The 72,089-nt window shown below is 36.6% G+C and overlaps 1 long non-coding RNA gene and 1 pseudogene across 1 annotated transcript; one reads left to right on the forward strand and one right to left on the reverse strand.

Moving 5' to 3' along the window:
• Nucleotides 1-2,173: 2,173 nt before the first annotated feature.
• LOC141370043 (uncharacterized) lies at nt 2,174-51,627 on the forward strand. Its single transcript, XR_012373735.1, has 4 exons — nt 2,174-2,257; nt 44,062-44,146; nt 49,310-49,397; nt 51,451-51,627. It is a non-coding gene; the product is annotated as an uncharacterized lncRNA (long non-coding RNA).
• LOC112833523 (U6 spliceosomal RNA) lies at nt 32,720-32,819 on the reverse strand (annotated as a pseudogene).
• Nucleotides 51,628-72,089: the final 20,462 nt, after the last annotated feature.

Here is a 72,089-nt window from a genome sequence, read left to right on the forward strand (position 1 = left end):
ACATCAATGTAGACAGAATAAACAGCAGTGAGAAAATAACTCTTTTTAAAAGGATCATATGCATTATAATTTAATACCAAAAGATGATTTGTCAAATAGAAATCCATCAGTAATTTTTCTTTCCAGAATGATATAACTTTGAAAAAATCAAGAGTATTAAATACAGGAAGTAACCAAACTCACAATGGATTCATCCTTATTACTGATGATGAAAATCATTCACAAAATATATCCTGATGTTCTTTGAATATTCATTCATTAACCAAATTGGCAAGTCATCATTTAAACACAAGGGTCATCCATGAATATCAGGCATATGGCTCTGTAAGTTATCCAGCTATGGATCTATATTTTATCTAAAGGGTAGGACACTGGTTGAGATCTTTATATAGTGGTAATTTAGGAGGCAAAGTTTAAATCATCATGATAACTTCTAGTCACTTAATTCTAAATGACTCAGACGGAATTTTTCATGTGTTAGGCTAAAAACAAAAGGCACTTCTGATATTTGGTAATTTCAAACTTCTGAAATTTGTGAAATACAGTTCTTACAGCAATGATTCATCCTCTAACAAATAATATAAATGGGGTTGTCTATTATTTTAAGAGTCAACACATTCCTACTGACATGTATTTCTTCTTAAATAGCCTAAAGTTCTGTTCCATTATGTTAAACAACCATTATCCTCTAGATCTGAACTAGAAAAACCAAGGTACACATCTTTGAAAGTCTTGTCATGAGTCATTTGGCAATTACCTGAGAATAATTATCCTTGGAATCCTGACTCACAAATAACTTAGCCATTCAACCCACCTTCTTTGTGCAAAAGCTTCATGTGAAATGGGAACCAAGGAAATAAAATAAACGTCTGTCTCCAATATTCAGAACATCTGCATGAGTAAAAATTATTCAAAAAGATACCATGAATTTTTAAAATAAAATGCAGCATGTAAAAATTAAGCACCTGGTCTTTTCCTTTATATTTCATTAAAAAATTCTAAATAGACTATCACCAGCTGTACATTTTACTGCACTTTATATTATGGCAGGCAGTCAAAACAATAGTCTCATCTGAGTTCCACATAAAAATTTATTTCAAAAAAAAGAGGAAAAGACAAAAACAGAGTATGCCTTTTGTCAGATGCAACAAAGTTAAGGATGCCACACAAACCAATAAAAGACGATAAAAATGATTTCAAAACAGACTTGATTCAAAATAGAAAGTTTGAGATAAAGGAAAAGTGATATTGTTTGATTTCTTGTTAATTCAAACTTCCTAAAAGAAATACAAAAATTTGGTTAATAAGAAATTTCATTTCGCTTTCGAGAAAGGATATACTTAATTTATAAAATTATTAAATTTATTAAAAAACTGAGGAAATGGATGAAGTGAAGTCATCTTATTGGTTATTTTTTTGTCATAAAACCTAATGATTCATAAACCAACCAAAAAGAATTTACATGTTGTAAGTGTGGAAGAAACACTTTCTAAACTTTGTAGTTGGTTAGCATATACTATAGGGTCAATACCCATCAAGTTTCCATATTTTTAAGAGAAACTAGGAATAATTGGGGAAAACATTCCTAAGATTAAGCAAGAATCATCAAGTCTCAAATAGGCAGATAATTTTAGGTTGCAATTAGCAATTTTAATTGTTTTACATAAATTGTTTAGTCAGAGGATTTGAGAAGTTTGCCTCCTCTGCGTGATTGTTTTGATGACTTCTCTTTCTTTAAAGATAAAGGGGAAATGGGTGCCTGGGGGGCTCAGTTGGTTGAGTGGCTGCCTTCGGCTCAGGTCATGATCCCGAGTCCCAGGATCGAGCACCGCATCAGACTCCCTGCTCCGCGGAGAGTCTGCTTCTCCCTCTGACCCTCCCCCTCTCATGTGCGCCCTCTCTCTCTCATTCTCTCTCTCTCAAATAAATAAAATCTTTAAAAAAAAAAGATAAAGGGGAAAGTCTCAGATAACTTCAGCTTAAATCCAACTTTACCAACCATGCCTCAAAAAAATTCATTTATTCACCAAATATGTACTTGGCATCAAGTGCCAAGTATTGTTCTAGGTGATGAGGATAAAAAGTAAGCAAAACAAGCATGGCCCACACCCCCTTGGCTTCATCTGTAAAATGAGAAAAAGCATTGAGATAGCATCTCAATAAAGGTAGGTCCCTTGCCCATTCCCTCCCCATCTGACGATAACGGAAAAATTGCAAGGCGTGCCAGAATGAACACCAGATAGATAAGATCCTTTAGGTAAGTGACAACATGTGTCTACTGTTTGGTTTTTGGGGAAAATGTTTATTGCCTCTAACAACAAGATTGTCTGTAGTCCTACTCATATGATAAGATATGAAAATAAGATATTTTATTTTTCTCTTTTGAAACAAGAATGTCTTTAAGTTTTTAAGATAAATGTATTATGTTCTTGGGTGATAAAGTTAATTTATTGTGATGATTTTAACCATTTTTAACCACAAAAAGATACATAAAAATTTTAATCAAAAGCCCTCTTACATGATTTCAATTCATATACTCATCTGAAAAAAAATCTGACTCTTTTCTTGCTAAACAACTTAATTATTAGTTAAAGGCTTTGAGACTTAGGCAAATTAGAAGCTGGAGGGAACCTGTATATTTTGTAGAAATGCTATAAAACACTAAACATTACTAAGGTATGTTACAAAGTTCAAGCATACTGTATATGTTAATTTTGAGTTATATCTATGCTGCAGTTCTTGAAAACAAATTGAATGTTCTATATTTTATTTTTAATCCAAAACCCAGGGAGGAGAGAGATGAGAAATAAGAACATAGATTTACCTTTTTGATAACTAGCTACAGTTGTTCTCATGTTTGTAAAAATGAATAAAATCATGATGTCAATATTATGGAACCAGAAAGTTTAAAAGAGCATAACTCTATATTCTATTTTATTGCTCATAAAATCCTAAGAAAACAGAATATGATCAACAGAACTATTGCTAAGAAAATTATAATAATAATTGGCAGTATTTTCATTTCTTCTACTTACTAAGAAAAAAGTAGAAACTACCTCACCTTAGTTTATGGCTGCATAAAGGTTGATAAAATTGTGTGGGTTTTGTTTTGAATTTTATTCAAATTAGAATTTTCTCATATGTTCAATCTTGTGAAATTTCCTAACATTTGATTTTCGCATGAGTGATTAATCATTTGTTTTCCTTTTTTATTGTTCTTGCTGTGATTTTTGCTAATCTTTACTATAATCTTCCTGGGGAAAAAATATTTCTTAATATTTAGGCCTCTAAGAATAAAGAGATTCAATTAAAAAAAAAGAATCTTAATGTCCTTATTTAACTTATCCTATAGCTTCTCAATACCCCCTAAAAAAGGGTAAAAACATTTTCATGGAAAAAAACTATTTCAGTGACCTTTTGTCCCTCCCTAAGAGGAAGAAGTCTGACAGGTAGATATATGGAGAGTTTGTTATTGTAAATTCCAGATCTTGTGATTATCTCTGACTCAACTTCTGGGGTTTTATCTGGAATTCCTGTGAAGGGTCAACAAGTGTATTACTGCCTGTCTTCACCTTCTTATGACCTTAATTTTAAAACTACACCTTATAGGATTCAGAAAGTAGATTACAGTGCTGCGTTTCAGCAGACAAATTTTGGAATGGGAAGCATCTAAAAATATATAATTAGTTCAAACAAATAAAAATATATAACTTTTTGATATATTTATCTATACCCACTTTTGGAATTTAAAGAAAAAGATCTAGTAAATTTCTGACTTCAATAATTTTTTGGAGCCAAATGTTCTGTTGAACTATTTCTTCCTGAGGGATGTTTCTTTATAGTATTGCTATAATTAAATGATTTTCAGTATAGATAGATATAAATGTAGATATATTTATAAATATATCTTAATGGATAAGACTATAGTAAAGATTCATATTCTAGTTTTAGAAAATAGACAAATGCAGCTGAAACAACACATTTTGACAATAAAACTTGTCCACATGTATTAGGAAAATGAAAAGAGCAATTTCTGAGTAAATTTTAAATATAAACTTAAGTTCAATGGTCCCAAGCTTCCAATTATTGTTCCAAAGACCTTGAGTACTGGTTACAAATGACAAAACTATTACTATCATGGGATGGTGGAAATTGGATGGCTAAAGAGAACACTTGTAAAATGGATTACAAATGGTGGGAACAAATGTATGAGAAAAAAGGAAATTAAAGATGAATATTTTGAAAACGTCCTGGAATGGAGGTACCGCAGAGCAATGCTTAGAGAACGTGGCTTTAGCCTCGTGTTCCAGACCACCTGCTGGATATGTGATCTTAGGGAGGTCATCTAACCTCTCTAAACCCATTTCTATTTGTGAAAAGAATAGAAAATTGTGCCTATCTCATTTATATGTCTGACATGGGAATAAAAAGTTACCTGTTTGGCACAATGCCTGCCATAAAAAACTTTTGTTGTGAATATTCACTTTGAATTTAACAAATAAAATAATTGAATGATAAACAAAATCTTCCAAATATTATAGATGATCCAAAGTCTTACTATAGTCTAAGATATAAGGTCCAAATTAATCACAAATGCAATTGTGGGATAAAATTAAATTCTTATTATTAGAAAAGGAAAAGAGTTTCAATAAAGAACCAAGCTATGAATTTGGTTTATTGTCTAAAACAGAATAATACATGGAAATCATGAGCTATGGGTGCAACCGTCTTTTGTGTCATACTTTATCCATTTGACATTGTTGAAGACTTAGAGCAAATTGAAAGTTGAGAACATTTGAAAATTAAAGGCACAAAAAATGCCTGCAAGAATAATGATTAGGTGAGACGAAGAAATCTAGCACATTTCTATTTTCACCAGCGATTTTTCCGTTTCTTTTAATTTGAGAAAAGATTCTGCTGTCTTAAACACATTTTTTTCTAAACAAATAGAATTCCCACAATCATTTAGATAAGACTTGGAAATGAAAATCTATGAGACCATTTCCACTTATCATATATAAAATGTGAAAGGGAGCTCTTCTTTTTTATCAAGTTTTGGTAGCACATATTATGAAGCTACATCGAAATATCCCATCATGATTGTAATTCTTCTTCCACACCTATCTTTCCAGTCATTTTGGTCCAAATGATTGCTAATGCCTTTGTAATTTTGAAAAAAGGACAGTTGATATAGTCAAACTGAATATGTTTTTAGAAATAATCATAATTCATGGCAACATGTATTATAACAGTGAACTTGTCATTTCATTGCTCCTGCCCAGTCTGAAATTAAATATTCTTGACCTATTTTTGTGATGTCTCTTATATCGCTGTCCTAAACTGCTTAGCTAAACATAATTTTATGTTTATTCCATCTTTCAAATATCTATAGCCAAATCTTTTGTAGGTATCTTAATGAAGTAACCTCATGATCTGTCTGTACATTTACTAGACAAAAGAACAGGTAGCCAAAAATATTTTTTGATATCTCTGATTCATTGTATACTGCTGATAATTAAGTATATTGTCCTGTCAACAGAAAATAGAATTTCGATGATCACTTAATTAAGGCTTATTTTCTATGACTAGGACCCAACTAAGCCTAATGTCTTTATTTTGCCCTTTCAGTTCCTATTTGATTGGTTAGCTCATTTAATGTACCCCAGTGTTTCAGTAAGACATTGTATATAAACCTCAAAATATCAAATAAATCATGCTTTATACATTTCTTTCATTTTAACCAAATATTATTATTAATTATTCATAAATAGGAGTACGTGTAACACACATAGCTAGTTTCAAGAGTAGTAATAAAATGAGTACCAATGTTCCCACTAACCAGTTTATATAGTTGGGACCTTACAGGCATCTCTAAAGCTTCCTATTTTGTCATCCTTGCTTGTAATTCCTACCCCCCTACCAGAGATAACCAATACATTTTGTATTATTCATTCTCTTTTCTTTTATGGGTTTTTCCCCATATATCTATATACTAATACAACCTGTTCCTTTTGGCCTGAATTTGAATTTAACATAAAATCATGCTGAAGAAACTCATCCGTGATACGATTTAACACTCAACGTTACGTTCTGAGACATGCTCATGTCGATAATTAAGCATCATTCAATCTTAATATCATTACATTGTTTGCATATATCAAAATTTATTTACGCACCACTAATGAGCATGCTGAGAGTTATATTCTTTTCTCAGTCTCCTATTGCAATATCAGAGTGACTCTAGGAGATCTATTACTAGGTCACAGGGATGTGCATTTTTTTCTACATTACATGGAAAAGGCAAATTATTTTCTAAAATATACTAACTTAAAATTTCCACAGCAGTGTGTTGGAGTTTGCATTGTTCCTCATGTCTGAAAATATATGGTCTTAGCAGACTTTTAAATTTATGTCTGGTAGGTATATCATTGGGCCTTTACCTTTTATTTTCATGATAACTAATGAACTTAAGCGTCTTTTCAATTTTATTAAAATTTGTTTCCCTATTAAAAAATAACTGTTCATAACTTTTTCCACACATTTTTCCTGGATTTTTGGGTTATTTATTTTTTTCTTTGTTTCATGAGAATATATGTACAATAATACTAACCCCATTTTTTACTTGTTTTCTCACCTTTTTCTTTTCAAGAGCTTCAAAACAGAAGTTCTTAATTTTAATGTAGGCAAAACTATCAACTTTCTTACTTTATGTTTGTGGCTTTTTTTAATATTAAGAAATCATCTTTTACTTCAGGCACATAAAGATGTTCTCTATGATAGATGCTAGAAGTTTGAAGTGCTGGTTTTCAAAGTTAAGTTTTTATCCATCTAGAACTGGCTTTTCTGGATGCTGTGAGCTATGGATCTAATGTCCATTTCTTTAATAAGCCATCCTTTCCCAGTGCCAACTCTGTTCTGTAACAAATCTGAATATATACACTGGTTTATTTCTGGGCTTTCTAATCTCATTCATCAGTCTGGTCATCTATCTCTGCACAAATATCAAACTATCTTACTATAGGTTCATTTTAAGCCTTTTTTTAAAGATTTTATTTATTTGACAGAGAGAGAGAGACACAGTGAGAGAGGGAACACAAGCAGGGGGAGTGGGAGAGGGAGAAGCAGGCTTCCCGCAGAGCAGGGAGCCCAATGCAGGGCTCAGTCCCAGGACCCTGGGACCGTGACCTGAGATGAAGGCAGATGCTTAATGACTGAGCCACACAGGCGCTCCTCATTTTAAGTCTTGATATGACCTAGAGCTTAGGTTTAATAAGCAAGAGACACCGCTCAGAGATAGGCAGAATGTTGTCATCCTTTTTATTTCTAGGGATGCTTATAACTTACTATACCTAATTTATTTCCTCCTCTTTCAATACTGCTCTCTGTACGAATGTGCTTGGTATCTTTTTAACCTTACACTTTGAATCTTTCTTCATCTTTATATTTTAGTTGTGTCTCTTATAAAGAACACATAGCAAGATTTTCTTGCTATTTCCATTCTGATCATCTTTTTTGAGGTATTTGGTCTATTTATATTTGTTGTAATATTCATATAAAATATGTGGAACTCTTTCCATCAACTTTTTTTTTCTGTTATTACATTTCCCTCTACTAGTTCCACAGCTCAGTCTTAAATTTCTATTCTTTTAGCAGTTACCCTACATACCTAATTTATGTCACTTAAAAGATTCTGCTTAATGGTATCATTAACTTGAACAATAATAGCATATAAATTGGAAGGGAGCTAATTAGAATAAAGCAGACCTATGTCCTTACATTATTTGGAGAGATATTAATATCTGAAAAACTGAAATACTTTATACTTAATTTTTTACTTATTGTGAGACCATACAGGTAGCATGACTTGGGGTTTCAAACCGTGGCAGGAAGGAATTGTTAGAGATTCTCATGGGAGACTTTTTGCATTTACCCAAACCTGAAGTATTCCCACAAAACCTTTCTGCAGAGCAAGTTTATTGTTGACATCATTTTTCATTATTTGCTTTTTGTTGTTGTTGCTGTTGTTAATGCACAGAGAACACGTCACTTTTGTATTAGATATGACCTCCCAATTTTTGTAAACCCAACGTTTTGTCTATCTCTGAGCAGTTCATTAGCCTGTTAAACTGAAAACCCTAGCCTTGCATAGGGCTCCCTGCTCAGCAGGAAGTCCGCTTCTCCCTCTCTCTCTCTCTGCCCCTTCCCTCTGCTCATGCATTCTCTCTCTCTCTCTCTCAAATAGATAAATAAAATCTTAAAAAAAAGAAAACCCTAAAGCTCTAGGCCAATGTTTCTCAAACTTTACTTTACTTTACCTAAAGTAAAGGACTAGGCTTTTTTGGTTTTGTTTTTAATTTCCTATCCTTTACAGACCATTAATTTAGTAAGATACACTTAAAATATTGAAGCAATGTCAAATTATATAAAAGTTTCTAAACATATAATCTCTCATAGATGCTGTTCCAAAACACAAGATGTTTTATACAAATGAAATTTTTAAGCTGATTGTGCTTTACATTACCAGAAATGGAAGTTCCATATTTCTTTTTCTATTCCTGAAAAGTTATTTTAGATAGCTATACTGTATTCTGAAGTTAATTTTAGAAATTACTTCTTTCCCAAAAATATTGTACTAATGATATCTGAATTTAATTAAATTCACATCTATGTTATTTTCATAATAAAATAGTGACTCAAAATTGTACTTGTTATAGAGATTAATATTTTCTGTGTCAATGTACATGATAGAGGTGAAGCCTTTATCTTTAAGGCAATTCTTTCTGGTGTTGTAACTATATCAAAGTACTTTTCGTTCACACATAAACATAGAAACATTAACTGTCCCTAAATTGCCTTTAATCTAACTAATAGTATTTTCTTATATACTATTTACTATCAAGATTGTTTCCTACTTAATAATTAAAGGGAAGGGGGGAAGTACGACATAGATAAGCAAGATTCATGATAAAAGAAAACCAGGAAGGATGAACTCTGCAGTCTAAATTATAGACAATCAAAAACTGCTGTATACAAACTATGATCCTAGTATCAAACATGGGACTTCACTATATTGGGTATGTTGTCACAAAACACAAATCCAGACAAGAAATAATTTCCTCTGACATTGTGCTTCATTGAAGAAATAAAGTTATAATATTACGACTGCTATCAAAAGCGCAAAAATTCAATAGAAAAATTAACCTGTGAAACATGTTATCTGACAGCTAATACTGAACCTGTACTATGAAAGATTCAAGATTTTTAAGGTTATTGCTGATAATGGAAGAAAACAAAACAAGCAGAGTCCCTGAATTATAGCTTTTAAATATATGAAGTGAAAATAAATCTCTGATTTGAAAGAATGATTTACTAACCCATTTCCATCCTGTGAGGAATGTATAACCTTCTCAAAAATTATCCAACATTTTTGTGCTTCCGTTATGTATTTGTGTTCTGGTTATTTTTAAATATGCATTCATCATCTAATGTAGCAAGAAAAATGAGAAATACTAAGACCTTATCCAAAGTAATTCACCATGGCTAATATGGGTGATGCTAGTACAAAAAAATTTTTTGCCTAATTTTATGTTTAACCTAATGTTTTTGAAATCGCTTGTAAGAATGACTGAAGAAAATTACCTGCTATGTTATAATTCTGCCACCACCAGTTCATAAATATTATCAATTACAAATTTTTCACTAGACTAGCTAGAGCAATAAATACATTTCTACCAAGATATTTATATGTGCCCATTTTTATTACATTCCTAAGACATTTTAACATAATTTTGATGCATTTTAATAAAGCAGAATGAAAATTCATTACTGCTTAAAAACTCATATTGTATTGAATTATTAAATGAACATATTTTAAATACACAACTATACATATCTATTAAAATAGAATTTACAAGGGAATAATCTTTCATAAACCACCTGTATTTCTGTCCAATAGGAGATGAAAAACAGCATTATAACATTTGCAAAACTATTGATTCTTTGTAGAAATCCTGGGATAATTAATGAAGGTACCTTAGCTTCTTTTGTCCATTTTGATAACTGTAAGATATTCAATTCAAAAAAAGATGTTTGTCTATTTATTCACATAAACTTCTAACAGAATATATTCACTGAGTAGGCTTAGTATAGATATCAAATATTGTCTCATAAAATTTCATTTAACATTGAACATACAACTTCCATGTTTTCTTTCTACATTTATTTAAGAAAGAAGCATTCCTCAGTGATACATTATGTTATGAAGTATATAAGAATTATAGTAATTAAAATTTGTGAAAATTTGAAAGACGATATGTTAAAGTAACAACTTAAAATGTTATATTCAAGAATTACTAGGCATGTAGCTAAGACCTACCCCATTAAGTTATTTTATACTAAAAATTTTGGGTGTCTATTAATCCAGTGTATAATCTATATATATTATCTAATTATTCATTTGTATTCATTATATACAAATAGATTAAAATCATTCAGAATGTTACCTCTGAGGTTGAGCTATACCCAAATTTTAAGAGAAACTTAAAAAAATTGCTAAAGGCACTTAAAAATAGAAAAATCATTAAGTTGACTATCACTTTCAAGTAATTTTGGAATATGTATTTAAATAAAACAGTTATTTATTGGACACTTTCTATATGTTCAACAATTTAAATTTTATGCCAAGACTAGCAGTTGAATGCACATAGAAGTTTTATTTGAAAAAGCCGAAATTGGAAATAACACAAATGTCCATCGGCAGGTACATGAATAGACAAATTATAGTACACCCATACAGTGGAATATCACTCAGCAATACAAGGAATAAATTACTGATACACATAACAGCATAAGTGAATCTCAATTATGTTGAGTGAACTTAGCCAGACAAAAAAGAGTGCGTGCTGTATGATCCTATTTATATAAAATTCTAGTGAGCACAAACTAATTTATGGTGACAGAAGGCAACTCAGTGGTTGCGTAGAGATGGGACAGTAAGAAGGGGTACAAAGGTTGGAACTACAAGGAGGTGGGATGATAGAGATGTTCATTATCTTGACTGTGATGACGATTTCATGGGTATATACGTAAGTCAAAACTTAAATTACACACTCTAAATATGTACAGTTTATTATGCAATTATACCTCAATAAAACTTTTTAGCTGCAAGAATAAATAAATTCTATACTTGTTTTAACATGCCTTACTTTCTCTCTTCTACCGTCCCACCACAATTATGTCTTCTCATTAGGAAAATGTCCTGAGTACTATCACCCAAAAGAGAATTATAGAATTTGGTAAAACAGTGTCTTTTCCAAAAATAAATTCTTTAAATAGCTAACACTAGCGGCGCCTGGGTGGCTCAGTGCTCAGGTCAGGATCCCAGGGTCCTGGGATGGAGCACCGCACTGGGCTCCCAACTCAGCGGGGAGCCTGCTTCTCCCTCTCCCTCTGCCTGCCGCTCCCCCTACTTGGGCTCTCCCTCTATCTCTGTCAAATAAATAAATAAAATCTTTAAAAATAATAATAATAAATAAATAGCTAACACTACATGAATTTTTCTCTATTTATAAAGCGTTGCATTTATTCATTACATTTGTAATAATAGTTCAATTTCCAAAAAAAAACCCACCTGTTTTTAAAAGAAATAATGATAAGTACCTGTTGAAAAGAAAAAATAATTGCACAAGAGGAATTAGGCATATCTTCTTAGATCTTTTGGCTCTGCCAAAAGTAGCAAAAATCTTTCATGTTACTGAAATTTCTTGTTATTTTCTTACTATTTTCCAGTGTCACCACATATTATGGGATCCAAGTGGTGACATCAGAAAAATTAAACTCTGGACATTTGGGCATACTGCATCCAAGCATACACTAGCAATGTAGTGACCTGACCTTTGAAAGAGGACAATTCATGTGCACATTGCTCACGCCTGTCTGCCTTCCATATACTTAACAAGATGATGATTGCTCCCAGCTATGTTGATATACTTCTATCCACTTGACTGGCTGTGGGTAGGATGCAAATGATCTATCTGGTAAGAAGTGATCTTCTTTGTAGATGTCTCCCTTAATCAGACTAAGATATAGGCAATCATAAGCAGGTATGCTACTTTACCTAGTCCTACTGCTACCTGCACTGCTTTGACTTGCTTTATATAAAAGGTCAGTACAAATACTGCTATAAAATGGCCAAGGGAATGAGTCCCTCCAACAAGCTACTTGTGGCAATGGACAGCAGGAAATCCTATCTGACAAATATATTGCATATCTTCATAGATAATCTATAACTATCACTTTGGTTTAATTCCTCCCAGGAAAAGGAATATTATCCACTACATACTAGATTGAAATGAAATTGCCAATGTGCAAACTTTTTTTTAAGATTTATTTATTCATTTTGAGAGAGAACATGCACATGCGAGCAGGGGAGGGGCAGAGGGAAAGAATCTTCAAGCAGACTCCCCATGGAGCCCAACACAGGGCTTTATTCCACCACCCATGAGATCATGATCTGAGCCAAAACGCAGAATTGGACGCTTAACCAATTGAGCCACCCAACACCCCTATGCAAACATTTTTGATCCATAAGAATGCTGATTTCTTATGGTTCAGCCTAATACGTCCTATAACCTAATATAGAACTTAGAGGAAAAACTGTTATCTCCATTTTTGTTTCAGATTTATGTTATTGAAAACAGAAATTTCTCCCTGGTGGCCTACATCTGTGCCTGAATTTCCAGAAACATTTAAAAAATGTCTAATGTAACAGAACTATTATAGCATTTTCTATTAATACTAGTGGTTTTCCAAGGTATGATGCAAGTCCCATTCAGTAAAGAAAGTGGTACACTGATGAACATGAGAGCTATTAGAAAATATGTAGCTAGCATTCCAAACCAGCATGCCTTAATGGGTAATATTATTTAAAACAATTACATTTAGTTAAGTTTTTAAAAAGTGACTCAATGATCACTTCTCAGCCTTTTGGCTGAGACCAAGTGTAAAAAATGACTCAGTGAAAAAAACTAAGTAGATAAAAATGCAGATGGTATTCAATACACACGGGTGACAAAAGTATGAGAAGTATTGGTCTACATGACCACAACTTTCCATGTATTACTATATATTGCTTATATTCCCAAGTTTCCCTAGGGAAGACAAAAGAGCTTATATTTGGATGTACTATATAATGTTGTCAATTTTTGTTAATGAAAACCAGACAAATATTAGCAATTTCATATGATTCAATCTTAATGTGTCTCTGTGACCACACAGCATTCAGTTTCTAAAAGGTATTAAGTAAAAGTTCAATTTTAATTGAATGAATGAATTCAGTACAAAGACTTTGGGTTTTTATATGTCTCGGTATACATATAAAATATATCTACCAACAAGTCTAGGAAAACTTGCCTATAAACAAATGGCAACTGAAACGTCAGGATAGAAGTCAACATGCTTAACTCATGTATGAATATTAAAGATACATAGATTCTTTTTTACACAACACTCTTCCCTGATAGCAACACAAAAATAAAGGATTATCCCTCTTAGGAAATCACTCCTTTGCTGACCTACATCCAAATTGCATCAAGGATAAATTTATTTTTCTCTTTCCTCCAAAGAAATGGAGTCTAATGACTTAACAAAGAGAAAAAAAAAAACTCAGCCTAAAATGTCATTCCTTCTAGAACAACATAATTAGGAGCAAACTATGAAAATCCAACAAACACCAGAAGAGGACTAAATCAAGCATATTTCCACATACCCCCCCCAAAAAAAATTTTACTCACTTTAGGCATGAAGCACAAAACAATGTAATCATGTAAAAAAAATTACTTTAACTTTAAAAATTAGCTTTGTGAACTTCATCAGCACTCAGATATCCCAACCTTTCTTAGCAGATCTCTCATCAGTTCCTTGCAAAAATAATAAAATGAGTATGCATTAGTAATCTCCTCAACAAGCCATTAGAAATCTATAACTCTTTGGACATTATTTGTTCTATGGTGACCAGGGTTAGGGATGAAGGGCAGAGGGAATGTTGAATGATAGCTAAAGTCAGTAATAGATCAAAGCTTTTAACACACATTTCACTATCATATGGTTTCTGTACTCAGTCTATCATACCCATCTAGTGTAAAATCTCTAGCTATGAAACCAGGCACATGAAAAACATGAAAAGACACCCTTATTTAGAATTTTATATAGGCTAACCATGTAGAAACATATTGTATTAACAAACATAAATGTTCTTATGATTTCTGTATACATAAATGATGGTATAGTTTAGAAAACATGAGAAATTTCAGTTTAATTACAAGGGAGGAATCCTTGCATTTTTATGCCTTTGAGAACATTCCATTTCAAATCCTGAATTTATTAGCCAGGACTAGTGCAATAAGTTCAAAAAGCTCAAAATAATTAAAGTTACCAGATAAAACACAAGATTCCTAGTTAAATTTGAATTTCAGGTAAATGACAAATAATTTTTTTAGTATAAATAGGTCCAGAATATTGCATGGAGGCACATATACTAAAATATTATTCATAGTTTATCTGAATTCTAAATGTAACTGGGCATCCAGTTATTTCCTATATCTGGCAACCCTAAAAATAATGCATGTAGAAAAGGAAAACAGAAGTCTTTTTCCTGAACAATCCAAAAAACAAAGAGCCTTCCTCGGTGAGTGGAGGTGGTCAAGAGTTAGAAGTTTAGATTGCTCCCAAAGCTAACGAGGGTCTTGAAAGCTTCCTCCAATAGGTTCCCACTGACTTCTCCATGTCTAGAAATAGTTGGCTAACTTGTCTCTTCCCATGTGTTTTTTTTATTGGCTGTAGATTTCACTGGTTCTTTCTTAGATGTAGAAAATCATCCTAAGTTTGCTTTCATCACTTAGTTTTAAAATTATGTACAGATTTGTATATTATCTTGAAGCCAATGAAGACCAACATTAAAAAGTACTACAGCCAAACAAAGTAATTAATTATAAGTTTAGAAGATAATATACTTTTGCTAATTACTCACAGCTTGGTGCCCATTTTTTTCTTGGCAGCCAACAACTGCATGTTTTTAATCTCCATAATAACAATAATGGCATACATCATTAACTCTATTTTATTCTTTTTTAATTTTTTATAATACCAATAACAAAGATCATTAACCTCTGTTCTGTTTAACATCTAATCAACCATTTTAGTTAAATAAATATGATAGGAAACATTAAATATCACTTTGCTAAGCTACACTGGCTCTCAGGAGGGGAATTCTTCCCAATGCATTATATTAACATCGGTTTACTCTACAAGTGTCAAACCATGAATGGCAACAAGGAAACAGATAAAGGATAATTTATGGCTTTAATCAAATTATTTTAAAACTATCTTTTTCAAAGTTGTTTTAAATCTTATTTGTATAATTGCACTGTGTTTATGAAGTTATTTTCTGAAGCTATTTATAGGACAGAGCTGCCCCATTATGGAGATATTGTCAGACAATTGCATGCGAGGATGCCAAGAGAGTAACAGCCAACACATTTTTGAAGGGAATTTCTGAGAATTAAGTGCTCTCAGAAGCATGGAAACCTGCGTGGTATTGTTGGTCTTGGTAATAGTTACTTTAAATCAAGATTCTTGGGCGCCTGGGTGGCTCAGTTGGTTAAGCGACTGCTTTCAGCTCAGGTCATGATCCCGGAGTCCAGGGATCGAGTCCCGCATTGGGCTCCCTGCTCAGCAGGGAGTCTGCTTCTCCCTCTGACCCTACCCCCTCTTGGGCTCTCTCTCTCTCACTCTCTCTCTCTCTCAAATAAATAAATAAAATCTTTAAAAATAAATAAATAAATAAATAAATAAAGATTCTTATTAAGGACAATATACCTGCTTGCCATAGAATTTCTATGAGTTTATTACCTGAATCAGCATTTCACGTCATCAGTGACATCAAAAAGAACTAAAATGGTAAACAAGACCCCTACTTAAAATATTCAGCAAAGCCTTCTCCAAAATTGTAACTAAATGGGCATTTCTCTACACACCAGTGCTTATCATCTTCTTTATGAGAATAAGCCTAAAACTCTGGCAGTCCCACGCTGCTCAATCTACCCGCCTTGTCAGGCTTGTTCTAGGAGATCAGTGTAAAAAAGACAGATCAGAAGAACAGATAAGGAGAAAGCTGCAGGGTGGAGGGGTTACATGATTAAAATTTTATAAGTAATACATATTGAGAGAGAGAGAGACTCTTACCAGAGGCTTTTAAAGCAAATTAATACTGTATCTTAATAAATCGTAGTTCTTGTAAAATGCCTCGATCCCTCTCCCCAATTTCTCTGCTCAGGATTACAGATTAGCAAATTTTTTTAAAAAGCAAAGATACTATGCTACACTGATTTCTTGGTTAGAGGGAAAATGTGCTATCCTCCCCCAACATACATTTTAGCATCCTGTCTAATTTCGTACCATATGTACATCCCAGAAAATAATGTAGGTGGCTTTTATCAAGCACATTACACCATATATTTCTCAAACACCCATGAACCAGTTCCACCCATGATGTTTCTGTCCAAAGTATCTCTCAGTCAGAGAGAGGATAGTAGCTAAGGAAGAAAAGAAAGGAGTTTCTATTGGGGCAGAAAGAGGAAGGTCGAGGGGGCAACTTCCCATCTGGCTATGATATTTCACTTACACCATGGTCTGTACATATAAATATGAACAGTCATATGGCTTTACCCATCCTCCATGTTTTGACTTAGCATTAGTTAACCGTCTTTCCAAACACACTACTGTGTTTGGGTTTGGGAGGTCACAGGCACACTACAGAAAACACAGAGGTCAGAAATCAGATTCGAAAATGGTTTGGACAGAAACATGGCCTAAGAGGAGAAGCGAAAAGATATCGGGGTTAGTTACTCCCCAGAAGAATAAGCTAAAAGAAAACCTAAGCTCTTATTTGACTTACGTCCTTAAGCCTCTGCCGTTGTTTTCCAAAGAAAAACGAACATGACTTAATAATTAGAGAAGAGACAGACTTCTCTTTGATTTATGATTCCTTGCAAATTCCCAGAGCCCATCCCACAGCCAACATCAGTGTCTCAGTTTCCCTCCCCCTTAGATGTGTCGGAGAGGTGGCCTGGTGAATAAGATGCCCACAGGATAGGACAGTATATGGGATGCAGCCTTTGGGAACGCCAGGCTGTGATAGACACTGACACAGTTTTGTCTTCTCCTTTATGGATTCCTTGTATTGCTTCCTTAATGTCAGTAACTGAATGTCTCCTATTCTTCCTGAACGTGACCTCTCCACTGAAAACTATATTCTCTATTATATGACTTCCATCCCTACTGTCCTATACTTATTTAGAGTTCCTCTACTTTATGTGCATTCTTTAAGACTGGTGGTAGAATGCTTTGAATGGTCTTTGATTAGATACTCAGTAAATGCAGGTATTTTATCTTAACTAGCCATGGACCTGGATACCGACAAAAGTGAGTGAGGATGGAAAAAAAAAAAAAAAAAAACAACTTCGAATTTTCTGTACAATGATGGCCAAAAAAAAAGTCTTTCAGCGTTTTCCTATGCCTTCTTTTAGCTAAAAATCCTGGTTTCCTAGCTCCCAGTGCAAAACCCTGTTGATTTAAGACACTTAATGAGCTATACTGTCACACAAGATTTGTGGACATTTCACACTGTCTTTCAAATAATTTATCACTAGTTTACAGTTCAAGGGAAAAAATTAAAATTTAGATTCATCATAAATTAAAAAGTGATTGCTTTGGTTGTAGCACATTAGAATATCAGAACACAGTGACTATTTATATTTTAAAATATGAAGCATCAATGCCAAGCAATATCTTTACATAACTCTTGGGTTTGATAGGATGGGCTTTGGTCTAAGAAGGAATACATTGTAAGTAAAAAATATCACTACATGGATATATATTTATATGATTAAATATTAGATATATATATCACGATAAGTGTTTTGAATGGACAAACTTATAAATACATTCTTACTTCTGATTCAAAGAAAAGTGTTATTGCTATAATGGTACTATAATGGTAGGTTATTACAGAACTATTTAGCGATAATAAAAATACACACTTTTAAGATTGGTATTATCAACTGTACCCCTGATATCCAGTATTTTGATTTCAAAAAAATTGAAATCTGTTCTCATCTCAAACAAAATGTTACGTACCCTGATCAAAATTACAAGGTGGGAACTGACAAATTTATCATCAACTGCTAGGCCATCTTGAATCTTCCACCATTAGTCAAGACTCAACCCATAAACCACATCTCCTGTTTCAGGACCCTGCTCCAAGACTACTGTTTTTCTTGAAGTATAACCTAAATTCTTCCTTAGGGAAGTTAAATCTTTTCCTTAATAAAGATTATTTAAAAGAACACAAATAGGCTTTACTCAGGGCACCTGGGTGGCTCAGTCGGTTGAGCATCTGACCCTTGATTTCAGCTCTGGTCCTGATCTCAGGGTCATTTGATCGAGCCCAAGTCGGGCTCCTCACTTAGCACAGAGTCTGTTTGAGATTCTCTCTCTCTCTCCCTTTGCTCCTCCCACTTGTGCTCTCTCTTACTCTCTCTCTAAAATAAATAAATCTTAAAAAAATAGGCTTTATTCTCCTGTATTTTAAAAAACCATACGAATTTTCTGTTTTTACAGGTCAAAAAAATGGTCAAATATTAGCAATTTCATATAGTTCAACCTAATGTTATTCTAGACAGGTTTAATGTTCCTTATAAAAGTCATTTGTGAGACAAATATGTTGAAGTGAAATTTTCCTGGATTCCTTTATTTAGTTTAAAATAGAAAATGCTACTCTTTCAATGGCAGATGAAAGACAAAAATCTCAAAAATATTAGGCTATTTTTGAACCACAGAAGTTGTGTATTTGATGGCACAGAATTTTCCAAGACAATATTGATAGCAAAACTCAATGTTTTACTGAACATATTCTTCTGGAAGCAGTTACAAGAATCTAAAAAGATTTACAAAACTAAAAATAATACCACTATTCTATTTTTTTCTTTTTTCACTTTTGGAAAATATTATCTATTTGGGAATGTAGAGTTATTTGCTTTGAAAAAATGTTTTTTTATGTTAACTACCATGGGTATGCTGTTATTTTTAAATGAATTAATGAATAAATAATTTTTAACCCCAGTTTTAATATCTAATATAGTAAATATCAATGGATATAACCCACAAAAGTCAAAGCTCCATGGAGTTTTCAATAATTTTTAAGAGTGTAAAATGTCTCTGGGACCAAAAAGTTTGAGAACCACTGGATTAATTAAAAAGATAAATCAGAAAAAGAGAAGGGAAACAATAGACACAAGACATTTTATAAATCATACTATTTATTTGGTCCTGAGGGAACCTAGCCTAGACCTGCTTCTAATAAGGGAGTATCTGACTGGCAGATTATCTGAGGACCTCATCTCATTACTCACCTGGGGTGGGGTTAGGAGGGGAGTCTGGGGTGAACACAGAGATTTCCATAGGCATATGTCTGTGTCTGATCCCGTGTAATTTTTTACTACTCACAGGTGCTACAGAGAAAGCTCTGGGCAAGAACAATGCTAGAGATTAATACAGCACGGCAACAGGTATTCTCCTGCATGACTCATTGATTTTAGATATAATTTCAAGGGTCATCAGGCTTTTTTTTCCCTTATCATAACAATCTTGAGAGATTAAGAAAAACAGAGGTGTTTTACTCTCAGTTTACAGATCGAGAAACAAAGGTTTCAGGGTTTCAGCCTAAGGCACACAGATTGTGTTGGGGCAGGCTGTGGAATGTAAGGAACCTGCTTCCAAGCACGTGCCTTTTATCTACTAGGTCTGCGTCTGTAAAACTGCTTGTTTAGCACCAGAAAAAAAAATTTTTTTTAAGTGAAACCTTACTCAGAAGCCCATTATAGAGCACAAGAAAGAGCTGCTGCAGGTGAAGGAGGAACCATCACCTAGACTCCCACCCACCCATTTTTTTCCCCTTTGCCAATTCTCTCCTTCTGCTTTCCCTGTCCCAAGACAGGGAACCCAAGGCTACCCAAGACCTTCTCTTGTTCATTTTTCCCTTTATGCCAAAATTCTGCCTCCATTATTCTGCCTTCCTAGCCATCTACTCAAAGATTTACCTCATTTCTTCAAATATGTATGTATTCTCATAAAATACGAAGTGGTGGGTTTTGTGCTTATGTGTTTAAATAACACATATAGTGTTACGCAACGAGCCATGCTCTGCTTCTCACTTTTGTCCTATTAATGCTATTCTTAAAAATCTACCCAGATTTTTAGTTTTTAGTTCTAAATCTGTCTGGTTTCTTTTTATGCACATATGATTCTGTTATACATAGTAACATGCCATTTTTTACTTATCTATTTTATTGATTAATCCAACACTCCATCAAAAAAAAAAAAAAACCTCAAATCTTTTTTGACGTATCACTTGGGGTCACAGGGGAGAATTTCTTTGAGATAGTCACGGGGTTGTTGGGTGTACACAGACATAATCTTACTGAATGCTGCCCAGCTGCCCTGCAGAATGGCCCTCCCACCACAGATCAAGAAGGTTCCTCACTCTTCACTCAAACTTGCCTCCTTCCTCTAATACTCCATATGCTGTTGAATGTTAGGTGTCATCTCATTACTGTCCTAATCAACATCTCACTATTGATATTGAGCATTTCTTCAAACATCTGTTAGATTTTGAGTTTTCTTGTCTGTGAAATTGTGTATAACTTCTGTACATTTTCCTACTGGATTTTATGTCTTTTTCTTGGGGATTTCCAGTTTTCTTTTCTGCTATAAATATGAGTTCCTTGTAAGTTTTAGATGTTTCAAATATCTTGGCCCAGTAGGTGAACTTCATTTATTGTATCTTTCATTCAGTAGGAATCCCTTCATTTTGATATTGTCACATTTCTTTCTCCCTCTCTCTTTTTATTTTATTTTTTAACTTTTGGAATTTTTTTTTTGAATCTTGTATGACAAATTATTTTTGTTAATCCATAGGTCACAAAGATATCCTCCTAGATTTTATTCTTTTATGGTTTAACCATTCACATTTACATCTTTGATTTATTTGGCATCCACCTATCTATATGGTATAAGGTAGGAATCCAGCTTTAATTTTCTGCATTTAATGAGCTAATTTCCTGAACACCAGCTGTCTATCCTTTCTTTGTGGGGCCTCATTTATCATGTATCATATATTTTAATCCAATCCATGTTTCTGTGTTTAATTAGCAAATTTTATCCATTAACTGTGACATTAGAACATTTCTCCTGTTATTTCATATTTTTATCATGTTAATTTTTTATTATTTTGGAGGTTTCCTTTTTATTTTCTCCTTTCTATTAGCTCTACAAAATTTCTTGTAGCCTTCAAATCATGTATTCGCTTTCTATTCTGGTCATGGATCATCGTGTTATGTTTATCTTCCTCTAATATGTTCTCAGATGTATCTATATCCTTACTGCTTCCCCTTAAAATAAGACATACACGTGGTCTCCTCCCTCCTCCCCACTTTAAAACGGCACATGTAGATTTTTAATTTTATATTGCTCAGACATTACTTTTGTTTGTTTTGTCACGGCTTTTTAAAGACAAAACTAGCATTTAGTAAGCCACTCACTCATACTCTTCCTTTCCACTTAATCTTGTTGCTACCTCCTGTATTTATTTCTCTTATTGGAGTACAAAGAACGTCACGTCTTTGTGTGATATACTTTCAGATTTCTTGTATGTGGGAGAATGTATTTATTACACCTTTACATTTAAATGAGAGTTTAACTGGATTTTTTTTAAATGCAGTTTTAAGAATTATTTAACTTCAACATATTAAAATAAGGGCTCCTTTGTCTTTGTATCCCTTTATTTAGCTCTATTACTTGCCACCGAAAGTCTAATTGACCTGTAGTGGCAGGAGGAAACAAAGGATGAGGAAGGCTGCATGGAAGGGGCACAGAACACGGGGCTTAAGGAACACAGACTCCAGAAGCACAGACACATGGATTTGAGTTGAACATGACAGAGCATTACCAGAAGAGAATAAAAAAAAAAAAAAAAAAAAAAAAAAAAATCCACAAACTAGGGCACTGACCCAGGTTTGTTAACACCAGAGAAATAAATCCCTTGGTTTTTCAATATGTTATGGTAATCCATGAATCTCCTCACTATTTCATGAGTTGCATCCAAGAATTCACTTAAATTTCAGGAGCTGATGGCCAGATCGTAGTGTTTCACATGACTTCCTATACCTAGGGATTTTATGGCAAAAAGAAGCGGGGGAAAAAAAAAATATATATATACACAAAAATTAAGGAAGGTTTCACCATGGGTTCATTGTTTAGTCAATAAGTACGAATTTGGACATTTTGTTCCATAGCACATAAATGTTGATACCAGCGTTTCACCGAAGACCATACCTTTATCATTTTAAGATGCTTTGCATTTGATTCCATGCCGTCTGATTTTATTACAGCACCTCCTGGTTTGTTTTTGCTGCATTTGCCTGTTGCCTCTTCGCTTACCCTCTTCTTTTCAACCTTTCTCAGTCTCATAGATAGAGACTTGTCTTTTATATGTCAATATGTCAATAAACACGTTAGAATCTGTGAATACAGTGCCAAACACACTAGACACATGTCTGCTTTCATGGACCCTGCATTCTCCAGGGACGGCATACTTGAAAGCAGGCACCGCTCCAGACCCAGAAATCAGCACACTCTGTGGCACATGAGAAAGTAGGAAGAAATATACATTGACTAAATGGACTTATTTTTCAAAAATCAATTACAAAGGAGTTGAAACTTATATCCACACAAAAACCTGCACATGGATGTTTGTGACAGCTTTATTTGTAACTGCCAAACCTCAGAAGCAATCCACATGTCCTTCAGGAAGTGAGTAGATGAATGAACTGTGGTGTATCAAGACAATGGAGTATTATTCAGCACTAAGAAGAAATGAGCTATCAAGCCAGGAAAAGACATGGCGTAAAATTAATACATATTACTAAGTGAAGGAAATCAATCTGAAAAGGCTACATATTATATGATTTCAACTACATGACATCCTGGAAAAGACAAAACTATGAAGACAGTGAAAAGATCAGTGGTTAGGGATGGGCCAGGAGGTGGCAGGGATGAACAGGCAGAGCACAGAGGATTTTTAGGTCAGTGAAAATACTACTCTGGATGCTACTGTAATGGTGGGCACAAGTCATTACACATTTTTCCAAACCCATAGAATGTAAACACCAAGAATGAACCGAAAGTAAACTATCTTTGGGAGCTAATGATGGGTCAATGTAGGTTCATTGATTGTCACAAATGTATCACTCTGGTGGGATGTTGATAGTGGAAGGGGCTATGTGTATGTAGGGACAAGGAGTTTATGAAAAATATCTGTACCTCAGTTTTGTTGTGAACCAAAAACTGCTCTTTCTAAGAAAGTGAAGTCTTAATAAAAACAGACAAACAAAAATTAGCTAATCAAAATCTTGCTAAATTCTTTGAAGGAGAATTACACAAAGCTAAAGGAACATTTAAAAGAGAGATCTAATCTAGGGATGAGACTATTCCCCTAATAAGTGGCTCTTGCTCAAGGATGCCAGACTATAAATCAAGAAAAGAGTATTTCAGAAAAAGGGAAGACAATTTTTTTTCTATCTTAATTTGGCTATATTTTCCAGTTGGGTATAGAGAGTAATGTTTATAAAGCAAGTAAGTAGATAAGGCAGAACAAGTGCTATAAATAAAAACTTGTAGCTACCAGGAGGACCTATAATAAGCAAAACAAGCCAATTAGGAAGAGACTTCCCCCAGGTGCATTTAATGGACTGATTGTATAAACATAAAATGAATAAATAGAGGTTTATAAACAAAGTAGAAGATCTTTTCATCATCTCTAAAATGAGATTTCAGGCACCGGGGTGGCTCAGTAGGTTAAGCGTCTGCCTTCAGCTCAGGTCATGGTCCTGGGGTCCTGGGATCGAGCCCTGCATTGGGGTCCCTGCTCCGTGGGGAGCCTGGTTCTCCCTCTGCCACTCCCCCTGCTTGTGCTCTCTCTCTCTTTCTCTCTCTCTCTCTGTTAAATAAATAAATAAAATCTTTAAAACATAAATAAATAAAATGAGATTTCTACTTTTTGAGTTGCTATGAAAATTAGAGAATGATTAAACTCCTTTGAATTTAGTTTCAAACAAGGCAATAATCATATACAAAAACTTAGTACAGCGCCTACCATACACTAGGCATTCAATAAATGATTGTTGTTTTGTTGTATTATAAGTAGATAAGTTCAAGTGTAGTTTCTTCTATAAAATGTGGTGATATCTATCTTAAAAGATTCTTTGGAGAATTAAATTTTAAAATGTGTATAAAGCATATCTTTCTGTGTTTATAATTTAGTAGGCATCAAAAGGTTCACATTTCATAGATAAAAGTACATAAATAGATTTTAAATAGGTAGGTCTATGGACAGTCACAGATATCAGTAGCAGAAGGAAATTCAGTGGGATGGAGAGACAAACTGACATGTATTTGGTAATGTAAGGTGTTTCCAGCAAAGCTTTCAGAAGAAACAAGCCATCAAAATAAGAAACAGAATGAGCAAATAAAAGGGAACTATAGTGTTCACAGCAAGGACTCCCCAGAAACAAAGATGCTGTCACCCTAACAGAGCCACAGGGCTTCTCAGCACTTAAAAATCGAAAAACAAGGGATTTCATAATTCGATACTGAAGCCAGGGAATTAATAGAAATAAAGTAAAATTTAGTTACCTATAGTATCATCCCTGGACTGAAAAAGATCTCAAGTTCATGAAGAGAGTAAACTGTCCACATTGTATAGCAGCTGAAAACTCTGATTGTGTCTCCAATCTCAATTCACGAGAGCACCACTGGGTGTCATGTATTGGACATTTTACACTCGAAAAATTAGGCAAACTCTCCATACTTTCTAAGGTTAGCCATTAGTATCAAGATGAATAGAAGGTTTTTACAGCTCAAAAATTAGGACTTCGAAGGTTTATAGAGGTGAAGTATAAGAGACATCAAAGAGGAGAAAAATGAAGAAATAATTAAGCTGCTGGCCTGAATGTCTTCTTAGTATTTCTTATGAGGCTAAAGAGAGTAGAGGAAACACCAGGAGGAATAATCTGTTACTGAAGCCCCTTGATAGATTTACTGGGGGGGGGGGGAGCCTAGAAAAAAAAGGAAGAAGTGGTATGTCTCAGTTGAAGAGGTGGTAAACCCTTCAGCTAAATGTTCCTATAATCGGTTCTTATTGAAAAGGTAAATCAGATGGGCTTCCTGAAGTAAGCAATAAATACTCTCAAGTGCGCAAACATCATGGAATTATGAATAAAAATCTGAGTAGGAGTGTCTATTTTTATTGCAATGTCTCTATGAGAGAATGCAGAGATAAAGTGAAACTGGTTGGATACTATAAGCCTCTTAAAATGATCGCTTAGGGTTTGCTGCACATATACACTGAGGAAATAAAATGCTTCTTGGATTTTATTGGTTCAATCTATCCAGGATCATAAGTATGTAATCAGGTATGTTTCAGGATATTACATTTTAAAATAGCATCCTTATTTCATTTGCCTAATCTCTTATTGCCCTCCAAATCAATTATCTGTGCGCCTGACTTGGGCAATATATAACCTCATGTTTTCTTCTTGTATTCTGTAAACAACATAACAAAGGAAACAGCTTGGCACCATCAATTAAATATTAAGAGTTTTGTTCAGTGCTAACACAGTCCTTCCCCAGAAGCAACATATAGGCAAAAAAGCAAAAGCATATCCAAATTCAAAATAAGTTCTCTGAGAGTAGACTGCTAAGGTAATTACCAAGATAACTCAGGGATAAATCCCACTTTCAACATTATGTTCAAATGTAAAGACATTCTCACCCTAAATCAGGTGCAGCATTGTCCCAATTTTCCATTTTACCCCAAGCACCAGAAACCCGGTAAGAAATGGATTATAAAGTGAATTAAAAAAATGAATAAAAGTATATGCATACATCTGATATCTAATATAAAGAGTGTTGCTTGAACTTGATTACAGGGTCCAGTTAAAGAGAAAAAAAACTGTCATAAATCCCCAGTGTGTTTACTTACGTTGAGTTTTATAATATTACTTACATTTTCCTGATGCAAAAAATTCCACATATTGAACAAGCATTTGCAGGCATATCTACTATATGTTGGGGATTGAGGTGTAAACACTAGATATACAAGGAAAAAGGTAAAATCCAGTTTCTATTGTTAAAAAAAAGAAAACCACAGGCCCAAAATGGCATCATTTAAGCCAAGTCACCAAATCTGGACTTAATACCCAAGCTACTTTCAATTTCAACCTTCCTTAACGGTCTTAACTGCTTAGTCAGGAATTTTCTACTCAGCACCAATGAGGTAACCTGTTACATGGGCCTTCTCTACCCCCCAAAGGAAGATGAGGCCATGTGTATATTAAGACCCCTGTCTTTTTTTCTCTTTTGCTAATCACTTCCTTGCCTCGCCTTAAACCTTGCATTTTGTACCACTCCCTACAGCTTTCCTCTTCTTGCTAGATGGGGTGCTGCCTAAATCACAAAGCACTTAACAAACCCAAGCAGATCTTCAAATTCACTTGGCTGAATTTTGTTTTCTAAAACTATCCTTGACACATATACCAGTAAGGAATTGCATTCAGCTACTAATAACAGAGATGTACCTGAACTGAGTGAATAGCCCAAAGATGGTACAGTGGTTTCTGAAGTTACCAGGGACTCGGGTTTCTTTGATTTTTTTCCCTTTACTATCCTTAATCCTCAAGATCACAATCTAGATGTTGGAGGTCTAGCAAGAAGGAAATATTGGCAGCAAGATCATCCCCCTCCCTATTTAAGGAACTTTCCTCTCTACCCCCTACAGCAACTATTATTTGAAACAGAGTCACACCTAGCTCCAAAGAAACCTGAGAATCCTTTTATTAAAAAGAAGAAAATGGATATTGGGTAGGCAATGAAAAGTCTCCACCATCACTAACAAAAACGTCATTAACAATATGACATGATGAGTACGTCAGTGCTGGCTTTTCAGCGTCACATTTTAGGAGAAGTTGGCTAAGTGCAGGAATCCTTGGTAGAAAAATTAACAGATGTCCCAAAGTGATCAAGGAACCAGCTGCACTTAGGGAATGTAAAGAGAGTTAGTGTGGTTGAAGAGTAGAACACATGGGAAAGTGGTAGATGAGGCAAAGCCTGGGCATCCTTTTATAGACAGTATAGCATCGAGGTTAAAGCTCAGACTCTGGTGTCCAAATGCCTGCATGACCTTGAGAAATTAATTATTTTGTGCCTCATCTGTGAAATGGGGATAAACACCATACCTGCTTTCACTGGATTGTTATAAGTATTAACAGATAAAATAGGAGGAACCCTTAGAAAATATATTAAAATAGAATCAGTGTTCAATAAGTAGTATCTACTGCTAGAGGTCTGTGAATGGTCTTGCTTGTCTCCGCATTAAGTAACAGCAATGTCATTAACTAGGTGATTCCGACTCACCAAAGGGTCTGGCGAATGAGATAGGTTTCTTAAGAAGATAACATTGTCTTGTATGGTAAGATTTAAACTGTTGTCAAGGAGGTTCAGAGGACTTTTCATGTGAAACATGAGATTCTGAACTAGGTCGAGGAAATTGGCTACATTTTAGATTTTTTTATAATATTGCCAAATTGCTTGTTGGAATACCAACAATTTCAGCTCCCACCAAGATGTGAGTGACACCTCGCAAAAACTTAATGAGCATGTTCATCTTTTTCTTTGAATGTTTGCCAATTTATTAAGTGAAATGATGTGCTTATTTTATTATTTGAAATTCTTTTTTAATTTTTAATTTTTGTCATAAGCTTACTAGCTTTGGATTTCCTGTGTATGTTTATCAGTTTATATCACTTTCCACTTATATATTAAAAACAATGCTTCTCCTACTGTTTCAATGAGCACTTCATATATAAATGTCTTTAACACTTGCATGCCCTATTAGTTTTCAAGATTAAAGGCTGCATGGGGGAGAGGTCACAAGAGGACCTCCCCTGATTTTATCATTAATAAAGGCAAGAGACAGAAGACATTCTGATGAAAAATGGTATTGTGGGAAAAGCCATGTAAACCCTCCTCCCAAAAGTCAATGATATTTTTAGTAAATTCTACAGAGTTCCAAAATATTTTGAAGAGTATATTTATGGAGAGAATATGAACACTTGCTGAGTCCTGCTTTGAGGTCTGTAGGGAGTAAAATCAGAATTTTCTCAGAGAAACCAATCATAGGTTACCTTGTTAAGGTTATTCTCATGCATTTTATATAATTGATGTCATTACAAGTTGAAATATTTTCCATTATGGTTTCTAAGTGGTTATTTCTGGCATATAGGCAAGCAGTTTCATATAATTTAATGTATTCTTAGAAATCCTGAGTTTTTCAGTTGATCGTCTTGAGTGCTAATGATTTTCATAATTATAATTCTTGATTATCTGAAACAATGAGGGGGTATTATTTAGATAAATAAGGATCAAAAAAAGAATAGTATTTTGTCAAGAAATTCATGAATTATTAGATCAGACTTTTAGTACTTTTATTCCCCTTGAAATATTAATGTCTTATGTCAACTTAGAGTTAAAATGAGGCTTCTGAGAGCTGTAATTATTACTCTGGTCACATATCTTCATAACATTTACTCACAAACAAATTTTATTAAATCTATTTAATATACAAAATACATGCCAGATTGGAAAAGTTGCCGGGGGAAGCTGAGATAAGATACCAAAAGCAGGAATTAAAAAGCTAGTCTCCCTACTCACAACACATCTGTCACCAAACATAAGAGGTTTTTTGTCCCCTCCTATTAAACCATCCTGACACTAACCACACTCAGCACAGACCTACCAGTAAGAGCTCAGTTCCACAAGATCTCCCCTTACCTCAGATGACAATCACAAGTCCCAAGTTATCACCTATATTTCTGACAACCGGCTCTAGACTGAGTGTTCCCCCAACTCCCTCCTTGGGCTTGATAATTTGGTAGAATGGCCCACAGAATTCAGGAAAGCACTTTAATCACTACTACTCATTTATTATAAAGAATATAATTCCAGAACAGCCAAATGGAAGCTATGCGTAGGGCAGGGAAGGGACACAGAGCTCCCATGTCCTCTCTGGGTAGGCACACCACCCTCCCAGAACTTCAGTGTGCTCACTGACCCAAAAGCTCTCCCAACCTCTTTAGTTAGGGTTTTTATGGAGACTTCATTACATAAGCACGACTGATTAAATCACTGGCTATTGGTAATCCACTCAACCTCCAGCTCCTCTCCCCTCCCTGGAGGTGTGGATGGGGGCTTAAAGTTCCAACCCTCTAATCAGATGGGTGGTTCCCCTGGCAACCAGCTCCCCATCCCTAGGGTATTTCCAAAAGTCACTTTAAAACAAAGTCAGGTTCCATGGAAAGGGGCTTGTTATGAATAACAAAAGAGTCCCCTTTCAGTTTTATGTTCCAAAACTGTGTGTTGTCAGGGACAAATGTTAAAACAAAACATGTTCCTATTGTTCTTATCCCTTAGAAAATTATAAAGATTTGGGGCACCTGGGTAGTGTAGTCGGTTAAGCTTCCAACTCTTGGTTTTGGCTCAGGTTGTGATCTCAGGGTCGTGAGATCGAACCCCACGAACCCCACGTCAGACTCCATGCTTAGGGTGGAGTCTGCTTAAGATTCTCTCTCCCTCTCCATTTGCCCCCCCCCCTAAAATCAGTAAATAAGTCTTTAGAAAAAAGAAAATTACAAAGATTTTAGGAGCTCTGGCCAAGAGCATGGGATGAAGACCAAAATACATGTTTCTTATTTTACCACAATATCACAGTAATAAAACTTAAAAATAATAAGTTGAACCTTATGCAATATGCATTGTTCTGGTCCAATATGCATTGTTATAGTCCATCTTCAGAAACATAAGGAAATAACTGGAAAACAGCACATTTTAACAGAAATATGATTTGGCCAAAAAGAACATGTGCAGTCTGACATGTTGTGATTAAGAATACTGAAATCATTTGAGGGCACCTGGGTGGCTCAGTCAGTTAAATGTCTGCCTTCGGCTCCGGTCATGATCCCGGGGTCCTGGGATCGAATCCTGCATCATGCTCCCCACTCGGTGGGGAGTCTGCTTCTTCCTCTGCCCCTCCCTCCCCCCCCCGCTCACGCTCTCCCACTCACAAAAATAAAATCTTTAAAAATAAGTAAATAAATAAATAAATATAAAAATACTTCAATCATTTGAAAGAACGGTCTATACATTTTTTTTGTTTAAAAGAACTATTCTTATTATATATGGTCAAAACAAACAAACAAACAAACAAGTACCTAAGCAGTATGTGTAATTCCAACCATGTGTTCATATGTTAACAGAGATTATCTCTAGATTAGAGATTTACAAGTAATGGCCTTTTCTTTTTGTTCACTTAGATTTTTTAAATTTTTGACAATAATCTCTATAATTTCTGACATCAGAAAAAAAATTATGTTAAAGAAAACCTACCACATTGCTCCTTTTCTATAATTCCATATTACAGGAAAAAATTTATTTTTTTAAAGATTTTATTTATTTATTTGAGAGAGGAAGAGAGAAAGAGAGAGCATGAGCATATGGGAGAGGGGCAGAAGGAAAGGGACAAGCAGACTCTTTGCTGAGTAGGGAGACCAATGGGGGGCTTAATCCCAGGACCCAGGATCCCAGAATCCCAAGACCTGAACTGAAGGCAGATGCTTAACTGACTGGGCCACCCAGGCGCCCAGGTATTATAGGAAGAAATTTAAATAGATTTAAGATAAAAGGAAGTTAGACCATCTAGGGGAGAATTTCTTATCAGAGAAGCACCACACATTTTGATAAAACATGATCATTGTTACAATTATATAATATTTTTAAGTGAGCCTCAAATCTTGAGAAAATGGGACTCCTCATGAGAGAATCTTCATGTTCTTTATCATCCTGGCTCAGACAGAATGTTTACCAGAGTTGCTTATTTTTTTTTTTTTGCAGTTTTCTGGACAATTTATTGACAATTCAAGATGGGACCAGGAAGAATGGAGTTAAATGAAAAACATTAGCAGAAATTGTATGGGGGGGGCGGGGTTTCAAGGTATGGGTCGTCTCTTGCTTCATTTCAAATCAGTTCCCTATCTAAAATCAAATTCCTTTTTTGGTCTATTCTTTATTTATCAAATATCGTGTCTCTATGTTTTTAAATTCATGTACAGCTTAAAGATTTGTTTGAGTTTCTCCATTTTCCTAGCAGGAAAATGCGACATGAGTTTGTCAAAAAGTAAAATGTTATATTTATTTTATTCATTTATTAAAATGTCTTTAAAAAGTAACTTTTCCCTTCCAATAGAGTCTCATGGACATGAGATAAAACTTCTAATACATTATTATTCTAGTCTCATTTTTCACTGAAATATAGAACTTCAAATAACATCTATTAATCCACTAAACATAGAATAGTCAAGTAAAAGAGGAAATCTCATTAATCCCACTACTCTTTTGTTTCTCTGTCCTGTTACTTTGGTGACGTCCTGGATGCTGACATAGGATGCCTCCTGGCATCCATCTTAGAATGCGGGTTTGCTCTTGCTGAGATATTTGTATGTGCAGTTGTGGTGGGAAGTTATTTTCATATCCTGCCACTGCGTTTAACCAAAAGTGAATGAGCATTCAAGTCGAATTTTGTGGAAAACAAGACCATAGCATACTTCGAAAATCAACATTAGGTTTGCAGGTGTTAAATTAACTAAACAAGGAGGCCATTAGACTGAGGTGGTTCTAATACCTGACAGTAGCCTGCTAAAGCAAACAGAAACCTAAGCCTAAAATGCCTCAAGGTTAAGAAATCAAAACCTAAGGACAACCAGTCACAGCCAACCTGACTTTCCCAAATAAGGCAAATGCCTAAACTATAACCAACTAAATATGTTCTTGCTTTGCGTCCACCTCTTTTCTCCACAAGTCTTTCCCCTACCTGCTGTCAGCAAAGCACTCCCAGCCACTGCAATGGAATCAATTTTTTTTCCAATAACCTTACATTTTTTAATATCCCTCAGTTTATCTTTTAACACAGATAAAAGTCAACTTCTACCATTCATATTAGTTACAGCATGAGTTAACATGGCACTTTTTGGGAAGAATGACCGTAATCAAATCTTTATTTCTGGGGCGCCTGGGTGGCTCAGTTGGTTGAGTGACTGCCTTTGGCTCAGGTCATGATCCTGGAGTCCCGGGATCGAGTTCCGCATTGGGCTCCCTGCTTAGCAGGAAGTCTGCTTCTCCCTCGGACCCTCCCCCGTCTCATGTTCTCTCTCTCTATCTCATTCTCTCTCTCAAATAAATAAATAAATAAATCTTTAAAAAAAAATCTATTTCTGTAACTGTATAAATGTGATCCAAATGTGTCCACCACTAGTTTTTCAAAAAGAAACATTCTATAAATAAGTAAACTGCATCTGCTCACTGATGCATGTATGGACTCCCTAGATGTCTCATTGGGCTTAATTATAGACCATTCACAGTAATACATTTTCAGTGTAAAATGTAACATAATGTTAAGCCATTTTAGCTTTTGCACATACATGTTGTACTTCTGGCTGAAAGTGCAAAAGAAAAATACTTCATGAATTTGCATTTCATCCTTACACAAAGGTCATGCTAATCTGTATACTGATCCAAATTTAGTATACACACTGGCAAAGTAAGCCCAATGCGGAACTTTTAATAAAAGTGAACTTTGAAATACTTTAAAACAACGCTACATTGTTATTTTGGGTGACTCAATGGTCAAAGTTCTCTGTTGCTAGAGCACACTTTAAATATTTCTTCTCCTTTCTCTGCATAAACATTCAATTATCTAGAAAACTTTGACTAATTAAATTCTGGAGAGTATGTTTTCCTCCCCCACTTTGGATAAGCATTGCCTATCAAAGGCCTATAGCTGACATTTTTGAGCCACAGACCTGTATTGACATTTACTGAATCTTTTTGGGACACAAAGCCCCAGTGTTCTACTCCCAGTTGGGCAAAGTTACTGTCCCTGCTGGGCTAACGGGAATTCATTTGCTCCAAATCCAAAAGGTTCCTGAATTTGTGATGGGGGAGCCAAAGGGACTCCATTTTAGAAAGACTCCGTCTGTGCCATTTTTCCACTAGGGGCCCATTTCTGAATAAGCCAAAGAAGCTATGTTCCCACTTCAAGGGGAAAGCAAAAACGGTTCATCATTCTCTGAGTTTTGTCCTAGGCCCCAAACACCTGATAACGTCTAAGAAGAGCCAGATCCCAAACCTGTTCCAGGATATTAGCTTCGAGCAAACCTCCGCTGACGTTGGCATCAATACCCTCTACCTTTGGTGATTTATAGAATAACACCTATAGTTCACCTGACACTCACCTCTGATCAGACCCTACCCTGGAATCCTAAAGAAGCGCATACCCCAGACCCCTTTCCAATGTAAATCCCTAACCTCAAGCAATGAGACTCATTCTCCTTTCCTTTCCAAGTCTCCCAGACACTCCTTCTGCTATTCTGTCTGTCACTCATGTTATTCAATAAATTCTGCTTTCACTTTCTTTGGTTCGTCTTTGATGTCTATCCTGCATGAAGCCAAGGATAGTCTTGACTGGTCCTGCGGGCTCCTTCCCTGGGTCCTGGGACCCAGCCCACCTGCATCAAATTCATTTAAGATATAAAAACAGAATCCTTTTAAGGCAATAGAATTCTGAGTTATGATAAGCTGATGTTTTGAATTTTTTCTGCATCTTAGAACACACACATCCTGGTTTAAGATTCAAACCTCTGGACACAATTATGGTTGACCAGTAGGCTTTTTAGCTGACAAATGACTGACTGATTTGGAAGTCAGTTCTTAAAACCCCCAGAGAGCAACATGCCGATATCCCTGAGCTTTCGGCTCCTAGATTTTTTACATAGTTTTTACAAAAGAAACACCTCGGGTGTACCAAAGCTTTGTGTAATGAAATCTTTCAGAGCAGCCTGAAAAATATAACTCTTCCCCACCTGGATTCAGTTGTAGGTTAGAGCATATTTAATTTCAAGTCAATAGATTCCCTGCACATCAGCACTTAAGGGATTAAAGACAAGTCTAGTTTTGTTGCCCTAAATGTACTGTTATTGTTATCAATTTATGCAGCCTTGAAATAAGTTTTCAATAAATCTAAGATTAACTATTATTTTCTCACCTATAAATAAAATATAATCATCTTAAAAATCAATGAAAGGAAAACCATCATATCCATTAACCTGGCTCAGAATCCCTCCAGGCCCTTGCTCTGAAACACAGCGCTGTGGATCTTTCATTTTATTGAGCTATATCTCTTTGTATGGCAACCAGCAGGCAAAAGAAAAAAAAAAATCAAATCTAAAAATCAAAGACTACAGTTTTTTGTTTTGAAAACCACTGAGGCAGAGGCTGAATATTCTTTTCTGCCTGGGGTTAATCTTTTTTTCCCCCACTTTAATTTGCAATCAGATGCAATAAAAGAAAAAAAATAAAAAAGGACATTGCCTCAAGTAGCTAGTGGCTTTATTACCATCTCTACTTCCAGTCCCCACTTTTTATCATTTCCAAATCCTTTGTTTTTAAAGTCACCTGCACAACCCTGCAATGTTATAAACACCTTCAGTTGTCTTCACCAACTGTCAGTTTGTACCATCTGCTGTTACAATCTCAAAAGCAGTAATGCATGGGGGTCAAGGCCACTTTCTCTCAGGAAACTAAAAAACAACAGAGCCAAGTTATTTAGTATTTTTTTCTTTTTCCCTGTCAGCTTTACTACACCCTGGAGTGGACATTTTCCTTGCCTTTCAGTTGTGAATGTTTCTCAAAAGACGTGAACTTCACAATAAGGTAACCATACAAAAACAAGGTTTTATAGACAACCCATTATCAACTAGCAGAAGGGGGCGATTAGTCATCTGCTCCACTTGAAATAGATCCAAAAAATTCAAGCCAGTACTGCAAAGAGCAATGCATTTATCTCAGGATTCCAGAGCTAGCATAGTCCCTCCTTAATGTGACGGGGGCATCTGTAGCAGCCTTTGAAAGGTTGTAAGTAATCTCAAAAGCCAAGCAGTGAGGAGTTGACCAGCTCTCCCACCCACCACCCTCCCAAGATAGAGGACTTTCCCCAACCCCATACCCCACCACCCTAGATGATCAATCCTTTTGACCTTGCTTTGGACTAGAGCCAAAAAAGAACTGCCTTTTGTTGACAACTAAAAATGGTCGGTTCAATGGTCAGTACTAAAATTCAATCACTTGGTCCAAATGGGTTTTCTAAAGTCATAGTCCCTTTTTTATTTAGTGAAAGGAATTGTTTATAAGCATATTCTGTTTTCTTTATTTCCTGCAGAACATTACAAATTCACATAAAATTTTTCTATGTGTAAGAGGCCTAGTTTACCCTCAAAGCAGTTCACATGAAAGTCCAAGTTTTTCCCCCATAAATAAAATATAATCATCTTAAAAATCAATATGAGAAAACAATTGGAACCATTAACCTCTCTCAAAATCCCTTCAGCCACTTGTATGAACCACACAGTGCTAAGTCTTTCATTTTATTGAGCTGAATATTTCTTTGCATGGTGACTAGCAAAGGGAAAAAAATCAAAGACTTTGGTGTTGTGTTCTGGAAATAAGAGAGAAATGGGAATGTGAGAATAGATTTTGACCCTTTTTGATTACAGAAAACAGATTCTGGAGACCCAGGAACAATTGTTTTGAGCTACTGCAAAGAGATTATTAGCTTGGTTTGGATTCTCCTTTTGACAATGTTTATTCATAAGCAATTTGTAAAGCTGGGAGTCGATTTTGAAAATCATCAAAAACTTTTCTTTAAGATTAACAAAAAGAAAGAAAAAGAGGAAGAGAAGAGGTATTTTAAAAAGTGTAACTCAAATGCAATGACAAGACTGATTTAGGCTCAGTGGTGCGGTAGGTGAGCTGAATGGCAAATACATGAACTTGGTCACTGTCTGCTTAAAGGTCACTTATTCTCTCCTTCCCTGTTGAAATTCTTTTGTAAAGTTCCATAATGAGGAAATATCAGAAGGTATAACGGGACTTTAAACACCTTACTTCATCAGTATATGTAGTCTTATATATAATATTTCTCTTGATACACTGTTTAAGAAAATATCCTCCTTCCTTATAATCTTCCATCTTTTTGAAAAAAATAAAATACCTCTTCAATTAACACAAGGATAAAGTAAATCATTTTCTGGTAGTTTATCTAACAAGCCATGAACATGTTAAATGGATTTTAAAAGACATTATTATTATACCCATATAAAAACAATCAACTCTGCATGAAATAAGTAGCTTGGAAATTGCTCATTATAAAAATTGAGTAAAGAACCAGTTTTTGCTAGAACTTTGAGGAAACAATCTCATATTTTTAATATTTGTGCCAAAAAGTTTTTAATTATTTTGTTCAATATCTCTATAACCCAACTTAGTAGCTAAACACTTGGAAAAAGAAAACCATATGTAATTTTCTCAGTAAAAATGTAATAAGGATATAACAGAATCTAAAATATAAATGCTATTGTCCATAACTAAATGGATAAAAATCAACTTTCTTTGATTCTAATCTTATAGTTTTAAATCACATCCTATGTCAGATAATCAAAAGTATTAAACAAAAGGGAATAAAAGACACATTATTCTTTACCAGCACTTAGCATAGGGCCAGGTATTCGGTCCATTTGCATTTATTGGGATGGTTTTTATTCTTTTTATCTGATTTTATGTTTAGTATTTATTATAATTTACTATGGTTTCTTCTGTTCCCTTAAGTTTTGTTGGTTTACATTTCTCTTCTCCCTCTTTTTCCTTCCTCCCCAGTTAATTTGGAAATAAAAATCGTGTTTATTGATGTCATTAGTAATTATAGTCCCTTCCCTGATAATTTAAAACATATTCTATTAATACATCAATTATTAAATAATAATTGTGCCTCCCACCAATAGGTGGGATCTGATCACTGCTTCCTCTCCTCTTTCCTCTGACATTCAGAGACTGTTAGGATCTCTCACTCCCCAATTATCTGCCCTTCCCCAATGAGATGAGATCTTTAGAATGTTTCTTTATGCCACAAAATTTTACTCAGGTAGTCTATAATTCTTACTTTCAAACTATGCTTACGTTATCCCTTTTGGTGTTTCTTGGTTGTTGAATCCTTACTCTCTACAATAAATACTCAGTTAATTTTTAAATCACCTACTGAGACTTAATTATTGCAAGAATTATTACCACACTTTCCTCTTTATCTCCCATTATCTTGAGAGATAGTATTTGAATCCATTGTCAAAACGTTGGAGTCCTTCCTCAAGGACTTTCTTCGAATAGGTAACTCAAATGCCTTAACTTTCTCTTGTCCTAACAGAGCAGTGATATTTTGGACAGGTAAAGAATTTCTGGTTAGTGGTTCTTTTTTCTGTCTTCTTTATAAAGGATAAGAATGTTCATATCAAACCAATTCTCTTTACTTTATAATTTATTCTTAAAATTTCACCAGGATATATAGGTTATAAGTTTGTTTGTTCTCCTTAATTCTTTTTGAGACTGGATGAACCATTTCAATCTACAGATTGAAGTCTTTCTTCAGCTCAGGGAACTTTTCTTCAATTGTTGAATTATTTTGTATTAGCCATATTTTTTTGCTGTGTTGATGCTGCCAAACCTATTACCCCAAATCTTACTGGCTTACAATAAGCCTACTTTGAGGTTTGTAGATTGGCTACGGGTCAGCTGGTCTGGACTGGGCTCAGCTAGGCTGGCTAGTCCAAACTCTCAACCTCATATAGGGTATAGGTTAATTCCATGGGGCTTTTTCTGGGACAATAACTTAACAAGCTATAACTCTGTTGCATATGCCTCATTGGTGAAGAAAAAGAGGCATTTCAGAGAGCTGTCAGAAATTTGGCTGACTTCGAAATGTCTCAGCTCAGGAACTGGCACACTTCCCACATGGCCACTGAGGGGTGAGGTGTATTTCTGAAAATAATCTAATCTTCCACATATTGCTTTTCTATATATCTTATATTCTTTTTCTTGAAGTCCTGCTAGTCACATGTGAAGTCCCCTGGATATTGCCTGATCACTGCAGGCATGGTTCTCTGTATTTTTGCTGGGTTTTATAAGTTATTTCTTTCTTTTGGTCTCCAGGAACACTAATTCTATTTTCAGCAAAGATTATATTCTTTTTCAGTTGCAACTATTAAAAGGTTTCATTTGGAAATCAGTTTTATACATTCTTGTTATGGATTAATGTTTATGTCCCCTCAAAACTCACATGTTGAAGCCATAGCCCCAGTGGGATGGTATTAAGGAGCAGAAGCCTTTGGGAAGGAATTAGGTTTAAAGGAAGTCATAAGGATGGAGCCCCCATAATAGGATTAGTGCCCTTACAAGAAGGGAAAGAGACACCAAAATTTCCTCTTTCCACCACGTGAGAATAGAGCATAGGAAGGCAGCTGTCTGCAAAGCAGAAAGAGGATCCTTAGCAACTGAATCCACTGGCACCTTGATCTTGGACTTCCCAGCCTCCAGAACAGTGAGCAGTAAATGTCTGTTCCTTAAGTCACCCAGTCTATGACATTTTATTGTAGCAGCCCAAGCTGATTAAGATAGTTCTGGGTGGCTCAGTCATTAAGCGTCTGCCTTCGGCTCAGGTCATGATCCTAGGGTTCTGGGATTGAGCCCCACTTCAGGCTCCCTGCTCCACGGGAAGCCTGCTTCTCCCTCTCCCACTCTCCCTGCTTGTGTTCCCTCTCTCGCTGTCTCTCTCTCTCTCTCTCTGTCAAAATAAATAAATAAAATCTTAAAAAAAAGATAGTTCTGAAAAATCTTTTTTATACTCTAAATATATCTCCTTGAGTGTCATTACTATTTGCTTGATTTCCCTTCCACCACTCTCTTTAGCTCTAAGTGGGTAAAACCCTTTCTATTTTCATTGTTTAATTTGGTCTTCTTTCCTCAAGTGACTCAGTTTCCCAAAATTAACTATACGCCCTCTTTGTCTATAGAGGGTTGCATTTTCTTTGAATGTTACTACAGGTCAGGCTGTTTGTCACTCGCAGGGAGTGGCAGTCAGACTAGTGGCAGAAGGCATGAAAGTTTCTGTTCTTATGGGTTAACAGCATAAAATGGCAAAACGTCATCCTTCTGCCACTTGAAAGAGCCCCCTATAGTCCCAAGGCCCTCTTGGTAGCTGTTATCTAGCTGAAAGACCTGGAGATGCTTCATTCAGCACACTGCCATAGTCCTCCTTCAAGGACCCCAAGTTAACAGATGTAGCAGGCTCTCCTGACCACATGCAAGAAGCCAACAGGTATGATCCTTTCTGAAGCATCCCAAAATCTAGGCTCTTACCTTCAATCTTGAACAAAGGCATGCCTTCACTTCCTACACTGGTCCCTGAGTATTTTGCCAATGATATCAGGAGTCCTCACTAGCCAATATGGTAACCACTGGCCACATATGACAATCAAGCACTTTGAAATATGGCTAGATTGACTTGAGATGTCCTCTAAGTATAAAATACAAATAAAATTTTGAAGAATTAGTACAAAGAAAGTAAAATAGCTCAATATTTTTATGTAAATTACATGTTGAAATGATAACAGTTTGGATAGGAATTAGATAAAATATATTATTGTGATTAATTTCCCTTTTCCCTTTTTTAATATGGCTACTAGAAAATTTTGGATTCCCTATGTGACTTGCAATATAGCTCACATTATTTTTCAAATTGGACAGTGCAGCATTGGAGATGGAGGCCCTGTCCTGATCAGCCTTTTCTGGGAGCTTCAGGAAAATTCAGACCATCCTTCAGGAGCCACCAGAATAGTGGAATGAGGAGGAAAGAAAGGCTGGGGAACTACTTGGGCCACCTTCTTCTCCCTGGCCTTGTCTTAAAAATAAGAGTAAATTCCATTTATGCCCATGAGCTTTATTCTTAAAATCATTTATGATTTTAGTTTTCTCAAATGGACATTTCACCCTCAAAAACAAGAATAATTCCTAGGATAATAATGTAAATTGGGAAATTCAACTTTCAAAAATATTTCTTTTTTAAAAAAAGAATTTTTATTTATTTTAGAGGGACAGAGGGAGAGACTCCTCAAGCAGACTCCCCACTGAGCACAGAACCCAATGTGGGGCTTGATTCCAGAATCCTGAGATCATGAACTGAGCCATAATCAAGAGGTGGTCATTCAACTCACTGAGCCACCCAGATGCCTCAAAAATATTTCTAATTAGAGGATATGAGTGAAAGGTTTTCAATGTTCAAATGCATTTGAAACATTAATAAAAAATTTCTTTAAAGGTTTAAAATATCAACCTCCATTTGCACAGACTTTGGAAGGCATTTAACACAATTGCTCACACTTGCCCCTTTTCCATATTGGGTGGATTTATAACATAAATTATATACATTATATACTATTAGTACTATAAAATGGACTTAAAAGCCCAACATAGTTACTCCCTGCTCTTAGTCCTTGCGTAGATATTAGTGTGGCTGCTTTAGGAAGGAATAACAATTTTGAAATTAACTTAAAAACACAACTAAAAAATTTCTTGCAAAAAAATTAACATATTCTATGATACAATAGAAAACATATTCTAATGTCTAGGATACATTGTGGGTGAAAGAAAGCAGGATGTAAAACAACATGAACATTATAATTCCATTTCCACAAAGAATTAGTATTTTCTATTAATATTGTACACAGATAGAGTTATGTATATTCATACCAACCTATCATCAACCAGGCATAAACATTGTAACTACACCATTAGTGGGGGTTCGGTATTTTTCTGTAAGGCCTCTTTGCAGTAGACGCCCTTGCCACAAGCATTTTTGCCACACACACGTCCAACCCATAACTAAATGATTGCTTTTGTTTCATTTCTCCATTGACAAAGTTCCCATTTTTATATTATATAAATCTTAGCCAGCCCCCATAATGGTTTATACTGTGACAAGTAGACACGGTGGTCTTAAAGTCGTAGACAACAGTTACCTATATCAACTTGATAGAAAGGTCAGTGATAAAACTTTCTAGAAGTGTGAAATCAGACTGTGTAAAGCCAGACTGCATACTATACTGTCCTAGAAAGTCAGAGCACAGCAGTTACAATAACAAAACTCAGTAACAAGTACAGTACAGCATGAACGCATTTCCCATACAATTCTGAAGTGCCTATCAATGGACACATGACACTGTGCCAAGAAGGAACAACAGTGTAAAAGACTCCCAATACAGGACAAAGCTCAGTTACAAATAGGCATGCTAATATTTGGAAAATGGATACTTCTCTTAATAAAGAAATTAATCATTAATTTTATTACTTTTTTCATGTTTCATTAGGTCCTGTCTAACGTCCCTATTTTTCCTTATTTTATTGTTTACAGCAAAATTGTCTTAACAGCCAATTAGTTACACAGCAAAAACGCTTACAGCAAAAATGCTTGCAGCAAAGATATTTGTGGCAAAACTACCTAAAACAACCATTAACAACACTTTTAGTCTCTGTACACAAAGTAATAATTCAAGAATAATTTTAAGTTATTTAAATAAACTGTGATACTGAAATGACCTCTTCATGAGATAAAAAGACCAAAAATAAGGCTACCATTATTTTTCCAAAAGACTCCCAGACCAAAAAAAAGTGTTATTTTGAAAGCTTCTTTATTTGCCTAAAGCATGCTATGTCACATTTCTATATTTTATTGAACTTCTATTAAATATATATATATATTCCAGATGTTCCTTGATTTCAGAAAGCAATTTTTCTAAAATCTGACCTTATTTACATTACAAGAGATTCTTCTTTTTAACAAAAGAATAAAAGCAATGTTCCTCTAAAGCACAAATTCCCTGAGAATTTATAATTTTATTAAAATGATACATTTCAATTCATCAGATATACCCAAAACATGAACTATATGTAGGTGTCCGTATTACATGCTTGTAAAATATAGTGACTACATTTATGTCCAACAGTTTGAGAGGTCACTCCACCAAGGCCCAAAAAGTGGCAGTGCACCTATATTTTTTCTACTGACCAAGGAAAAGAAATGCTTTTCCAGGCAATACTTCATCAACCCTCAGATTCTCAAAAGTTCTAGCTTCTTATTCTTACTGACAATTTTTTTTAAACGATTTTAGTTTTTATTTGACACAGAGAGAGAGAGCACAAGCAGGGGGAGTGGCAGAGAGAGAGAGAGAAGCAGGCTCCCCACTGAGCAAGGAGCCCAATGCGGGACTCGATCCCAGGACCCTGGGATCATGACCTGAGCCGAAGGCAGACATTTAACCGACTGAGCCCCCCAGGTGCCCCTCTTATTGGCAATTTTTAAATGGATCCTAGTGAGTTAATGTAGTTTAAATTTATTCAAACTTTTTTTCACCAAGTATGAAAAATGTTGGAATGGCAAATTAAAAGAAATAATTTTTTAAAAATATTTGTAATACAATTTAGAAAGCTCACTCCAGGAGAAATGATGTTAGTGACAGGAGCAACAGGGAGATAATTCAGGAGTCTATGAAAACAGCCCATGCCAGACATGATAAGAACTCCAGAAAGAGTAGAGAAAATGGGGGGAAGATGAAGAATATAACAGATACTCAACAGCCATTTTCCCACCCTACTTCCGTCCTGGCAGAGCCCACCCCTGACTACAGGGGCCCAGAAAGAGCTTGGCTATGTGACCCAATCCTGACTAAGGGACCTCATGCTACTAGAGTGAGAGTGTGTGTGTGTGTGTGTGTGTATGTGTGTGTGTGTGTGTGTGTGTATTGTGGTAGGGTGGTGGCAGTTGGCCAGTATTCCTAGAAAAGGTTTTCTACCCTGATAAAAAGATTGAGCACTGTAAGAACAAGAAAGAACCTTATCCTTTTGGCTTCTGGATATTGTTACATGAAAGAGTGTTGCTTATTGCACATTGAGGCAATCAGCCCTGAGGAGAAGAGCCAGAAAGTTTCAGAAAAGCCCTTCTAGGGTTCTGATAACTCTGAACTGTGGAACTACAGCTTAACTCTAGAATCTTTAAGTGAAGTTCCCAAATCCTGGACGTTTAGATGGCTTTTAGTCAGATTTGTTATTACTTGCAGCTGGAAGTATTATAAACAGAATGGATGGATTAAAGCTGATATGATTCAGTAGGTGGAATCCATAGCACTTGATCAATGACTGATTGTAGATGATGAGGAAAAGAAAGAAGTATAACATGACTCCCAGGAAATTTAGGTCAGAGCGCTTAGGGCATTATGATTTACTAAATAGAAAAATGGAAATATAGAAAAAATAAAGATAGCAAGAGAGTGGGGGATAAATTAGCAAAGCTTGGGACATGTTGAGACATGTTAATATTCATTTTTCTCTGTGACATTCACATGATTGCATAGAGGTGTAGGTTATAGTCCTAGAGCTCAGACATTAAATGTATGAAGTAGATCTGTATGAGATCAGAGAATATATTGGTCTCTGCCCCCAGTGGCCGAGCTCCTAAAACCCTTTAATTTCCTAAGTTATATGAATACTAGGAGCATCTTTTTTCCCCCTCCATTTTAAATGGAGTTGGAAGCCCTGAAGTGGGGGGAGCAGTCATGCACTACCTACCACTCACTGCAAGAAGCATCCCACGCATTCTCCAAGAGAAGCTTACTATACATATCCCAGCAGGAGAAAGGAAGAATTTCTCCTTGCCCAGCAGCAGCCCAGCTAATGAAAACTCAGTGAAATGGCCACTCCCAGCTTCCTCCGCCTCCCTGTTAAATTGAGCCCCTCTCTTCTGTTCTCTGGCCTTGCCTGTGGTTCAGCATAGTTTGCTTGTCCTAAATTACAATTCCGCTGCTAGTCCCAGATAAACTCATTTTGCTGGTAAAGTAACTGGCTCCTTTTTTTAAGGTCAGTGATCCATAGTGACCAAATATGAGGCTGGGAAAGAGATGAACCACTGAAGAACTAATGACCTCCAGAGAACCCATGTGAGGTACCCACTTGAGCCCTTTGTGCTCTTAGCTTTCATGAGCCTTTTCCCTTTTAGTCCTGTAAGTCTCCTCTCAGATCTGAGCTCCCTTGTTTTAGTCGAGCTCTCCAACTTTATCTGGGATCTGTTTAAATGCTTTGTCTTTCCTGGGGCGCCTGGGTGGCTCAGTCAGTTAAGCAGCTGTTTTCAGCTCAGGTCATGATCTCTGGGTCCTGGGATTGAGCCCCAACGGGGCTCCCTGCTCAACCGGGAGTCGGCTTCTCCCTCTCCCCCTGCCCTGCCCCCTCCCCCTGCTCGTGTGAGCAAGCATGCTCTCTCTCAAATTAATAAATAAAATGTTTTAAAAAAAGGCTTTGTCTTTCCTGATGAGTACTCATTTGGATTTTTTGAGCCTCTGGTTTTGATTAAGGGGGTCCCAATCTGTCAAATACTCTCAGGAGAGTTCTCTGGGACCCCGACCATTTTTATGTTTAAAAATATGGTCCCTCCCTGTGTGCATTTTTAACTAATTGGACCAACTTAACCAAAAATAATTTAGAACTCTAATAACCACTATAGGGAACTTTAAATCTCCCCAAACTTGCTTTTTTAGAACCAAATTAGAAGACTGCCGCTCTAAAATAAAATAAACTGAATGGGACGCCTATTTCAATTGGTATCTTGAGGTTTCCAAGCATATTCAGGACTCTAAAATTGCCTCTTTACAAAATGCTATTTCTAAAGTGACTGAGGAAAATACACAACTGAAAAAAAAGTAAAAAGGCATCCGAGGCCCCTTCACCCCTGAGCCACCACTAATTTTCTCTTCCCCTACTGCACCTCCTTTGTACTTTTCATTTCTTCGTTCCAACCCTCGAACTGAATTTCCCTTTTTCTCCAAACCTCTCTCTACTTCCTCCTCACTCAAACCCATGAGAACCTGCCCCTTTAAAATTAGACCCTCTGAGGATCCGGCTAACCCCCTAATTTCCTATGTCTTCTGGACTAAAGCCAAACTGTGAGCTAAAGTCAAAGATTTTCCTAGAGTTACTAAAGATCCTCAAAGATTTGCCAAGAAATTGAATTTTGTCCAGACTTCCCAACCAGGTTTCTCAGATTTGTACCTGCTAGTTCTCAGGCTCGTTGGCAGAGGCCAAGCCCAACACTGGACGGGAACAGCTAATGGAAATGCTCCTGAAAAATCTCTGAACAGCAAATGAGACCAGCCTTGCTATATATTCAGGATCAGCAATCACTAATTGATTTCACCTGGCAATCCCAAGAGCTTTCCCAATACCTGTTGATTGAATAAGATTCAGGCCTGTACCCAGAAGCCCAGTAAGCTTGTGCATGAATATTATAGACAGTCCCAAATTGTTTTTAAGTAAAATTCTGGTCTTCCTTCCTCAGCTTTCAACTTCATGCTCATTAATGGGCTAAACCAGGATCTTTCCCTTCTGATTAAAAGGACCAACATGGTGGGGTGCCTGGGTGCCTCAGTTGGATAAGCGTCTGACTTTTGATCTCAGGGTCATGAATTCAAGCCCCATGTTGGGTTCCATACTGGACTTGGAGCCTATTCAAAAAAAAAAAAAAAAAAAAAAAGACCAGGATGGAATGGGTGACCATGTCTAGGCCAACTCTAATTTATCCATCAGCTCACCCACCCCCTAGATGATTCAACTAAAATGTAGACCACTAAAATCCTTAATTTTCAACTCCCATAAATGGAAGCTTGCAAACAAAACCAACCCCTTCTCCCCATCTTTGTCATTATTACAAAAAGCCGGGTACTGGAACAAAGACTATTACAAACATAAACTCAGGCACCTTCCATCCTCCAACAAGTCTTCCCAATGCCCTCCTAACTGCCAATTATGGGACTTTGAAAAACTTCAAGAGGTTCTTTCCAATTCTTCCTCTTAACTGGCTTAGAGAAATAACTCCAAGCTGGGAGTGAATCTTAACACCAGGGCCAAACTCTAGGTGCTCAACCCTACTGTTATTACACAGCCCTGCTTTGGAGTACTAAAATGGTTCTCCTCAGTTTCTCAACCCTTGTTTATTTATTGGGCTGAGATTTCTTAGAGAAATATCATGTTGTAATTTCTTTCTCCTGAAAGAGGGAGATAATTTTAGACTTTATAGCAGCAACCAAAATAGCTAGTCAGCTGACTCAAGCAATCCTTCAACATCTTTTATTTGCTCATTTCTGATGGCAGTAGAACTAATTTTAAGGACACTAACCATTTGTCCTACTGGATCAGTTGCCACATCTTTATGGACAATATTCTTAACAGATAATTGGCAGAATCCATAGCACAGTTTTATTTTTCCTATAAAAATCCAAGTAGTGGGGTGCCTAGGTGGCTCAGTTGATTAAGAGTTTGACTCTTTGTCTTGGCTAAGGTCATGATCTCATGGGTCATGGGCTCTGCTCAGCGGGAGTCTGCTTGAAGATTCTCTCTCTCTGCCCCTCCCCTATTTGTACCCCCCCGTCTCTCTTTCTCAAATAAATAAATAAATCTTAAAAAAAAAAAATCCAAGTAGATCCCTCAAAACATTTCCCCAGAATCAATACCCTATAAATAAAGAGGCCCTTCTAGGCACCAAGCCCATAATAGAAGATTATAAGGCTCAGGGCCTCTTATCCCCTGTACTAGTCCTTGTGATAATCCTATTTTGCCTGTGAGGAAACCCAGTGGCCACGGATGGAGATTTGTTCAGGATCTCCAAGCCATAAACAATATTATTATCCTTTGACACCCTGTAGTTCCAAATCCCCATATTTTGTTAGCCTCCATCCCCACTGAAGGCAAATTTTCCACTGTGATTGATTTATGTAGTGGATAAATCATCCACTTTAACATCCCTGTGGATAAGGCCAGTCAATATCTCTCTGCCTTTGCTTGGGAAGGAAAGCAATACATCTGGACGGTACTGCCCCCGGGTTTTACCAAAAATCCTTCCTGCTTCTCCCAAACCTTAAAGGCGGATGTAGATGATATAAAGTTACCTGCAGGTTCCGTTTTATTATAATACATACACAATATGCTTCTCTGCTTTCCTTCTCTGACTATTCATGGTTAACCAATAGTTCTTAATTTAAAAGGTAAAAATAGTAGATATTATGATGGGGATGATATTGTAACTCCTTTTGAAGTCCTTGAGGCAGCACCTTGGCTCTGGGCTACCTCAGTCCAACAGGCTGAATTGTATGCTTTTGTTGGGGCCTACATTTAGCCAAGGGCAAAACTGCAAATATCTAGACTGGTAGTAGATATGCCTCTGTAGTAGCTCACGACTTTGGAATGCTATGAAAACAGCAAGTCTTTCTCACTTCCAGCAGGAACAAAATTAAAAATGATCTTTATGTCCAGGAATTATTAGATGTCATACTCTTGCCAGCCACTTTGGCCATTATCAAAGTCCCTGGGCTTTGCATCTAGGAAGGAAGGCTAAGGGAAACCACTTCACCAATATTTCTTAAAGAACACTGCTCTCAAGGAACCAACAACAAAATGCCTGTCATGGTCCCTGAATGATAATCTAAAAAATTTGACTAGGTATTCCCAATAATAGCTGCTGAAAGAAGAAAAAAAAAAAGATTAGAAATCTAAGAATTGTTGGTTCAGTTTAAAAAGAAACTCTGATTTGAACCACATAATAATCCAGTCCTGTCAGAGACTCTGAAGTTCACATTTCTGACTATGTACCTGCATTGAACTGTTAGTCCACTGATAAGATGATAACTTTTGTGAATCAATACTGGTGGGAAAATATTAACAAGGCCACAAAGAGTACCTACTTTGTTTGTCCCACCTGCCTAAAATACAATTCAAGACAACCTATCCACATTGCTCTTGGACATATTAAATTGCCCAATGGACCATTCAAGTTTTGGCAAATGGATTTTATAGAGCTTCCCCCATCCCAAGGATATAAATATGTTTTAGTCATGGTTTGTATGTTTTAGAATATCATCCCGTCCTGAGGAACTGCCCTCAAACTTCACAGTGACCAGGGAATTCACTTTACTAGTCAAGTACTTCAATAGGTCTGTGCTGTTTGACCAGTTTTTCAACACTTTCATTCTCAATCTTCAGGGTTCATCGAATGTACAAACAGTATTATTAAAACTCAGTTGGCAGAATTTGTAGAGACACTTCAAATACCCTAGCCAAAAGCACTGCCATTGGTTCTTCTAGATCTCAGATCTAGCCCATTTGGAACCCATAAACCCATCCTCTGATTTAACTGCGGGACCCCAATGTAGTTAGCTCCTGCTTCTTTTGATCTTCATCTGGTAAAGGGGGATGTATTTCAGTATTGCAGCTTTAGTAGAATGATCTTTCTTCAGTGTGTTTCTGGGAGATAAAGACCTCAAACATCACACCTTGCAGGCCAGAGATTTTATCTATTAGAAAAGATACCTCCAGAAAGATGCTTTTCAACTTCATTGTAAAGGAACCAAACTTTGTGCCACCAAACTCCAAGGAATAGATTCTTGGATCCACATGTCCTGTCTAAAGAAAGGGCCAAACCCTGACTGAACTGCACACCAACTGTGACCTGAGAGTAAGGATTTCCAGGAACTGAAGCAGATAACAGCCGAACGAGTTAGCTTCCCCAAGATGACTGGACCAAGCCCATATACCCTTTTTTTTTTAAATATTTTATTTATTTATTAGAGAGAGACACAGCGAGAGAGGGCACAAGCAGGGGGAGTGGGAGAGCGAGAGGCAGGCTTCCCATTGAGCAGGGAGCCCGATGTGGGGCTCAGTCCCAGGACCCCGAGATCATGACCTGAGCTGAAGGCAGACGTTTAATGACTGAGCCACCCAGGCGCCCCCCATATACCCTTTATTCATGGTTTCTTCCTACCTTATTTGTTCCCTTTCTTTCTTGGTCCAACCTATGGCAAAAGGGGGAAACCTCTCTGGCTATTGGATGGATCACCAGAAACTCCAATCTGTTCATAGTGTCAGAGATCCTTTGTTCTTCTCTATTTAAGTACGATTTGTTCCCCAATACCCAACAGAAATACAAATGGGAGAACTCCTCTTTGAAAGGCTTTTATAAAAGACCGCTTCAGGCTGGGATGGTTCCTTGAAGAATATCCATTCCTCATCTTATTCAGTAAAATAATTTTTAAGCTTTATACCTTCTGCCTGTCAACCTTTGCAGAAACAATGTGCCTGACAGAGTGATGTGAGTTCAGTGCTTCAAGATGATCTCCAATGTTTGATGTGGGGGAGAAACCTCCACACATTTGGTAAGCAGAGGTGTCAGAAGAGAAGTGTTCTGTGTGAGTATAGAAGGAGTGTGGAAATAAAGGAGACACATGGGAGGGAAAGACTGAGTTTTTCCAACATAATAAAAGTATAAGATTTGATGTTCTATTGTCTCTAGGTATTTCTATATCTAAACTTGTAGCATAGTTTTCTCACTTCATCCTGACTCATATATCTAAGTGCCTATAGTACAGTCTCTTTTCGGAAATTTCATAGCTACCTTAAACTCAACATGACGCCACAAGAACATCTAATTTTTTCCTCATCCCCTGTTCTTTTTCTATTTCTGTATGTAATATGTAAGATGATGGCAATAAAGCATGTTCTCTGAAATGGCCAATGAGTTGAAGACAAACCTCCATAGAACACAGTTTTCTTGTTTTTGTTATTTTAGACATTTTATTTATTTTTATTTGAGAGAGAGAGAGAGAGACTGCATTAGCAGGGGGAGGGGCAGAGAGAGAAGGAGAAGCAGGCTCCCCGCTGAGCAGGAAGCCCCCACATGGGACTCAATCCCAGGACCCTGAGATCATGACATGAGCTGAAGGCAGACGCTTAACCATCTGAGCCACGCAGGCGCCCCAGGAACACAGTTTTTAAAGAGCAAAGGAAGAAGTTCTCATGAAGAAACCAAGCAAGAAAAACATGAAAGATTGGAATTGACTCAGAAAGGTTCAGTAGAAACCAAAGAATAGAGTTACACAGAGGAAATGGTCAATAGTATAAAATGCCATGAGGGGCTGAATGAAATACAGGCTTATAAATCGGATTCTAAAAGGGTTAACTACTTGCCTAAGATAGGCAGTCATCAAAAGTCAGTTTAAACAGGGAAAATATTCATAGAAAAGTACGTTCTAATATAAAAACTGCAAATACACTATACAACTGCATACTTAGTGTTTTAGTAATTTAACTGAAAAAAGATTTGAGGGAATTTTTAAGTAAAATTAACAGTAAAATCAGAGCCCAGAATCTCTTTTCTCTAATAACAAATGACAGTTTAGAAGGGAGGGATCACCAGGAGCAACTAAACTTAGAAGGAGTATATCTCTCACCAAAACCACTTTTTAAAAAGAAGGCAGAACAAAAACTCAAAAATTTTCCAGTGGGATTGGTGCCATTTCCAACCCCCTGGTGCATCCTGGAGTAATACCTGAAAAGGTAAGTCAACAAATACCTCACTGATAGCCCCAAATTTTAGAAATTAGTATGTAGCAAAGGAATGAGTAGGCAACTCTGGGAAAAGTCTTACTACAAGCCCACTCCTAAGGCTCCAAAATCTCAGTGGAAAGAGTTACCAGAGCCTTAGCCTTTTTGGTGTGTCCAGGCAAAAATCAAAGTGGGACAGGAAGAGAAAGTGACTATAAACAACCAAAGCGATTTACCTTTAGCAACTAAACAAGAACTTAGAAGCACTGACGCGAAAAGAGAAGATAAATAAGACACAAGATCCTGTGAGGGTGGAGTAAGGTGTGGGGACAGGTTCAGTGGCTGGTGGAAATCCGCCCCAACTATTACAGTTTAACCGTAAGACTCAGACTGATGAGTATTCATATGCTTTCCTTCTTCTGGCCTGGCAGAAGGCTAGAAATAGAAGCTAAGAAAAGACAGCTATAATTCAGGAGTAAATTTTGGCTCAGAGCTCAATGCCCAATGGGGAGAACAACCCTCAAGTCCTACCCCTCCTTCCTCACCCCAATGGGAACAGATGTATTCCCACCAAGTGGAGGTTGTTTAAAAGGAGAGGTCCAACTTAATTTCAGTTTTAACACCCTCTGACCTGCAATCTGATCTTCAACCTTCACCTTACTCCTAATTCTGGCTCAACATTGATTTTCTCCTTTGTAAAATAAGAATCATTTTGAGAAATACTATTTCTACCAATTTCCTCCATGAGATTGCTTAAGGATTAAATAAAATAATTTGTATAAAAATATGAACCTTGCAAAGTCTAAAGCTTTGATACAAAAATTGGTTGTTGTTGTTGTTATTGTTATGTTGTATTTGGCAAAACGTGCTCATATCTTTTTCTAGGCTAGTGTCTTCTAAAGCTCAGAGCTGATCTGCCCTCCCACACTGATTTCTCTTCACCTCATGAAGGTCTGTCAAAAATTTCCAAAGCACTGATAGGATGGATGTTCAAGGTGTGTCTCTGTTTTCCATGAGATTCTTTGGCTTTAAAAAACTGCCTTATACATTATTGTATTTGCAAACTGGTTTCTTAATAAAGTTGTAATTTGACATTGTGGCATCATTGGATTTTTAACAAAACCTCGGTGCTGACTTTGCAATTGTTTCATTTCCTATTAAAAATAGTGAAGTAACAATTTGTCCAGCTTACCTGGAAACAATATGGCCCTCAGTTGTTTGGTAATTGGGTAGATATTTATTGTCACATCCCATGCTCTCTGTATAAACACTTGGTGTTAGTAACTATTCATAACTGCAGCTTGGCATGTCCACGAAATTAAACAAAGTAATTAATTTAGTTTCAGGCATAAAACAAGGAAATACGGAGGGCTACTGAAGCAACGTGAACGTGTGAAAACTCATAGAATTATTACAAGAACAAAAAAGTATGTAGCCTGCAGTAATAAAGTGATTTTTAAATTATTTTGTCAAAGAAATACATTTAGTTTTTCATTAATAGCCTTAAAGATACAAATTTTAATATTTTTCCCTTACATTATCAGGCTACTTTCCATATATATTGACCAGAATTGTTCTGTTTGTAAGACCCTAACTAAACTACTACATGTAAGAAGTATAATTTCTTATGTGTGAAAATCTCCTTACTCTACTATGGCAAAATATCTACCAGGATAGTATCATTCAAAACAACCTGTTATCTAGAGTGAACATCATGGGAGGAGACAAATGATGAATGTAATCAAAGCTAAGATGATAGAGAGAAAAAAGTGGGGGGAGGAACTCTATTCTCAAAATGTAACCCTGTATAGACATCTGACTTGGTATCTTTGTAGCCCTATCAGTAAGAAGAGAATGCTATCAGTAAGAAGAGAATGCCATCCTTTGCAATGTGCTTCAAAATATTTATATGAAAAATGCTGTGTCATGGAAGGAGAGTGAAGCCTTTGAATCAACTTTTATGCAGTCATTTATATATACCACACCTGGATTTCCAATTTTCAGATGATTGCAATATAATAAACAATGATAACGCTATGACCACAGTGGATAAAAACTAATCTTTCACAATTCCAAACTTGATTTAGAATCTTGCCGTATCATTATTATCGTGAATTATACTGACGCCTGTAAGAATCCCAGCTAAAGTGTATATATTGATTAAAGGCTGGTAGCAGAGCATTTGATATATTTAAAAACTAAAAAGCCTAAAACTAAAAATTAAAATGATACCTTAAGAAACAATTCAACATTGAAAAGATGAACAAATAAAAGGTAAATGACTGAAGATGTATATATCCACTATTGAAATATTATTCATTAATAAAGCATCGACTTAAGTCTTGCATGCTTTGTACATTTTGGGATAAGATGACAGAAAGAAGGAAGCTAGAAAGGAAAGGAAGAAGCAAAGAAGAGAGGGAGGGTGGAAGGGAAAAAGAAAAGCAGGCAATCCAAAGAGGAAGTGAAGTGAGGTACAGAGACCCCATTTTTGTAACATAATTTTTTTTTCTCAGACCTTCAAAACAATCGTTTTTCACGATGTTAAATAAGAGAGACAAAATTATCTCCTAACAACTTAGAAGTTTTAATTCATGGAACATCAAATGGGCTAGTCATTCTAAATGCCATATTTAGTAAAGGTGAGAAACAGAACTTTGCTAAATATAAATCAAGAGGAAGAAAGAAAAAGCAATGTAGGACTTAAGGCACCTTTGGCTTTGGAAATTTCCCACTGGTAGTTAACTCTTTCCTCTCTCTCCAGCCCAAAGAAGGTTAATATTTTTCCCTTTATTTTGTCACACCTCACGAATCATTTTGTTTGTTCATTTAAAACACAGAAATCCGGGGTGTCTGGGTGGCTCAGTTGGTTAAGCATCTGCCTTTAGCTCACATCATGATCTCAGGGTCCTGAGATTGAGCCCCGCCTGTGTCAGGCTCCTTGCTCAGCGGGGAGTCTGCTTCTCCCTCTCCCTCTGCCATTCCCCCTGCTTGTGCTCTCTCTTTCTCTCTGTCAAATAAATAAATAAAATCTTTTTAAAATTAGTAAAAAAAATTCAGAAATCCTTGAGGGCTACGGCTGTTTCCATGCCAAACACCATAGGACTTCTGCTGCCCCATTCAATGGAGTCATTATGAACAGTGGTTCAGAGTTGTCCCAAGTCATTAACAGAATGCTGCTCCTCAGCCTTCTGTCTTCACAGCTGTGTTTAGCACTCATTTCTGATGAACTGAAGCTGCCAGATGGGGCAGAAAAATCCATCTTATATTTTCTTTTGACCCTGTCAATAATAAACATGAATTTTAGGAGAACCAAGAGCTCAAAAATAGTTAACTTACCCCAACACATTTTCTACACACATACACACTCATCTTTTCAAACAAATAAACAACAACAACAACAAAATCCATGTCAATGACAAACCTTAGGAATTTTTCTAGCTTCATAAAATTATCCTACTGTTCTAAAGTTTGACATTTCATTTGGTTTTCAATAACAGTCAAAAGACTGCCTGGGAGGGGCACCTGGGTGGCTCAGTCAGGAAAGCGTCCAACTCAGTTTCAGCTCAGGTAATGATCTCAGGGTTGTGAGATCAAGCCCCACGTCAGGCTCTGTGCTGGGGGTGAAGCCTGCTTAATATTCTCTCTCTCTCTTCTTCTCCCACTGCCCCTCCCTCCTCCTTCTCTAGAAGACTGTCTGGGTTTTTTGTTTGTTTAGGGGTTTTTTTGGGGGGTGGTTATATGTTGTTGGGGCTGTTGCTATTGTTTGGTTTGTTGGTTGGTTTGATTGGGTTTTACTGTTAGACTCTCTATTGAGAATTTAAAAGCAAAACTCATTAATGTAAGTTCTCTTCCGACATTGTATTCTTCTTTATTAACCTGACTGGGTTATTTGGCTGAGTCACAAGACATTTTCTATTTGTATAATTCTACGATTACACTCAGCCAAAATCACAGGCCCAAGTACATAAAATATATGATGAGGGACACTTTACCAAATCAATACATGTTGAAATCTACCCAGAGGATCTAAGTAAGCCTGCTCAACTAATGTCCCATATGCAAAGCACTACTAGCAAGTAGTGCTCTCTGAAGTTCACCACATTTCCAAAAGTAAGAGAGTCAGAACTCCTGCTATAGCTGAAACTCACCCATATATCGTCCTCATGCCTTCCATTAACATCACCTCTAGATTTGGGTACTTAACTTGCAGGCACCACATCTACCCACCTCAGTGATAATCTAAAGATGACTACTGAAAAGTGAAACTAGCTTCATCTTACAAAATGATTGATAAATCATCACCAAGGAAATCATTTTCATTCTGTATCTACCTGTAGGTAATAGTTTTCAATTAATAAATTTATCAGAGAATGGGGATGGAGAGAAACTGGTCTATGACAATCACTTTGTACTAAGTTGACCAAAATAATCTTTCTTTTTTTTTTTTGCCTCATAACTTAAGCATATCATTTTAGTTCTTTCTCCTTCTACTCCCCAGGTTTAAAATGGTGAGAAAAACTAGTATTCCTCTCCTCAGGGCATCTGGATGGCTCAATCAGTTGGGCCTCTGACTCCAGTTCAGGTCATGATCCCAGGGTCCTGGGATGGAGCCCCGCATTGGCTCCGCACTCAGTGGGGAGTCTGCTAACCCTCTCCCTCTGTGCCTTCTTCTGCTCATGCTCTTTGTATCTCTCTCTCAAATAAATAAATAAAACCTTTAAAAAATCAAACAACTAGTGTTCCTCCCCTGGTATGGAAAACTATAAGAATGATATAAATAATGAGCATGGTATCTTTATAAAATCTAACATGAATAAGTCAATCTATTGAAATAAGAGAAAATAGAAAATTTTTAAAGGTAGATTTTAAGAAATTCCAATAAATTTCTATTCCTCCAGTCTTTTCCTATACTCAAAGTGCATTTTATTATTACCATCTTACTAAAAAAAGTTATCAGCACATGCATCTCTTTAGCATTTCAGTTACAAAGCAGATTCATTGCATATTTCCATTTTGTTATAGTCTACATCTTGGCCACAGTTGGGTAGTGGGTTGGGGAAAAGAAAGGAAATTGAAAGAAGAAAAGCAATGGGGAGCGGTTTTGTACAACAGTAAAAGGATATCCAGAATGAATTGATTTCCTTGCAAGAAATGTGTGTAAATAAGTTGAAATGACACAGTTTCACAGAATTAAAAGTAAAACTTAATTTATTGAAAGAGAATAAGAATATAAACGATATCGGGCATTCTATAACATAAGCCTGTTCCATGAGCATCTTAGTACCCTACATATTGTACTCATAAGATGGCACCAGAAATGTAGAACCACCAGAAGCAGCTCTTGAATGGTGAAATGTCCTCTTTCACTCATTTAAAATGAAGGCATAATCTTCAAGCATCATGTGACGTTGTCAGAATATTTTGTGTGACCATTTCTTAGGCTCTCCCTCTCTAACAGATTAGAAACAATGTACTTAGTGTAACAGAGCTAGTCTAAACCAAGTTCTCAATAGGAAAAGACACAAAAGCTTTTTCTGATGGGAAACCCTGATTCCATTTAGTACATAGCCTGCCTTATGTAGCTTATCTGTTTGAATGGTGGTGTCTCCCCTTCACTGCAAGGAAACAAAGTTCATACACAGGTTTAATTTGGCATCAAGCTTCCACTTAGTCCCTGTGCTTGTTGGTTGCATGTCTGAAGCTGCTACTCTCCCTCCTCCTTCTGCTGCTCCCTCCACAGTGAGGTCATAGAACTGGGCTGTCACTGTTCTTGGTTTCCCTCTTTAGTGTGTGCATCCCATTTCTACTGATAACTTTATCCTTGCCTTGCTGGATAACTAAAAATACATTTTCTTCATAATATATTTTTGAAGAACGTGTTGCAAAAGAGTCTCTGAATTTTCTTTTTGGTCATTACTTTTTTCCCTGAAAGAAATGCATGAAATAAAAATCCCATCAAATGCCAATATGCCTACTGCTGCAAAGTTGATAAGTTTTTACTTTTTCTCCTTTTGTTCTTTTTTTTCTATGGCTTAAGACTCACAACAAAATACTAAATGATGACTGAGTCTCATCACAGTTTCACTGGAAAAGCAGCAACAATTTCCTAAATTCTGGGGTGTCAAGTTAGTCGAATCCTACAAATTAAGAAGATCAGGAGCAAAATCTTTAAAACACTTTCTTGGGTCTCATTGGAGTTTCCTGAGATAGGAGGCAAAGTCCATATTCTTTCTTAACCCTAGGATCCTTAACCACGTGATTTTCCACTCAGCCAAAGATTATTTCCATTTTCCTTCAAACTCCAACAATTATTCTTCATTTTTTTAAAATCTCACTCCCTTATATATTTATTCATTCATTCATTTATTCATTTACTCATACCACATTTCTTTAATTGATATTTATTGAGCACCTCATGCCAGATACATAGGATTTTAAAGGGGAAAGGGTATGGTGGAGGAGAGCACCAGATACAGACTTTGAAGACCAGAATCACTGAGAACCAGATACCAACCTACCTGTCCATCCTCACACTGCTCACACCACTCTATAGATCAGCCTGGGATGTACAATAGGTCAAACATACTTTTAGTGCTTTGGATTATCTGACTGTGTAAAGAAACAGATTCCAAAAGAGGCACAACAGGTAAACATGCACACAGAATACCTGGGTTCAACTCTCAATGTTGCCACTCTTTGCCATAGGACCTCTGAAAAGGTGTTAAGTCTATGACTCTGTCTCAGACTGTAAAATGAGAAGATAATAGTGACTACCTCGTAAGTTCTCATTAAATGAGTCAATAATTATAAAGTGCTTAGGACAGTGTCTGGCACAATTATTTGCTACAAATATTTATAAATGTTTATATAAATGTACATTCCTATAAAGTTTTTGTATTTGTTGAGTAAATTTAAAATGCAAATTATGTACATCATGAAAATTAAGTTAGTCAGTACACATGTAAAATGCTTAGACTTGTGCCACAGGTACTCACTAAAGGTGAGCTCTAAATAATGGTACTCAACAGCCCCTTCCTGGGAAGCCCAGGCCCCTTCTGCAGGAATTCTTCCACACATCCCATGCTATGAGAGCCTGCCACCCAATCATGACTGGTTTGACCAAAGAGAAAGCACCTGACCAAAGGTAGATGAGCCAACAGGAGTAACCGGACCAATCCAATTGTCTCTCTCTGGAAATTCCATTGAGGATGTAGAACAGGGTCAGTGAATTATAGTAAAAGCTGGGGTTAAAATTCACACAGAGAAAGAGCAGTGCCTGGGAAAGTAGCTGAGTCATATTCACAGTACAACCTGAGAAAAAATCCTTGGACAGCTCCCTGCTAATTCTTCAGCTCCATAGCTGAATCCCCAGTCACCTTCCTACCTCTGAACTGCGTTCCAGTCACTTGGGCACCCACACATGCTGTGGTTTCTCTTTGTCTCATACTGCCCTGCTGTTGGTTTCCCTGAGCTGTGACCAAGCGGCAAGATTCCTCTCTTTCTTATTTCCACTGAAATCTTAACCATAGACCACCATAATATATGGATATTTCTTGCAAATTCAAGACCCTCCTCACTAAATCCTAAGGAGCTACTGAGTAGAGAAAAAGTCCAAGAGGAAGCTTTCAATCCTGTCTGGACATCAGAATCACCTGTAGTGAATTTTCATAGCCTGGGCCTTACCATCCAGATGCTAATTCAATAGTCTAGAGCAAAGCTTTGACATTAATATATATCTGAATTTCCATAGAAGATTATTATGGACACCTCAGGCTGAGAATTATCGAAGGATAGTCAAAGAATGACATAGACCAGAGCCAGGAAAAGAGAGGGGGAAAAAAGATGGTGACTGGTGCTTAAGGATAAAACTATTTTATGATTTCACTGATAATGTAACCAATGGGCACTTTCCCAGACCATTGTAATGTAGGGTATAGGATGATCTTTCCAGAACATGTAATACTCTTTCAAAACATTCATTGATTCTCTGTGGGGCACAAAATAAAGCCCAAACCCTGAGCCCAGCGTTCAGGCCCTCCATAGAGTACTCCATCAAAGTACTTCCTTCTATACCTGTACATTCCTGTCATAGCTTCCTTTTGGCCATTTCTGGAACATTCTGTGTGCCATTATACTTCATGTCTTTAATTCAGGCTAGCCTCTCAGCCCTTTCCTATCCTTTCTGTCCATTTGAAGTAATAATTGCAATAGCAATAACAATTTTCAGATCACAACAGTGCTTTCTTCAAACATTGTTACATTTTTTTTTCCTCACAGCAGCATCCATGAGAAATAGATATGCTCTTCACTTCAACTTTCTGATCCAGAGACTGAGGCTCACGCAGGTTAAGTGGCATACCCAGTGCCTGGCAAGTAATAGAAAGCCAATAAAAATTGACCAGAAAATAAGAAAATGAACCAAGTTTTTTAACATCAAAGTCCAAGATTTTTTTTTTCATTTGTTTCACTCCATTTTAATTAACTATACCACTCTACTTCCCAAGGTTGGAAACTCAGTCTTTCAAGATCAGATCAAGCAATGTGCCATCAAGTCGTCCATAATGTCCCTAATCATAGCACATAGCTTATAATGATTAATGATAGCTACCGTGTTTGAATACTCCATATATGCTAGGCATTATGATAAGTGCTTTAGACATGTTATAGGTGCTCCTGTACCAAGGAGGACCCTGAGGTTTCAAGAAGTAAAAGAACTTGCCTGATGTTATCCAGCTAATAAGTGGCAGAACCAGGCCATTGCTTACAGAGCTCATGAGCTTGACCCGTCCCTCTCCACCCAGCTAGCGCAGTATTTTTGTTTTGTTTTGTTTTAAGGTTGTTAACTTGCATTTCTCTTCTCTACTGTAAAACTCTCTGGTTAGGAATTTTCTCAGCTCACACCCCACCACCACCACCATATAAACAGCCATGATGCTTTGACCATTTAATAAATTTCTAGAAAATTTATTAATGTGAGCCTGCCAAGAATGAGACCAGAATCTTTTTGTGAATCAAATGCTCAGAAGAGATTCAATTTAATTCACTGGATCTCTAGTCACATTTATTTTCACTATGCCTCATCAAGTTCACCTAGAACAACATAGCTCATGAAGGTTTTTTGCGGATCAAGACTTCCTGTATATGTTTTCTGAAACTGTGGAGTCTCCCAACCACTTTATGCCTAGCATAATTAGGGTAAGTAATACGAAAAGTGAATGGATTTAGGAATCCCAATTTTCCAGACTGCCACTGAATGATATTCTCATCCCTCAGAAACATACCCCTGCCACGCTTCTGAAAGAAGTCACACCTGTTTCTGCATTCTTCGTCCTTGAGGTTTTTGTCACCCTGTGACTCACTGATACTAATCAACCTCTCTTCACCCATCTTATTTACATTATTTTGACCTAGATCCCTTGATAATTTTCACCATTCCCAAACCTGTCTAGCTTACAGGTGGTTCTCACTGCAACCCATTTAAGAATATCAACAGTGGTTTCTCAACAGTGGTTCTGTTCACCCAAAGAGCTTGTGACAGTCCTCACAAGATTTTTATCTCTTTACATAAAACTCCATCAATGTTGCAGGCTCAGACACAGAATTTTAAAACCGTATGTTTCTGATATTTAGGTATTCTCCCCCCTTAGGCTTTGTGAATGGAAGAGAGATATAACACCCTTATTGTTCTTTCACTGACAAAAGGTTCATTCACACCACCTAAAGTCACTGGAGAATGAGTCTTCATGACATCTTATTTTCAAGTATTATTATCAATTCCACTTAAGTTTATGAAGATTGTAATATATGTTCATATTAGAGGAACACTCAGTGAATCACTCTTGTCCAAGAAGACTCAATAGTTTACATTTGTCCATTTTTAATAACAACATTTCAGCTGCCCCTGTTAGAAAGCATTTAAAATGTGGCCCCCCCTGCAGTGTTTTCACTGTTGATAAAAATAAAGATGAAACTTATTATTTTAAACTCAATGTACTAGCAGTAGAGTGTTTCAGTTGCATGGAGCCAATTCTGATTTTCAGGACTGCCTTATTCTAAATACTTTGTATTATGTTTACCCTGATGATATCAGGTTCCATTTCTTAACTAATTAGCTAAACTGCACTGTGCACCTGCTAAATGCCAGGACCTCTGCTAAGCATGTTCCACTTAGAATGTCATTCAGTATGAGGTGGATAACTATTATGAAACTCATTTAGCACCTGAAGAAATGGAACCTAAAGAGATTTAGTCAATTTTTCAGGGCACCCTGCTAATTACTGTGAAGCTGGGATTTGAACTAAAGCATATCTCACTCCAAAGCCCAAGCTTTTAAGCGCATGAAACACTTACAAAGACATTGACTCAACTGCCATCCATAAAATGGGCATGCTGTCCCAGTCAGGGCTCAGAGGACACCACTAACTGTTTTTTCTTTGTGCACCATGCATGTAATAGTCACACAACTACACTGGCCATTTAGCAACGGCTGTATCTGACCTCCTTGCTTCTCAGGCCTTCCGATGAAATTAGAAAGAATCTGAGACCAGTGACCTCCTCCTCCATTTAAATTGTATTGAAAGGGTTTTTCCAGAACCTATTCTCTGTAGCCATTAGTTCAGTCCCTCCACTGCCTTCTTTCAAATTATTTTAGCCAGTATCCTGTGGCTATGCAGTAAAAACTGCCCAGGTTTTAGTGTCCTTAAAAATAAATTTCCATGTCAATTCTTTACCCTCTCTTTCCCCTACCCCCCATAAAAAAACTCCCAAATTCCTAATTTTCCTGGCCAGAGGAGTAGGGAATTGCATAACAATTTGCAATATATCTTTCAAAGTACCCTTTCAGGGGTCTCTGACATTATGTGGCGTGACTACATAAGAGCCAACTCGAGTCTCTAGAACTGTTCTCTGCCAGAGAGTGACAGGTAATTTAAGATTTTAAAAAACTTTTGCCCTAGATAATACTTGAAAATCCAGCCTCATACAAAGACTCCCTTTCTCCCCCTTAAATCTGTTCCAAGGCCTCAGTTCCTTGTTTCCCAGCCTACATATGCTATCATATATAATGTCCATGGAAACATATTGATTTAAAGATCAAGTCAGCAATGGAATTGGGCTCTTTGCAAGTTACCTTGGTTTAACTACTGAAAACCTTTGTAATTGCCTCTGAGACTTGAGTTACTGGTACTTTAATTCGCTTGTGCTCTCACATGGTGGAACTTAACTGCTCACTCCAGGCTTCCGCCCCTCCTAAGTGCCTTCAGAAGGGAATGACAAACCAAGCAAACTGCCTATTTGTGGGCATAAGGGGCAACTCCGGTAAAATCTTAGCCACAGCATAACATTCTGGATATTATCCATCTGTAAGACTGGTTATTTGCCTCAGCCGTCTTGGGAATCATACATCCTATGACAGTTATGAATTTTAAAAAGTGCCTGTTGACTTCTGATCTGTTGGTTTTGAGAAGGTGAGTAAGCAAACAGTAGAGATGGTGACTCAAAGTTGAACACACTTTACGGGAAACCTGGAGGAGAGGTCAGAGCAGTGAAACTAGAAAGCAGAGCAGTGGCTTTTTCAAGAGGAGCTTTCCATTTCCCAGTGGGGCTCCAACACTCTCCATGCATTCCTATGAAAACCATGGAGATCACGTACTTAATATTTGTACATACATTCCCTTGAATGTAAAGGTCACTTTTCCGTCAAACTCCAAAGCATTTCCCGGTTTAGAGATACACTGAGGCACTAGAAAATTATATGTAGGATACCAGTACGACTAATTTCCTGGATTCCCCATTGAACACTTACCCAATCAACTGTACTTTGTATACACATGACATAAATATGTGCATAAGATGTTAACGTTGTTCAAGGCCATGTGGTAATGAGCTTTTTAATGTTTTCCTATATATGCGTGTATGTTTCCTGTCTAGACAGTTAAGTGAGTTATCTCTGTCAGTTAATCAGTAAGAAACAATATTGAAAATAATTTCCTTTTCCTATTATTTGCATTGAAAACTCAAAGTCATGATGTAAAAAGAAAAAAGAAATATGAGCCACTTCTGAACTTTTCGCACTACTCTATTTTTTTTCAGAATTTTGACCCCATGAATTAATCATAGTTCTCCAGAGAAACAGAACCAACAGGATGTACGTATATAGAAGGAGATTTATTATAAGGAATTGACTCATGCGATTATGGAGACTGAGAAGTCCCAAGATCTGTAGTTAGAAGCCAAAGAGCAGGAGAGCCAATGGTGTAGTTCCTGCTGGAGTTCAAAGACCTGAGAACCAAGAAAGCTGATGGTATAGTATCTAGTCCAAAAGCCTGCAGCCTCAAGACACAAGAAGAGCTGATGTTTAAATTCGAGTGCAAAGGTAGAAAAAGACCAATGTTCTAGCTCAAACAGCCAGGCAGGAGGAGTTCCCTCTTACTTAAAGGAAGCCAGACTTCTTGCTCTAGCCAGGCCTTCAACTGATTAGATGAGGCCCATCCATGATAGGCAGGATAATGTGCTTTATACTCTGTCTACTGATTCAAATGTTAATCTCATCCAGAAGCATTCTCAGAGATACACTCAGAATGATGTTGGACCAAATACCTGGGTACCCCAGTCAAATCGAGACATAAAATTAACCATCACATCCTATACTATATAAACTTTCTAGTTCATTACTTGGGTCAGACCTAAATTTCAATCTTTTAGACGTCTTACTGAGGTTACTAAGATAGTCAAAGATATTCATTAAGTTTGATAGCAATATTTATAAAATATTTGGGCAGTAAAAGTGTTTGAGTGATAATATACCATGAGGTAGACCAAACACAGTTTTTCTCAAGCCATTCTTCCATCTTTCCCTATGGTAGGGGAAAGATGGCATACTAAACAACATCGGAACGATCTTCTTCCTGGAAGGATATTAACTAATGTTAACAAGGTTTCAATAAAATATAATGTGTCATTCTATATAGTTTCATTAGGTCAATAGCTTTGAAAGATCTACAGAGATTCTCTGTATCCGGAAGGTGGCTCCTTCAAATTTACCCACAAACACTTTGGCCTCACAAGTTTAATGACAGAAAACAAAACTATAAAACCTCTGAAACTTATCATGGACCCTCGACCATAAATTTCCAAAATGGCAGAGCCAGTTGTCACAAGTTCCCCAATTCAGCAAGCAGAGTAGAGTCAAACAAAATTTCAGAGTTCTTATTTTCCATAAATAGAGAAATCTTGTAATTAATCTCAAGAACCACACATTGTGTATTAGTTTCATGCCTTAATGAAGGAAGACTCGATGTTTATCACATTAAAATGGGAGAGTGGGGTGTAAAGGTGGATGGAGGGGAGAAAAGCATGGTTTTTTTCTTAATGAATCTGGCCTTATGTTTCTTCAATTTTTTTATCAGCAATTTTATGCTCTGCAGGTAGTAAACAAAAATGGTGACAGTCAAACATGTATTTTGCATCATAACAAACCCGTTGGATCTGCAAATAGTTGTTTAAGGTGCTCCTTTTCCATCAGGAAAAACAATAGCATTTATTAGCAGCATTTCACTCTACTCACATGATTTGTGTGTTCTTCACTCTGAAAGTGTCAGCTGTCAAACGAAATGATGGGGACTGACAGTTCAGAATTTTAAAAGTTCAGCTCCTTTCAAATGCACTAAATGAACAAGAGCTGCCTAATTTGGGCTGAAGAAAAAGCAACAAAAATCCCCTGTAAGTATGCAAGGTTTTATTCTACTTTTGCATGCTTAGTATGCATGGAGAATGTTAAATACTTTTCAGCTGGATACACTGTTAATTCTGTGAGTGAGAAAGATTTCATTAGGTGAGCTTCAGGCAAGAGTGGGCTACAAATGGAATTCCCTTTTATTTTCTGAAATTCACAGTATATGACCCATATCCAATGATAAATGGTCTATAAACTCTCTTGCTGTATTTAATTGCATAAACTTCCATTATATTCTACTATTAACACGGGAACACTTTGACACAAGATATGAGAAGGAGAAAAAACTAGTAAAAAATTAAAACCTTCACTCTTAACAAAACCAACAAAATCTTAGTATCCCTCAGAATCGCATTCAATGTGTAAATACTGAGCACACAATTTTAAATATTTTTTCAACCAATTAGTTACTTTTAATTTTGGTAGCACAAAAATCTATTAATCACTATTTAATTATCTGGAGCCCTTGCCTGCCTAATTAGTGCTTCCGTATTGCATCTTCAACTAAACTGGGGACCCTATCAACTCATTTATCTGATACGTATTTGGTGCACTGGTGAGTTAATTAATGAAAAAAGAAAAAAAAACTCATTTAAATGGTTCATTCAAAAAAAAAGCTTATTAAACACTTTGAACATTAAATAAGCCGACTGATTTTATTGGGTTTTCATTGCCCTAAAAAGCATTATATAAATGCAAAATCCCATGTGACATTTCTGCATAAATATACGTTATAGAAGGAATCAGAAGCTGCGTTGATCAGTTGAGTAACAATCCCTCTTAAGTACACTGCCTGAGGCTGCAAGCTTTTTGAAATCTTTTACACAAAAATGGGGACAATGATTAGACATAAGATTTTATTTGGAATTTTCTCGTGTTAGTCAGGAACACTAAGCACGACTGTAAATGAAATTGCATTGTTATATTCTAGGTAATGTAGTGTAAAATGGTCTACACTATAACTGTGCTTATAATACTGAAGAAAACAAAGAGTAATTTCCAGAACCCAGCCCATCCCTTCACTGCATCTCCATTTTGTTCTGTCTTGCAAGGCACGGTGGGCTTGTCTTCCAGCATTCTAGTTCACTAAGCAACACCCCCAAGAAAGCTTTCCTAAGCACCCCCAAATGAGGCGAAGGGCCCCTCTTGGATGTTCTGACAGCACCTGGGCATAAACTTTTGCTTTGCACTCACTGGGAAGAAGCAGTGGGATACAGAGGTAAAGAACACAGCTTTGGCTTCAGGAAGACCTGGGTGTGAGTCTAGGTTGTTAGGATTCAGTGAAATTATCTAAGTAAAGTGTCTAGTGCTAACATATCATAAATGTATTACAACCATTAGTCATTTTTTTTTAATTACACTCTTCTGTACTTGACTATTCAGGTATTTCTCCTACTAGGAGATCCTGAGCTACTTGTGGAAAGAGACACATGATCCATCTTTGCATTTCCAGAGCCTAGCACAGTGTCTGACAGACAGCAAGCATCAATATATTCCTGCGTAATGGATGGACAGAACAATGAATCTGCAGTCAAGGAATCTAACAGATTTAAGTATAAAGTAGATAAACTGAAATCAAATTTCCCCTCCTTCTTACAGATGGCAGTAGGAATTCTGAAGCATAAATCCATACATGTTAAGGGCTTATAGCATAATTCAACTTCAAAAAAATTAGCTATTTCACTATTATTAACACTATATTGCTTTCTCTGGATCTCTAGTAGATTGTCCAGTGGACACAGGTGTCTGATTCCTCATCTGAATAATCATTTCATGATTCTCATCAGTTAAGAAATTGTCCACGGGGGGTGCCTGGGTGGCTCAGTTGGTTAAGCATCTGACTCTTGGTTTCAGCTCAAGTCTGATCTCAGGGTGGTGAGATTGAGCCCCTCCCCGAGCCCTGTGTTGGGCCACACTCAGCAAGGAGTCTGCCTGAGTTTCTATATCACTCTCCCCTTGACCCTTCCCCTGCACTCTCTCTCTCTCAAATAAATAAATAAATTGTTAGAAAAAAATAAGTTATGGGATATCAAAAATTGTCATAGCACAAAAATTTTCAGTAGTGAACTGACCATTTGGTAAGATTAGTTCCACTCAAAGTCCCCTCTGCCATTAATATAGCACCTATTTTAATCTAGAGAATTAACATCTTGATCAGTTATAATCCTGTTAAGAATCTAATGTCTATAACTTCCTATGCAAATAGAATGCAAATTTAAAAGTTAAATTGAAAATCTTCAAATTGCAGGATTTCATAAAGTTTATTTTTTTAATTTAATTTTATTTTATTATGTTATGTTAGTCACCATATAATACATCATCAGGTTTTGATGTAGTGATCCATGATTCATTGTTTTTGTATAACACCCAGTGCTCCATGCAGTACGTGCCCTCCTTAATACCCATCACGGGGCTAACCCATCCCCCCACCCCCTCCCCTCTAAAACCCTCAGTTTGTTTCTTGGAGAGTCCATAGTCTCTCACGGTTCATCTCCCCCTCTGATTCCCCACCCCCTTCATTTTTCCTTTCCTTCTCCTAATGTCCTCCATGCTATTCTTTATGTTCCACAAATAAGTGAAACCATATGATAATTGACGTTCTCTGCTTGACTTATTTCACTTAGCATAATCTCCTCCAGTTTATTAAAGTGATATTAAAGGGATGTCTGGTGGCTCAGTAGGTTAAGCGTCTGCCTTCGGCTCAGGTCATGATCCCAGGGTCCTGGGATCGAGCCCCACATCAGGCTCCTTGCTCAGTGGGGAGCCTGCTTCTCCCTCTGCCTGCCACTTCCCCTGCTTGTGCACGCTCTCTCTCTCTCTCTCTCTCTGACAAATAAATAACTCTTTAAAAAATTTTAAAAAATAAAGAGATTAGAGACCTACTCAAGTCACTGTGGATCTATCAAGGTCAAGTAATTGAAAAAGGGAAAAATGAAAAAGATGAGATTCAAAAAAGAACAATTTGAAAACCAAATGGTTAGGAAACCTGTTTGAAAATTAACAAAGCCATAGAATGTCTTTGCAAAATTGATACTTTCTATCAGCATGCTCTGAAAGTCAAACATGAAGACGTTGATATCCTAAAATTATGTTGGAAAGATTATTCAAAAATCTAAGATTTGTTTAATTCTTCACTAGTTCTAAGAATTAGAGAACAGTTTTTATTGTAATGTAAATTGTATTTTTAAATATTTTCACTATTTTTTCCTTTTATAGTTCTAGATACAGTCCCAACCAAAATTTCCCTTTTCCTGCTATTGTTTCTGAAATTTTGGTTTCAATTTTGAGTAGACTTACTCTAAGTGTTCTTTCCTGGTTCCAGTTACTCACTGGTTTGAGAGAAAGGATTGCTCTCTGACGTTGCCGCTATTAGCGCCCTGGCTGCCATGTTCCACCATCTTGTGATGACTTCCAAGGGCACCGAGGGTGTTAACGTGGTACTCTTCAGTCCAAGTTCATAGGCAGTGCACCTTTTAAAGGGAAAAGCAAGGAGAGTTCTGCAGAGATCTTACTGAAGCAACTCTCATCTCAAGAAAGGTCCCTTGGCATGGTATAGTCTCCCTTTTGGGGAACCCCTTTCTTCAGATAAATAAGGTGAAAAGATCCTAACTCTACTACACTAGGAAATGGGTATTCAATCCCTAGGGCCTCCATAACAAAATCACATCCAGTGCCAGACACTGCAATGCTCCAAAAGGTCAATGATGACCATGTGTTGCTGGGTATGTTACATACAGTATTCCAGAATGTTTTTAACTTTCTCCTATCTCTCTCTTTTTTTTTTTAATTCCTGATATATCCACTGGTTAGTTAAGAAAAGGGAGGATTTATAAAACAATTTTAATCTAATTTTTTCTCTGTTGAAATCACTAAAAGGAGAAATACATAATATGAAACTCCTGTACTTTATTATGTACTACTTCTAAAAACATATTAAAGTTCAGTATTTTCAAAAATTATTCTATAGTCTGTGAATATCTTTCACCCAAGGATATTTACTCTATATCATTGGCAATTACATACCACACATCCCGGGTTGTTCAAATATGCACAATGTATTTTTTGTTTTTGTTTCTATTTTAGTGGTAGGTTTAAAGAAAAATTCAGATAGATTCGTTGGAATACCAAAGGTAATTTTTTTCTCAATCTCTCTGTCAAGTTAGTTCAGCTCTAATTCAAGCAAATTCCTGACAGATATCAGAGTTCTATTTACTGATTATCTCTTCTCCCCAATGGGATCATAAGATTTTAAGTGAAAAGAATCTAAAAGATTTATTGCTAATGAGATTCTACAAATGTTATCTTTGTTCAGAGTAAAAGTAATATATGATCCTGGCTTTGTGGAGCATCTTTAATGTTCTTTTTTTGAATATGTATAACTCATTTAGAGACCAAGAATAGATAGTAACTCATCATTTTTGCTACCTGCCTTAAAATATCTGCATTTTGTCTGTTTGAAAATAATATAAACTTGTGATTTAATTGATGTCATAACTTCGATTCATCACCACACTCATTGTAAACAAAGAGGCTCTGAAGAATGAACAAAATGCTTATTGTTCACCAGAAGAAAGCTCATAATATGTTATATTTACATTTATGTCATATCTTATTACTAAATCTGTATAAACCATCTTCCTTCATTATTTCTGAATGGGAGACTGATGATAAGTGTTATTTTCAAGATTTTTTAAATCTTTTTTATTTGTCTAGCTAATTTGTGTGCTGACGCATTACAAGGGTAACTCAATGTTTTGCTTGTTAAGTTATTAGGGATCTTTAAGGACAAGTTCTTAAATGTAGCATCTGCATGAGTAGACAGCTTGAGAGGGGGAGAGGTCAGTTGCCTTGTGAAGGAAGGAGAAATCGGTCTGTGCAATCCTCATTTGCTTTGTATCACTGACATTGGGCTTGGAATGGAGAATGATCTGTTGTTAGGTTAAGCAGCAGGGAAGCTTAAGGCTTATTATTTTTTACTCCTGATACAACCGAAGCAATGGGTGAGTAATGAGAGGAACATAGATAATCACAATGATACCAGGCCGTGAATTGCATGTGGCTGGGCGATAGTGCAGGTTTTATCAGACTGTGATGGCCAGTGAGCTAATACGAACCATAAATATGCAGATTAGTCAAATCTTTATTACATCTGCAAATAGCTACTGGCATGTTTTTCCTCTCCCACTTTATAACGTTGATGCTCCTGACGCCAAGCCCTACCTTCCACCCAAGGAAATTTAAATTACAAGGAAATGTATCACATGGTGATAGGAAAATGAAAATGTACCCAGGGACACCTAACGATCGCACGATGAAGGCACGAACATGAACCAGCACCGCTTCTCTATTCCTGAAATACCTAGAAATGGATTCCTTCCCCAATGCAAATTCCTTCCAATTCTCACCCTTCTCCTTCCCTCCCTACCCATTCCAGGGAACTTAGCTCACCCAAGCTTTCTCATTTGCTGGGGCTCTGTCCCTTGTTTAAACTAAGGAGAATACAGGATCAGTCCTCTTTTTTCTCACTATAAAGTCTCTTCAGAATCTAATTCAATGAGATTGTATTTGTTACAATGAATACAGATTGTTCAATGGGGCACATTTAAGAAACGCTGAAAAGAGCGCAGGGGTTTGCAGGGGGGGGGGTGGCTGTGTGGTGGGGGGGAGTGACGTTTTATACACCACCCCATGTTTGTTAAGGTCTAAAAGCACTGAAAAGGATTTGTTCTGTTTGTGTAAAGGGCCTCCGTGCTCTGGGTCTCTAAGATGTTATGCCAAGCTTTTTAGCACATGAGCTTTCTCTTGATCTTGGGCCTGACATGACCAGAACACAAGAGTTCAGGTTCTCAGGGACTGACCTGTATTGTCGCTCCAATCTGGCATCTCAGAGTCCGCTACCTAAACAGTTGGCTTTCTGCAACTAACGTGTTGTTTATTTTAATATGTGATTTTGAAAAATAATTTCTGCATATCCTATTCTTTCAAAGAGCCATTTTGTTTACTGAGTGTTTTCACTTACCAAAATGACTGTTACTAAAAGAGCTGAGATCTCCCGGGAGAATGAAGATCTTTAATCACATAATGTGACCTGAACAGTCAGTTATTAGAGTCACTGAAAATATTAACAGCCTTGGAGAGTTCCAAACCATAGGGCTGCATACTCTAGTTATGAATTGTTAGTCATAGTCTTGGGCACTGTTCCTTGGCTCCATCACTGCCCTACATTCTGTGATTGGAGGGTCCATACAACTCCATTTCACTATTGCTGTGACACATAGACCACAGGGCTTAAAGATATTTTATCCACCAAGAAAGAATGCAGAACCGTGAGAATATGCAGATACATATATGTGTGTCCTGTGTGTATGTATTGAACAGGCTAGATTTGATGGGGTACAATCAAGAATTAGCTCTCCTTTTCTCTATTTTAAGAAATCCTCTCTTAGATGTTCTTTCCACTCTCTTGCAAAGTATCTCAGAAAGTTCCCTGTGGCTTTTGTGGTCACTTTGGAGTATTAGAACAGTATTGTTTTCAGGTGTAAAAATATCCAATCTAATCTAAATCAAACTTGAATCATTTCAAAACTCTCTTTGCTGCCCCAATACACACCAAACCTTGCAACTTGAGGACCAAAAATGGGAAAATTGGAGTAGGGAGCAGTCGGAGGAGGGGGATCAGGACAAAGATTTTCTTGATCGGTGTTTATGCGATGTGGCTCTTTCTCTTCAGATTTGATTTCATGGACTATTTTAGTGGGGGGAGGGGTGTCTTTGGCGATCCCTAGCCTGGGACCTGAGTACTGCCTTGTCACTGCATAGGTAACACACGCTCAAGCCAATAACTTCTGATTCTGCCTCAGCTTTTAACTTGATGCTATGTTCCTGGGACTAGTGCCCCTGTGTCTTAGCCCATTCAGGCTGCTCTAACAATGTGCCATAGACCAGGTGGCTTGTAAACAACAGGAATTTATTTCTCACAGTTCTGGATGCTAGGAAGTACAAGTTCAGTACAAGTTAGGTGACTGTCCTCTTCTGGGTCCCAGCCTTATTGTATCCTCACACAGTGGAGAGGCAAAGGGAGCTTTCTTGGACCTCTTTTATAAGAGAATTGTTTTTTATAAGACTCTGTCCTATAATCTAGTCACCTCCCAAAGGCCCCACCTCCTAAAGCTATCACATTGGGCATTAGGATTTCAACATATGAATTTGGGGGGAACATAGAGATTCAGACCATAGCACCCTGGCAGGCAGCACTCATGTGGAGCATCCTTTCTAAATGGCTCTGGCTATCAACAATACAACTATCCAGGTGGCCCAGAGGAAAACTAAATTGCAATGCCTCTCAAACTCTAGAAGTTAAAAGCCATCACAAAACAGCTCTCTCTCTGGAGTCCGCTCCCACTCAACAGCAGTCCTAGACCTGGAATTTTCTGAAGATCACAAGATCCTAGGTGGAGAACGCTATGTCAGCTTTTCCTTTTGGCAGACAACTTTGGTGTGTGTGTATCATTCATTTGGATCTGTCACATGGCTGGGTGAAACTGGGAACATTGCAAGCTTTCTTGTAACTACAGAATGACAACCAATTAAAAGATGGACAAGAGATCTTGAATAGCCAGTTCTCCAAAGAAGATATATACATGGCTGATAAACACATGTAAAGACACTTAACATCATTAGCCATCTTGGAAATGCAAATCGAAACCACAATGAGATACCACTTCATACCTGTGAGTATGGCTACCATCAAGAGGGCAGATAATAACTAGTGTGGCAAGGGTATGGAAGA

This window comes from Callorhinus ursinus, unplaced genomic scaffold (assembly GCF_003265705.2).
Source record: "Callorhinus ursinus isolate GAN/ISIS: 27379988/994484 unplaced genomic scaffold, GSC_fseal_2.0 scaffold25, whole genome shotgun sequence".
NCBI lineage: Eukaryota > Metazoa > Chordata > Mammalia > Carnivora > Otariidae > Callorhinus > Callorhinus ursinus.